This window comes from Triticum aestivum, chromosome 1A (assembly GCF_018294505.1).
Source record: "Triticum aestivum cultivar Chinese Spring chromosome 1A, IWGSC CS RefSeq v2.1, whole genome shotgun sequence".
Lineage (NCBI taxonomy): Eukaryota > Viridiplantae > Streptophyta > Magnoliopsida > Poales > Poaceae > Triticum > Triticum aestivum.
The window spans coordinates 392,279,542-392,351,630 of NC_057794.1; the positions used below are offsets into that span (position 1 = coordinate 392,279,542).

The window sequence follows — 72,089 nt, forward strand, 5'->3', positions numbered from 1 at the left end:
AACCAAGACCGAGAAGACTCGTTAGAATTTCGTAAACAGACTTTTCCTCCTTACTCTACCTCTTAAATCTCGGGACGAGATTTCTTGTAGTGGAGGAGAATTGTGACGCCCGCATAATCATGCTACAGTAATATCACGTTAACGGTGCCACATCACCCCGGTTACTGTTGCTAATCTCGCATTGGATCAAAAACTTTTCAAATTCAAAAGTTTAAATAAATGTCAGACGTCAAACTTTTCAAAAGCTAAAACAAAGTGTTCGGGAGGTGCCATATTTTGCATAAGTAAATATGGTGTAACAAACACATTTTTATAAAATGTCTAAGTATTTTAAAATGAACTAAAACAGAAAAGAAAATACAAAAAAACAAAAAACAAAAGAACAAAAAAAGAAACCCCGCTTCCCCCACTGGGCTTCGACCCAGCCGGCCCCGTCGGCCACCCCACCAGACCGGCCCAACACCCCCCACTACACCTACCCCCCACTCCCCAGAAACCCTAATCACCCCACTCTCCCCCACTCCTCCCTCTCCCCCCCCGCTTCTGGATCGAAGGAGCGACCCCCCTCCCCCCCCCCCCCCGTGCTCTGGATCGGGAGCGCCCCAGCGCTCACCGCCTTGATCCCACCGCCGCCCGGAGACCCTGCCGCCGACCACCGCTGCCTGAAGTCTCCGCCGACGCCGCCATCGCCCAGCATGCCTCGGCCCCCTCCTCGTCCCGTGCCGAGGCCGCCATTCCTGCGCAGCGCCATCGACCCCGTCGCCTTGCCGCACTCGTCGCTGGCGACCCGGACGTCGCGCCTTCGTCGTCCTCCTCCCCGAGCCCACTGCCTCGTCCCTACGAACCCCCAGTGAGGCCCCCATCTTCTCCTCTTCCCCGCACCACGCTGGTAGCGGTCGCCGCGGACACTCCGCTCCCGTGCGCTCGCCCGCAACCCCCTCGCGCACGCTCACCGCGGACGGGCTGCGCCCTGGCCGCGCGCCGCTCCGCCTGGCCGCGCCCGTCGCCCCGCCCCGACGTGCCCCGCCTGCGCCGACCGCTTGCCGCGCCATCGCCTCGTCCCCCCCCCCCCCCGCATCGCTGCGCCTCGCCTCCCCTGCATCCCGCTGCCTCGCAAGCCCCACCACTGCCGCGGCTCGCCCGCCTGCTGCCGCTGGCCGCTTTTGCTTGCTGCGTACACGCGCCCGCGGCGTTTGCTCGCATAGCCGCCGCCCTCCCGTTCGTCGCTTCGGTAGGCTAGCCGTGCGCCGTGGCTGCCGGCGCGCCCGCACATGCCCGGGTCCAGGCGACCCGGCGCCCGCGCCCAGAACCGCTGACCAGCGCCCGCTATGGCCCCTGGCCAATGACAGCCGGGGCCCGCAGCCCAGAACGTTATATAAAAAAGGAATTAAATATATATATATATAAATAAATAGTTAAATATAAAAATATTTAACAAATTAATTAACTTAATTAATCTGATTAAATTAACTAATTAAGATTAATTAATCTAATGACTAATTAACCTAATTAACTAATGTTAATTAACTAACAGAGTATGACAGTGGGGCCCACCCCTAATTAATACTAATTAGGTTAATTGAATTGTTTAATTAAAATGTGTCACTGCATTAGGTTTATTGTTTCTCCCCCTCTTCTCTCGCTAGACACCAAGACCGATGCCGCTGCTACCCAGTACGACTAGGTGTTGACGACCCCTCTCTCTTGCCAGAGCAACCAGGCAAGCCCCCCCCTTGATCACCAGATATCGCCTACTCTTCTCTCTACTGCTTGCATTAGAGTAGTGTAGCATGTTACTGCTTTCCGTTAATCCTATCCTGATGCATAGCCTGTCCTTGCTACTACTGTTGTTACCTTTACCTGCAATCATAATGCTTAGTATAGAATGCTAGTTTATCATCAGTGGCCCTACATTCTTGTCCGTCTGCCATGCTATACTATCGGGTCGTGATCACTCGGGAGGTGATCACGGGTATATACTATATACTTTATACATGATACATGTGGTGACTAAAGACGGGTCAGCTTGTGGAGCACCCGCGAGTGATTCAAGGATTGGGGGCTGAAAGGACCTTTGTCCCAACGGCCCTCTGTGTGGATCTTTCTGGCGAAGAGACAAGGGTAGGTTGAGACCACCTAGGAGAGAGGTGGGCCTGGCCCTGGTCGGTGTTCGCGGTTATTTCAAGATAACACGTTTAACGAGATCTTGGTATTTGATCTGAGTCTGGCCACTGGCCTATACGCACTAACCATCTACGCGGGGACAGTTATGGGCACTCGATGTCGTGGTATCAGCCGAAGCCTTCGTGACGTCAGCGACTAAGCGGCGCGCGCCGGGTTGGACCGCGTAACGCAACTTCCTTTGTAATGGAGGTTGCTAGGTCTGCTCTCCGGCCGCCCACGCAACGTGTAGGTGTGCAATGGGCGATGGGCCCAGACCCCTGCACCATAGGATTTAGACCGGCGTGCTGACCTCTCTGTTGTGCCTAGGTAGGGCTGCGACGTGTTGATCTTCTAAGGCCGGGCATGACCCAGGAAAGTGTGTCCGGCCAAATGGGATCGAGCGTGTTGGGAAATGTGGTGCACCCTTGCAGGGAAGTTGATCTATTCGAATAGCCGTGTCCCTCGGTAAAAGGACGACCTAGAGTTGTACCTTGACCTTATGACAACTAGAACCCGATACTTAATAAAACACACCCTTCCAAGTGTCAGATACAACCGGTGATCGCTCTCTCACAGGGAGACGAGGGGAGGGTCATCGGTTAGGATTATGCTATGCGATGCTACTTGGTGAACTTACCATCTACTTTCTTCTCCTGCTGCAAGATGGAGGTTACCAGAAGCGTAGTCTTTGATAGGACTAGCTATCCCCCTCTTATTCCGGCATTCTGCAGTTCAATCCACATATGATACCCTTATTCCATTTGATACCAATGCATACATATGTAGTGTAGCTCCTTGCTTGCGAGTACTTTGGATGAGTACTCATGGTTTCTTTGCTCCCTCTTTTCCCCCTCTCTATACCCGATTGCTGCGACCAGACGACGGAGTCCAGGAGCCAGACGCCACCGTCGACGACGACCCCTACTACACTGGAGGTGCCTACTACTACGTGCAGCCCGCTGACGGCGACCAGGAGTAGTTTAGGAGGATCCCAGGCAGGAGGCCTGCGCCTCTTTCGATCTGTATCCCAGTTTGTGCTAGCCTTCTTAAGGCAAACTTGTTTAACTTATGTCTGTACTCAGATATTGTTGCTTCCGCTGACTCATCTATGATCAAGCTCTTGTATTCGAGCCCTCGAGGCCCCTGGCTTGTAATATGATGCTTGTATGACTTATTTTATTTGTAGAGTTGTGTTGTGATATCTTCCCGTGAGTCCCTAATCTTAATCGTACACGTTTGCATGTATGATTAGTGTACGATTGAATCGGGGGCGTCACACTCAATACCTAGTTCAATCTCGTTACCGGCAAGTCTCTTTACTTGTTTTGTAATACATCATCCCGCAACTAACTCATTAGTTGCAATGCTTGCAAGGCTTAAGTGATGTGCATTACCGAGAGGGCCCAGAGATACCTCTCTGACAATCGGAGTGACAAATCCTAATCTCGAAATACACCAACCCAACAAGTACCTTCGGAGACACCTATAGAGCACCTTTATAATCACCCAGTTACGTTGTGACGTTTGGTAGCACACAAAGTGTTCCTCCGATAAACGGGAGTTGCATAATCTCATAGTCGTTGGAACATGTATAAGTCATGAAGAAAGCAATAGCAGAATACTAAATGATCGAGTGCTAAGCTAACGGAATGGGTCAAGTCAATCACATCATTCTCCTAATGATGTGATCTCATTAATAAAATTTCAACACTTTGTCTATGGTTAGGAAACTTAACCATCTATGATCAATGAGCTAGTCAAGTCGAGGCATACTAGTGACATACTGTTTGTCTATGTATTCACACATGTATTATGTTTCCTATTAATACAATTCTAGCATGAATAATAAACATTTATCATGATATAAGGAAATAAATTATAACTTTATTATTGCCTCTAGGGCATATTTCCTTCAGTCTCCCACTTGCACTAGAGTCAATAATCTATATTACACAGTAATGATTCTAACACCCATGGAGCCTTGGTGCTGATCATGTTTTGTTCATGGAAGAGGCTTAGTCAACGGGTCTGCAACATTCAGATCCATATGTATCTTGTAAATTTCTATGTCTCCCACCTGGACTAAATCCCGGATGGAATTGAAGCGTCTCTTGATGTGCTTGGTTCTCTTGTGAAATCTGGATTCCTTCGCCAAGGCAATTGCACCAGTATTGTCACAAAAGATTTTCATTGGACCCGATGCACTAGGTATTACACCTAGATCGGATATGAACTCCTTCATCCAGACTCCTTCATTTGCTGCTTCTGAAGCAGCTATGTACTCCGCTTCACACGTAGATCCCGCCACAACGCTTTGTTTAGAACTGCACCAACTGACAGCTCCACCGTTCAATGTAAACACGTATCCGCTTTGCGATTTAGAATCGTCCGGATCAGTGTCAAAGTTTGCATCAACGTAACCGTTTACGATGAGCTCTTTGTCACCTCCATAAACGAGAAACATATCCTTAGTCCTTTTCAGGTATTTCAGGATGTTCTTGACCGCTGTCAAGTGATCTAGTCCTGGATTACTTTGGTACCTCCCTGCTAGACTTATAGCAAGGCACACATCAGGTCTGGTACACAATATTGCATACATGATAGAGCCTATGGCTGAAGCATAGGGAACATCTTTCATTTTCTCTCTATCTTCTGCAGTGGTCGGGCATTGAGTCTTACTCAACTTCACACCTTGTAACACATGCAAGAACCCTTTCTTTGTTTGATCCATTTTGAACTTCTTCAAAAATTTGTCAAGGTATGTGCTTTGTGAAAGTCCAATTAAGCGTCTTGATATATCTCTATAGATCTTGATGCCCAATATATAAGCAGCTTCACCGAGGTCTTTCATTGAAAAACTCTTATTCAAGTATCCCTTTATGCTATCCAGAAATTCTATATCATTTCCAATCAACAATATGTCATCCACATATAATATTAGAAATGCTACAGAGCTCCCACTCACTTTCTTGTAAAAACAGGCTTCTCCAAAAGTTTGTATAAAACTAAATGCTTTGATTACACTATGAAAGCATTTATTCCAACTCTGAGAGACTTGCACCAGTCCATAAATGAATTGCTGGAGCTTGCACACTTTTTTAGCTCCCTTTGGATCGACAAAACCTTCTGGTTGCATCATATACAACTCTTCTTCCAGAAATCCATTCAGGAATGCAGTTTTGACATCCATTTGCCAAATTTCATAATCATAAAATGCGGCAATTGATAACATGATTTGGACAGACTTAAGCATCGCTACGGGTGAGAAGGTCTCATCGTAGTCAATCCCTTGAACTTGTCGAAAACCTTTTGCAACAAGTCGAGCTTTATAGACAGTAACATTACCGTCAGCGTCAGTCTTCTTCTTGAAGATCCATTTATTCTCAATTGCTTGCCGATCATCGGGCAAGTCAACCAAAGTCCACACTTTGTTCTCATACATGGATCCCATCTCAGATTTCATGGCCTCAAGCCATTTTGCGGAATCTGGGCTCACCGTCGCTTCTTCATAGTTCGTAGGTTCGTCATGGTCTAGTAACATAACTTCCAGAACAGGATTACCGTACCACTCTGGTGCGGATCTTACTCTGGTTGACCTACGATGTTCAGTAACAACTTGATCTAAAGTTTCATGATCATCATCATTAACTTCCTCACTAATTGGTGTAGGTGTCGCAGAAACCGGTTTCTGTGATGAACTACTTTCCAATAAGGGAGCAGGTACAGTTACCTCATCAAGTTCTACTTTCCTCCCACTCACTTCTTTTGAGAGAAACTCCTTCTCTAGAAAAACTCCGACTTTAGCAACAAAAGTCTTGCCTTCAGATCTGTGACAGAAGGTGTACCCAACAGTTTCCTTTAGGTATCCTATGAAGACACATTTCTTCTATTTGGGTTCGAGCTTATCAGGTTGAAGCTTTTTCACATAAGCATCACAGCCCCAAACTTTCAGAAATGACAACTTTGGTTTCTTACCAAACCACAGTTCATAAGGCATCGTCTCAACGGATTTCGATGGTGCCTTATTTAACGTGAATGTGGCCGTCTCTAAAGCATAAACCCAAAACGATAGCGGTAAATCAGTAAGAGACATCATATATCACACCATATCTAGTAAAGTACGATTACGACGTTCGGACACACCATTACGCTGTGGTGTTCCGGGTGGCATGAGTTGCGAAACTATTCCGCATTGTTTCAAATGAAGACCAAACTCATAACTCAAATATTCTCCTCCACGATCAGATTGTAGAAACTTTATTTTCTTGTTACGATGATTTTCAACTTCACTCTGAAATTCTTTGAACTTTTCAAATGTTTCAGACTTATGTTTCATTAAGTAGATATACCGTATCTGCTTAAATCATATGTGAAGGTGAGAAAATAACGATATCCGCCACGAGCCTCAACATTCATCGGACCACATACATCTGTATGTATGATCTCTAACAAATCTGTTGCTCTCTCCATAGTTCCGGAGAACGGTGTTTTAGTCATCTTGCCCATGAGGCACGGTTTGCAAGTACCAAGTGATTCATAATCAAGTGGTTCCAAAAGTCCATCAGTATGGAGTTTCTTCATGCGCTTTACACCGATATGACCTAAACGGCAGTGCCACAAATAAGTTGCACTATCATTATCAACTCTGCATCTTTTGGCTTTAATATTATGAATATGTATATCACCACTATTGAGATTTAGCAAAAATAGACCACTCTTCAGGGGTGCATGACCATAAAAGATATTACTCATATAAATAGAACAACCATTATTCTCTGATTTAAATGAATAACCGTCTTGCATCAAACAAGATCCAGATATAATGTTTATGCTCAACGCTGGCACCAAATAACAATTATTTAGGTCTAATACTAATCCCGAAGGTAGATGTAGAGGTAGTGTGCCGACGGCGATCACATCGACTTTGGAACCATTTCCCACGCGCATCGTCACCTCGTCCTTAGCCAATCTTTGCTTAATCCGTAGCCCCTGTTTCGAGTTGCAAATATTAGCAACAGAACCAGTATCAAATACCCAGGTGCTACTGCGAGCATTAGTAAGGTACACATCAATAACATGTATATCACATATACCTTTGTTCACCTTGCCATCCTTCTTATCCGCCAAATACTTGGGACAGTTCCGCTTCCAGTGACCAGTCTGCTTGCAGTAGAAGCACTCAGTCTCAGGCTTAGGTCCAGACTTGGGTTTCTTCTCCTAAGCAGCAACTTGCTTGCGGTTCTTCTTGAAGTTCCCCTTCTTCTTCCCTTTGCCCTTTTTCTTGAAACTGGTGGTCTTATTGACCATCAACACTTGATGCTCCTTCTTGATTTCTACCTCCGCTGCCTTTAGCATTGCGAAGAGCTCGGGAATTGTCTTATCCATCCCTTGCATATTATAGTTCATCACAAAGCTCTTGTAGCTTGGTGGCAGTGATTGGAGAATTCTGTCAATGACGCTATCATCCGGAAGATTAACTCCCAGTTGAATCAAGTGATTGCAGTACCCAGACATCTTGAGTATATGCTCACTGACAGAACTATTCTCCTCCATCTTGCAGCTATAGAACTTATTGGAGACTTCATATCTCTCAATCCGGGCATTCTTTTGAAATATTAACTTCAACTCCTGGAACATCTCATATGCTCCATGACATTCAAAACGTCGTTGAAGTCCCGGTTCTAAGCCTTAAAGCATGGCACATTAAACTATTGAGTATTCATCAGCTTTGCTCTGCCAGACGTTCTTAACGTCGTCAGTTGCATCAGCAGCAGGCCTGGCACTCAGCGGTGCTTCCAGGACGTAATTCTTCTGAGCAGCTATGAGGATAATCCTCAAGTTACGGACCCAGTCCGTGTAATTGCTACCATCATCTTTCCACTTTGCTTTCTCAAGGAACGCATTAAAATTCAACGGAACAACAGCACGGGGCATCTACATAAAACCAACATAGACAAGCAAGATACTATCAGGTACTAAGTTCATGATAAATTTAAGTTAAATTAATCATATTACTTAAGAACTCCCACTTAGATAGACATCCCTCTAATCCTCTAAGTGATCACGTGATCCATATCAACTAAACCATGTCCGATCATCACGTGAGATGGAGTAGTTTGAATGGTGAACATCACTATGTTGATCATATCTATTATATAATTCATGCAAGACCTTTCGGTCCCCGTGTTCTGAGGCCATATCTGTTATATGCTAGGCTCGTCAAGTTTACCCTGAGTATTCCGCTTGTGCAACTGTTTTGCACCCGTTGTATTTGAACGTAGAGCCTATCACACCCGATCATCATGTGGTGTCTCAGCACGAAGAATTTTCGCAACGGTGCATACTCAGCGAGAACACTTTATACTTTGATAATTCAGTGAGGGATCATCTTATAATGCTACCGTCAATCAAAGCAAGATAAGATGCATAAAAGATAAACATCACTTGCAATCAATATAAGTGATATGATATGGCCATCATCATCTTGTGCGTGTGATCTCCATCTCCGAAGCACCGTCATGATCACCATCGTCACCGGCGCGACACCTTGATCTCCATCGTAGCATCGTTGTCGTCTCGCCAATCTTATGCCTCCACAACTATCGCTACCACTTAGTGATAAAGTAAAGCATTACAGGGCGATTGCATTACCTACAATAAAGCGACAACCATATGGCTCCTGCCAATTGCCGATAACTCGGTTACAAAACATGATCATCTCATACAATAAAATTTAGCATCATGTCTTGACCATATCACATCACAACATGCCCTGCAAAAACAAGTTAGACGTCCTCTACTTTGTTGTTGCAAATTTTTACGTGACTGCTACGGGCTTAGCAAGAATCGTTCTTACCTACGCATCAAAACCACAACGATAGTTTGTCAAGTTGGTGCTGTTTTAACCTTCTCAAGGACCGGGCGTAGCCACACTCAGTTCAACTAAAGTTGGAGAAACTGACACCCGCCAGCCACCTATGTGCAAAGCACGTCGGTAGAACCAGTCTCGTCTAAGCGTACGCGTAATGTCGGTCCGGGCCGCTTCATCCAACAATACCGCCGAACCAAAGTATGACATGCTGGTAAGCAGTATGACTTATATCGCCCACAACTCACTTGTGTTCTACTCGTGCATATGACATCTACGCATAAAACCAGGCTCGGATGCCACTGTTGGGGAACGTAGTAATTTCAAAAAAATTCCTACGCACACGCAAGATCATGGTGATGCATAGCAACAAGAGGGGAGAGTGTTGTCCATGTACCCTCATAGACCAAAAGCGGAAGCGTCAGCACAACGTGGTTGATGTAGTCGTACGTCTTCACGATCCGACCGATCAAGTACCGAACGTGCGGCACCTCCGAGTTTAGCACACGTTCAGCCCGATGACGTCCCTCGAACTCCGATCCAGCCGAGTGTTGAGGGAGAGTTTCGTTAGCATGACGGCGTGATGACGATGATGATGTTCTACCGACGCAGGGCTTCGCCTAAGCACCGCTACAGTATTATCGAGGTGGACTATGGTGGAGGGGGGCACCACACACGGCTAAAAGATCAAATGATCAATTGTTGTGTCTTTGGGGTGCCCCCTGCCCCCGTATATAAAGGAGCAAGGGGAGGAAGCGACCGGCCAGGGAGAGGCGCGCCAAGGGGGAGTCCTACTCCCACTAGCCGTGTATAAAGGAGCAAGGGGAGGAGGCGGCCGGCCAGGGAGAGGCGCGCCAAGGGCCCCCCTTACCCTAAACCAATTCGGTTTGGGCCTTGGGGGGGGGGGGCGCCCCACACTCCCCTTGCTGCCCTCTATTTCCACTAAGGCCCATGTAGGCCCATTAAGCCCCCAGGGGGTTCGGGTAACCTTCTGGTACTCCGGTAAAATCCCGATTTCATCCGGAACACTTCCGATATCCAAACATAGGCTTCCAATATATCAATCTTCATGTCTCGACCATTTCAAGACTCCTCATCATGTCCGGGATCACATCCTGGACTCCAAACAACCTTCGGTACATCAAAACATATAAACTCATAATATAACTGTCATCGAAACGTTAAGCGTGCGGACCCTACAGGTTCGAGAACTATGCAGACATGACCGAGACACGTCTCCGGTCAATAACCAATAGCGGAACCTGGATGTTCATATTGGCTCCCACATATTCTATGAAGATCTTTATCGGTCATACCGCATAACAACATACGTTGTTCCCTTTGTCATCGGTATGTTACTTGCCCGAGATTCGATCGTCGGTATCTCAATACCTAGTTCAATCTCATTACCGGCAAGTCTCTTTACTCGTTCTGTAATACATCATCCCGCAACTAACTCATTAGTTGCAATGCTTGCAAGGCTTAAGTGATGTGCATTACCGAGAGGGCCCAGAGATACCTCTCCGACAATCAGAGTGACAAATCCTAATCTCGAAATACGCCAACCCAACAAGTACCTTAGGAGACACCTGTAGAGCACCTTTATAATCACCCGTTACGTTGTGACGTTTGGTAGCACACAAAGTGTTCCTCCGGTAAACGGGAGTTGCATAATCTCATAGTCATAGGAACATATATAAGTCATGAAGAAAGCAATAGCGGAATACTAAACTATCGTGTGCTAAGCTAACTGAATGGGTCAAGTCAATCACATCATTCTCCTAATGATGTGATCTCATTAATCAAATGACAACACTTTGTCTATGGTTAGGAAACTTAACCATCTATGATCAATGAGCTAGTCAAGTAGAGGCATACTAGTGACATACTGTTTGTCTATGTATTCACACATGTATTATGTTTTCTGTTAATACAATTCTAGCATGAATAATAAACATTTATCATGATATAAGGAAATAAACAATAACTTTATTATTGCCTCTAGGGCATATTTCCTTTAATCACTCCCTCCATGTGTCCCTCACGCTCGCTGGCATGCGGTAAGTCCACGCGTCGTTTCCCCGTGAGTCACATTCATGGGCTTCCCCACACGCATAGGAGGCGCGCCCCATGTGGGGTTAGGTTTTCGTGACATCGAGATCTTCAACATTTCCTTACTCTCTAGTGCTCGCATTTTGACGGATGTTTATTTCCCTATGTCTTCTTTCATGGATGCAGAAATCGGGTCACACCCTTCCTAGATCTGGCGTGGCATTATTGATGGAAGGAATGTTCTTAATCATGGAGCTATTAGGCGCATCAGTGATGGATTAACCACCAACATCTGACGCCACAATTGGATCCCGAGGGTGGGCTTAATGAAGCCCATGTCATCTCTGGTGCCTAATCCACCGCAGCTAGTACAGGAACTTATTGACCCACTGCAGCTGAATGGCGCGAGGATTAATCAGACAAGTCTTTCTGCCAATAGATGCTGAGGCAATACTCAAAATACCACTATGCACTATGCCAGTTGATGATTTCTGGGCTTGGGCGGGTGATCCCAAGGGTCATTTTTCTATCAGCTCGGCATACAAAATGATCTACAATATGAAGATGGGGAGAGAAGCTTGGTTAGAGGAGACTGTTGAAATGTCTATCGAAGCAGAGGACCGCAAAGGGTGGTCATTGATCTGGAAATTGCAAGTGCCATCCAAATTGAAAATATTTACCTGGAGGTTGGCGCAGCACTCCCTCCCCACTAGTGACGTTTTGCATCATCGGCATATGTCTTCATCACATGTGTGTGCTTTGTGTGGAGCTGAAGATAACTGGCGCCACTCGCTCACTGATTGCAGCTACTCTCGATGTGTTTGGGCATTATCCAAAGAGGATCTGGTCCAACATATTTGCATGCAAAGGGAAGAACAAGCAAGGAAGCGGCTATTTGCAATGAGTGATTCTCTGCGGCAAGCTGAGTTTAATACAATGATTGTGACTCTTTGGGCAATCTGGGCTGCAAGGAGGAAGATAATCCATGAAGGAATCTACAAAACACCTTTCTCAACTCATGTGTTCATCACGAGTTATATCTCATATTTACAGCTTATTCAAAAACCCGTGGTGACAGGGCCAACAACACGAGCTCCACGCCCAACTTCAGGGCTACCTCCTCCGGAAGACCACGAGAAGATTAATGTCGACACGGTAGTCTCACGCGCTGGCCGGTTTGGGGCGGTGGGAGCGATTTGCCGGGATAGCACAGGGGATTTCAAGGGCGCATCTGCAATCATTTTCAGGAACATCGAAGATCCAGAGGTTTTGAAGGTACTAGCCATCAGAGAAGCACTAGCATTGGCTGATGACTTATATGAGCAGAGAATTTTCGTTGCGTCTGACTGCAGGACTGCTGTTGAAGCAATTAAAGGGGGAACATCGGCGTCTTATGGAGCGGTGGTGCATTCAATAACAGAACGAGCTAGGTTTTTTACTTCTTGCACTTTTAGTCATGAATTTCGGACCTCGAACTTCGAGGCACACAACCTCGCGAAGCATGCATTAACGCTGGGGACCGGCCGCCATCTTTGGTTAGGCCACCCCGGTGATCTTTTGTTCGTCCCTGTAAACATTGTGACGGTTTAATAAAGCTTCCGCAAGTTTGTCTAAAAAAATGTGGGGTTACCCTCCAATTAATTTGTTCCTGTCTGTTTCTTTTTTGTCTTGTATTTTAATTCTGCGGGGGGAGGGGGGAGATGGCTATAAGTCTATTTAGTTCTAAAAATGTTAGTGGAATTGTTCAAAGGTTTTACAAAATGTTCGTAATTCTAGAAAACTTCATTAAATTTAAAAATATTGAAAATAAAGAAAATGTTCTTGAATTTGTAAAAGATGTTTAGAATTTCAAATTAGTTTGCAAATTCAAGAAATGTTCATCAAATCAAGAAAATCCTGAATTTCAAAATTAATTATGAATTTGGAATATGTTTGTGATTTTTCTTAAAATGTTTCCCAACTTTAAATGTTCACAAATTTTTAAAAATATTTAGAATTTAAAATTGTCCATCAATGTTAACAAATGTTCAAGAATATTTACGAATTTTAAAAAAATGTTTGGGTTTCGGAAAATGTTAAGAGATTTAAATAATCATTTGCAATTTAATGTTTCTTTACTAATTTAAAAAATGCTCATTATTGTTTAGGAATATTTGTCAATTTATCCAAGCTTGCAATTTTGGAACATGTTCATGAATTTTAAAAAATATCATGAATTTAAATTTGTTCATTAATTTGGAAAATTATTTTTATAATATCGACGATGTTAAAACAAATGGAAAATATAAATGATAAGAAAAATAGAAAAAAGGAACAAACTGTTGAAAGAAAAACAAAAGAGAGAGAAAGAACTTTTGGAAACTCCCAGATGTTTCCATGTAGCTCTTTTGGAGTACTATTGATTAAATGTCACTGTTTTTCCTAATTTTTACTGCATTTCATTGAGAACTTCACACTACAGTAGATGTTTCCATTCATCGTTAAGAACTTCAGACTGCAACAGTACTATCACAGTTTATGCCTTCTGTAGTTTGGGGGCTATATGTCTGTCAGCAACATTTGGTGACATTCTGATAATACTTTTTTTTTTGCAAATGGTGACGGCTGGGCAAGGGGGCGGTGTTCCATATCGTGAGACAGAGAGGCGAGAGGTCAGGGAGGAGGCGAGTGGATTTGTTCGTTTAGACATTGGGTAGGCTAATCACAAGAAGGAGTAGCAGCCCATCCCAACTTAATGGCAGAACCCCAAAATTGTTACCAGAGGAGCGGCCCAGCAAGGCTAGCGCTGGTTAGCAGCGAATGAAGCGAGCCTGAGTGCGATTCAGAGTTAATCAGACGGTCGAAATTGCCCAGAATTAATGATCGAACGGCTGCGAATGCTGATGGCATGAGAGGGCGTACCTTAGGAATTTTGTCTCAGGCTTCTAGATTGTTGGATGAAGATGTGTGTAACAGTAATACAATTTTTTTGCAAAAAGACATTCAGATAAGACTAACCTCTAGGGAGAGCGTACCTTAGGAATTTTGTCTCAGGCTTCTAGATTGTTGGATGAAGATGTGTGTAACAGTAATACAATCATGGATAATATAGTTCTGTAAAACCATTTTCTCACAGATATTTACAATATTTGGTTGGTTAATCCTTTTACATAAATATAAGTAAACTCAAGATTTTATCTTACTTGGTGAGAATTATTTTGTTCAAATGCATAAACGCGCCAGCACTTAGAACATTATTTCGAGCAACCTTCTCTACACAACGTCTTTGCGATGAAGTTTAATAATGATTGAAAATATTATTTAAGGCATATAGTCCCGCGGCAATGCCTAGGGAATCGCCTAGTTATATCATATGGATCCCGACCACGTAAGGCAGCTCACAGGAACTTTGTATTGAATGACAAGGGAGAGGGGATGTCATCTAGCTACTGCTATGGACCCATGGTCATAAGGCAACAAGGTTGATGAAGGTGGCCCCGGTGATTGATTCCCCCTCCGGCAGGGTCCTCGAATAGGCCTTCAGGTTGGATCTCCACGGGAACAGAACCTGCGGCAACAAAAAAATCACGAAAAATAGTACTGAAGGTCTCGGGAAATATGAGATTTTATTGGCGAAGATGGTCATAAGGCGGTGCTAGGGGCCCCAGACGGCTAGCCTATGCATGTGCCCCCCCCCCTAGCCGTGCTACCTCGCCGTTTCGGGGGGGGGGGGGGGGAGGGGGGGTACATGGCGCTTTGGTGCTTTTCGGATTCTTCTTCTCTTGATTTTTTTTGTCAAAAATCCCCACGGTACTTTGAGCTCTGTAAATATTGATTTTGTATAAAACCAAAAACATGCACTAAACAAGAACTGGGTCTGGGCACTATTAATAGGTTAGTCTGGAAAAATAATAATATAAATTGCTATAAAAAGTAATCGAAATTGAAACTATAATAGCATGCAATAATTTTAAAATTGTAAATACGTTTTAGAGGTATCAGGCTCCTGCAAGTGTCACTTTCTTGGCATGCGAGCGCGCCAAGTGGTGCGTCCAGCCGCCGTCACGTGTTGGGTGCTCCCTCTAGATTTTGTTTTTTTCTTCTTCTAATTTTTCTGTGTGTGTTTCTGGGTTTAGATGAGTCTTTTTTTTGCTTTTCACTTTCATCATGGTATTCCCTATGTTTTCGAGCAATTTGTTTTGTGAAGCACAACTGTGGTTATTGGAAATGGAAAAATAACTGTGCTTCTTAGCACATATTGCTTCTCATGGAAGCACATATTCGCTTCCGTGAGAAGCATATCCGTGCTTCTTCAAAAGGAACAAAATTAAGTTCCATGAGAAAGCATATATTTGCTTATCATGGAAGCACATATTTGCTTTCACGAGTGCTTCTTGAAAAATAATATGTGCTTTCACGAAAAGCACAATTTTGCTTCTCGTGGAAGCATGTTTTTTATTCTGCGAGAAGCTCTCGGAAAGGAAAAAAATATGCGCTTCAAGACAAGAATTGCTTCTGTGAGTTTTTGAGAAAAAAAGGGTGCTTCTTGAAAAGGAAAAAAGGTGGAAAATCACAACCGTGCTTCCGGGCTCCGGTTTTCCCTTGTATTTTTGTTGTTATTCATTTTTCCCGGTTGACATTTATTTCGTTTTCATTTTTTACAGATTTTATTTTTTTGTTTTTGGTTATTTCCCAATTTCCTTTTTTTTCTTGTGAACAAAGTTATCAAAACCTATTAACTTGAGATCTAGTTTCAAAGATCTCAACGTAAGAAATCCAACAGTGAACACAATTCGGAATTTGCATGCACAATTCATAAAATATAATGCTTTTAATAAATAAATTTTTAAGAAAACAATAGGTTACGACAAGTGACGGCACCTAAGGAGTTGGGGGTTGATCTTTTCAAAGAGTACTCCTTAACTTGTAATTTCGCATTTTGACGCGAAGAACGCCCAGTAAAAGCTATCTAAAAATATGTCGCTCAAATTGATGTCAAACGCTATAACTCGCATTGGACGAGCTATAGCACGCTCTCGCCTATAGACGAGCCAGCTTGGGCCATCCTGGAAGGCTCCAGCGTGCTGGGTTGTTTTCTTTGCGTTTCTTCCATTTCCTTTTTACGTTTCTTCTTCTTTATTTTTCTGTTTCTCACTCTATTTCTTTTTTTTGCTTTGTTTTTCGTTTGTTATTTTTTGTTTTGATTTTCCTCTATCCATTTGTGCAAAATAAAAAATTTTGATCTATAGATACATGAACACTTTTGTTTGAACATGCATACATTTTCTAGCAAAACATGTGAAATTTGTTAATTTTCCATTTATATTTGGTTTTTTCTGGATTTTTAAATTATTTGTATTTTCATTTTTGTAGCTTCCTAGTTTTATTTATTTATTTATTCTTATTACCGTTGGTTTCCTTTTTCTTACAAGATTTTTTACCTTTTTTTCTTTATTCTGTAGGGTAAATTAAAGGATTCTGTAGGACTACATGAACGATTTTATTAGACATGCAATTCTTTTCTAAAAGTTCAGACTTATATTTATTTAACAACATGACATTTTCTTCTAAAAGTATGGGACATGCTACTGTTGATTTTTTCCATCATGTGCCATGTTATGAAGGCGCTGGAGACCACAACATGCAAGGTCCGTTTCTCCACCCTCAGGCCCATTCCTTTTCTTCGTGCGTCGAGTATGATTCTGAAACTGTGGATCTATTCATCTTTAATCATGATAGTATAATAAACTTAAAAAATAATAAAAATTACATTCAGATTTATAGACCACCTAGGGATGACTACAAACACTGAAGTGAGTCGAAAGTGTGCCCCGTTATCGGCCCTCTCTTGCCGGAGCCAGACATAACTTGTTGTAGTATATAGTCGGGAAGTCATTGTGCTAAGGTCCCATAGGACCAACGCATCCGTCACGCTATCCCATAGGATCAACGCATCAGAACAACAACGGCCACCAATGAACAAAGATGAACAAAGACCGGATCCGAGCGGATCCATCAAAGACAACCATCCTCTGAATCCCGCGAGATCCACCGGAGACAGACTTCTATACGCCCTTTGACGATATTAGACACATCATCGAGACGGGGCTAACATTCTATGAGCACCTTTAAAAGACTGAACCGGCATATCATCTTAAGGTTGACGAAGTCATCAAAGGTGTCTCATAGTAGACGGGACATCTCCTCTCACTGAACGCGCATAGCCGGAAATAGTGAAATAAATTCAGGAATAGCGTGAATACCAGGACTTGAACCATAATAGGTTAAGGATATCACTGTCCTTCTAACTATTCAATCATATGTTGGTTCGCTACACCTCATATTGTTGGACTGTCACGGCTAATGATATGAGATTACGTCTACCCGCAAAAGGAAAACTCATACTATGTCATGCAAACTGCACGACTGTGAACAAAACACATGGCAACAAATGGCTGGCTTGCTCTCAAACCATCAGCCCTAATCTCGATTCCCTGTCAAAGGAACAGTTCCTTAATTGATTTGCACTCGACCAGCATTGTCGCGCACCAGTGAACCTGTAGCTAGCTATGCGCGCGTGTGAAGGTAGCATGCATGTCAACTCGATTGATGATGTCCACTGCTAGCTTCTATCGAAACTTATACGAATGGGAGCCTGTTACGTACATGACAGTTCGCTGTTAGTCTGTTACAAAAGACATTTGAACATATATAGAAAGACAATAGGTATGCAACAATGTGTTTGCATGTTGCACCACCAACCCAACATTGTTCAGAAACAGCATGCCATCACTGTGCAATTGTATATGCAAGTCTATTTCCCTTAGATTACAGTGTTGCACACCCAGGAAACAACACTAAGAGCAAGTCCAATGAGGCGACCTATTTTATCCGCCTACGTCCGTTTGAGTCGGCACGGACAAAAGTGGTGGCCCAACGCGTCGACACAAACCCAAATCGCGTCCGTCTGGCGTCCGCGCCGACCCATTTCCGGCTCAGAATCGCGCCTGAAATGCGTCGGCGCGGACGCGCCACGGGTCTTCTTGGTGTCCGCCGCGGCCCCACTTATAGGCCACCTAACTACGCTCGTCATCTAATTTATGACGACCACCGACAGCGGACCCACTAGTCAGCCAGTGAAAGCGTCCTTTTTAACCACGCGTGCGGCGGCCTCATCCACTTCCGTCCACATCTGGCCCCCCACCACCCCCTTGTGCTTCCTCGCGTTGACACCACCAAACCCTAGCAAGCAATGAGCCTCTTCGGCAGCAGCAGTGGCAAGGGCAAGTGCATCCCCGGTGCCTCATCCTCCCATACTCCTCATCCCCCTCCTCCTCCGCCGCCGGCGTGTGTCCGCCCAGGTCGCTAGCGTCTACACATCCCGGTGCACCAAGCGCGGTGGCACTGGGAGTACATGCAGCCACTGCCCTACCTCGAAGTTACGCTGTCGCACCGCTGGCACCTGGATCCGCACCGAATCCCGGTGTCGGCGAACCCAGCGGGCACACGACGAGGAGGTGCGCAGGTGCTGGGCACAGCTCAAGCCGGCGCAGCGGCGTTTGCCCGAGTACGCTGCCGACTCTCCCAACTGGCGGCTAGGCATGGACGCCAACCCGCCGTCGTTTCCACCACCGCCCCCGCGGCTAGAGCCGGAGAAAATGGAGGCGAAGGCGGAGTACCAAGCCGCCCTCGAGGAGGCCCTGCAGCACGCGCTGGAGGCTAGCCGCCTCGAGGAGCACGCGCATTGGGATGGGCTGGAGCAAACCCTTGCCTTGTCGGCGGCGGGGGACTCCGTCCACACCCCGCTCTTCGTCCCGCGTCCGCCACCGCCGCCGCCCGTCCTCAAGCCCAAGCCGGATCCAGAGCTGACACGGAAGCACTCCCCGCCTCCACCCACTTGGCCGGAGGAGGCCTACACGTGGACCGGCCAATACCGTGAGTGGGTGAGCGCGCCTCTGGTCCACTACGCCACGACGCCAGAGGAGGAGGCGGCCCCCCTTGAGCGCTGGAAGGCGCACTGGCTCGCCCGGGAGGAGGCTGACGACGACCGACAGATGCGATACAAGCAGCTGCTGCGACGTGACGCGGAGGCGCTGCGGCTTGAGGAAGAGGAGGAGGAGGAGCGTGCCCTGCGAGCCGCAATGCCGCCGCCCAGTAGACGCCGGAGGAGGCTGCCCTGGCAGCGTACCAAGAGGCGTTCGGGTGGGCTGGCCCTGCTCCCATCTTCATCGACTTCACCGGCGGCGAGGGCGATGGCGACGTCAAGGGCTAAGGCAAGGCCGACGACGTCTAGGGCAGTGTGCAAGCGCAAACTTTTTATATTTTAATTAATGTTTAATTATGTTTAAGTGGACTTTGGCCGGCGGTTGATAGGCCAATTAATGTTTAATTATGTTTATTTCTGCGAGCTATTTTTTTTCCTACGCGGGCATATTTGGGTCCGCCTCCCGTTAGACGGTCAACACGACCCATTTAAGAATGCGGACGCGCATGTCCGCCTGGCCGACCCAAACGGACGAAAAGCGAACAAAGCACGCGTCCGTTTGGGTCACCCCATTGAAGTTGCTCTAACATCTATATCCATTTATCTATATATATATTTATACCCATATAAAAAGGTCGAAAGATGCACATCCAACTAATCTCAGCCATCAAATTAGGTCAATCAAATGACTGAGGCTGCTCTAACGGTGAGCATTCAAGACGTGCAGTTAATAACATACCAAATATCAATGCCTACGCTACTCACATAATTAACATGCAAAATAATATCATACTACCTAATATGTGCATGTAATTAATTTATTGGCTAATATCAATTTGCATTCCACATACACATTTACTAGTCATCATAAACGTCATAACTCGGGACACTCTAAATCTAAAGCGGATGTATCTATAGCCTTATGAATTGTGGGGCACATGGTATACCATTTTGAAGGTTGGCAGGTCATGCACTATATATTTTCCTCCCAAAAAGAAGATTAAACCACTCACTTCTGCATCATTGTCATGTACACAACTGTTTTTATTAATTATTAATCAAAGTACATGACAAAGGCAACCATAGGCCGAACCATGTATAAGTCAACTTCTTTCACAACAACGCCTTCGAAAAAAATAGGCACCCTCACGCCACCCTCTTCACGCCCGACCGAAGACAGCCGAGACAATGATTTTCATCATGGTTGATGAGACCGACCACCAAAGGCAAGTAAATTAGCAAGACGCAATGCCTTTAGCAAGTTCACACGCAACCTCGACACTACTGAGCTCAGTCGGTCAAGGCCAAACAAGAGTTTTCACCCTAGACATGACACGGTGTTCCAATCATCATCTTGAAGACAAACCTTTCGTTTGCCATGTCGATGTATATTCCACGTCAGGCCAAAATAGCACTAGCGTTTGGGTGGGACATCTTCATACCATAGGCTATCACCTTAGGCCATTGAGGCAGGGGGAGGAGTCGTCCATAAATCACGAAGATCTTGATGACACCATATATATATGCTTAGCTGGCCCGAGCGAGAAGCCCGCCAATGGCACCCCCAGATTAGAGATAAGTGCCACACAGCGTGCGGAGTTAAATCCAGCAAATCCTCTGTTAGAGTATCCTAACTAGGTGACTTGGCACAATGGCAACAGGAGGCAATGTTTACCCAGGTTTAGCTCTCATGGAAGAGATAATAATCTACGTCCTAGTTGCATTTATTGTATTGAAACGTGAGCCCGCCCCCTGCTTATATAACATATCGGGGGTCCTAGGTTACATAACTAGGTCGGCTACATTGGTGGAGGTAGAGTCCTCCATTGCTATGTTATCTTCGGATTGTATTCCAAGTCTTCCGGAATCTTCATGTACACCACCATGGGCCGCTCAAAGTGGCCCAGGATAGAACCAACATAGGAGTTGTCAGCCCGGCCCACCAGGCTAGTAACTATCAGGGGGAGAGGCCCCTTAGCTGGAACGCCGTCACGGAGGAGACGCCAAAAGTTCGTTGACGGTCGCCGAATGCGGCCAGCCACCGATGAGCACTACTCCCTCCGTTCCTAAATACTTGTCTTTCTAGACATTTCAAATGACTACTACATACGGATGTATGTAGACATATTTTAGAGTGTAGATTCACTCATTTTGCTCCGTATGTAGTCACTTGTTGAAATGCCTAGAATGACAAGTATTTAGAAACGGAGGGAGTAGATTTTTATTGTGTAGAGTCGCCATGCCACCACAACATCACGCGCCCCGCTGACCTGCCACACACAACTAGCTAAGTTACCATGGTGCGCAACCCGTTCGCACGATGTCATGATCCCAACCTCCACGCGTCCGCCATCCGCCAACAGAGATGGCCACACGCAACATCCGCCGCTGCCACCATGGACAATGTGGTAGAGGACCGGATGCCAGCTCAGACTGCTTAACAGTCGCCGTGTCATAGGCCCATGTGGCCGTCACCGCGAGTGGGGAAGTCACGGTCGATGTGCCTTACTTGACTGGGTCCTTTCTGCGTGGCTGGCGATACCCAAGGCCGACTATGAAGTGCAGTAGAGCACACGTAAGCCATGCCTGCTAAACTGCACCCAGCACCTGGGAGGAAGAGGAGAGGAAGGAGGGGGTAATGTCCGAAAATTATTTAGAAAACATTTTTCACCCGGTACACCCTGTCTTTCTGATTCCAACCCCGGCCGAGCACTAAGAAATCCAGGGATCAAAACAACTTGCATAAATGTATGAACACTACAAATCATCCATATGTGTCCGTATTGTCATTTCACTAAAGCAACCTACTATTCACTTATTCAGAAAGTACATAGGCATCGATAAGCAAACAGGATTGAGCTTATGCGTGAGCCCTTAATTCAGCCTCTTAACTGGAGTAGGCCACACCACCTTAATAGTGTGCAGCAAACCAATGCGGGCACCAAAAGAGGTACCGGTTTCTAGCTGGGAACGCAGGCAGGGAAAAGTCATGACGCGTGATACAAGCAATTCTACTCTCACGATCATGCATGTGCAGGTGCAGTAGTGTATGTGTGTGTGCGTGTGTGTGTGTGTCACGGTGGAGTACTTGCGCGCCAAAATTAATTAATTTCCCTTTACCTACACGATAAACCCTTGCATTAAAGCTAGGTTCGCCCAACGAAAAGCTCACTCTGGCAGCTTTTCCATGCAAAGCAAAGCAGTTGTGCAACCATTGCGGCCGGCCTAGCATTACTAGCATCTGGTTCTCGGAAAGTGGTAACTAATCAAACCGGACATGTGTGGCCATGTTTTTTTTTCTTTCACAGCCTCCATTTACTCTATCTTGTTGGTTTGGACAATTCATTTGGAGACATTTGAACTTATTGCAGTAGTTGGAAGTCTTTTAAAAGGATGGATGAACATGGCAAGAAAAAGGAGAGGAAGAAATAGGTGCCGCTGAAAAGAAGAAGCATGGGCTCGGGCCTACGAGCACAAGCGCAGCACACAACTCAGCCAGCCTAAAGGAAACACGATGAAAGATCCATTGAATGCATCCAGCCACCTTGAAAGCTACCGCCCACATTTAAAGCCAAAACTCTTTCTCGCTTCACACTGACACACGAATTACCTTGAGCAAAACGAACGCGTATGCGTAGTATATATCCAAGTTTACCCTTCGATTTTCACACAGAGGCTAGCTACACGTGGACAACCGAGAAAGGGATAAATTACTGATAGCAAAGATGAGCTGTGATCGTAGGTAGGGCGCGAAGTAGGGCGCGCACAAAAGGTATGGTGAAACAGGGCAGAAACGAGGACCAGGCTCGCCGTCCCGTTCCGTCCGTCCACTGGAGGCTGTCTCGGCGGGGTGCTGCCCACGTGACGGCGTGGTCCGCGTGAGAGAGTAGAGTAGATAGCCCCCCGCTCCGACGCCGCTGCCCTGTAGCGAGTAATTAATTAGGTCCACAGGCTAGGCTAGCGGTTTCCCGTCCAAGAATCATTCAAGCCCGACTGCTACACGCCCACGCCCACGCAAATATCTCATCTACTACAGTGATCGGAACGCGCCGGTACTAGCCAGCGGTGAACTGCGATCTGTGTGAACGAATGGATGTTCTCTCACAGCTTGTTGTGGTGGCCTTCCTTGCCGGATGGGCCAGTGTGGATCAGAGGCCAACGTACACAGTGTCACTACCACCTCGTAAAATTTGCAGTAGTCGTAGTACTAGTAACAGAGGTCTCTCTAGCTGCTCCTGCACCTAGCGGAACAGATTGCGCTTAGTTAGTGGGTGGCGGGAGTGATGACGCGCCTGGCGTCGGCAGGGCGGGGGTATGGCCCGACACGTGGCATGGGGTACGGCAGGGGCCCTGCGAAAGCAACCGCCACGTGATGCGCAGCAGGCGGGTGTCAGAGCCCCGAAAGAGACGCGCCCCCTTTCTTTCTCCCACCCTTCCCCATCATCATCATCATCGCCGTCGTCGTCCTCCACCACTCCACTGCCCCAACCAACCCAACACCACCATGCAGTGCACCTTCTCGCGCGACGGGACGCGCGCCTCCGAAGTTTCCAGCCGACACAGCAGGGCGCCCGCCTCACGCGACGCCGTGTCAGGCGAACTAGGCTGGCGCTGCTTCGGGAGGGGGGCGCTCGGGTCGTCGCCGGGATCAGTTAACTAATCCGTCGGGCGCGGCGATCGGGTGCGGGTACGACGAGGCGGGGGAGAGCCACCTCGCTCACGTGGGCGGAGGCGGAGAGCTGCGGGAGCACGAGTAGGCACGTGCCGCGCGGATTCCGGCGACCCCACGTAGTAGTACGTACGCCCACCCAACGCCAACAGCAGCCTCGGGATACTCGTCGCCCTCACGTGATTCGATGCCCAACTGCTGGCTCTACTCGCGGCCTCTTGCCCGCCCGCACCAAAAAGAAGTCCCACCGCCTAGCTGTTCCCGTGCGCGCTCACACGCGCACGCATATCGCGTCGGCGCATGGAGTGGAGGAGCGGCCGGCGCTGCGCCTGCCCGTGCGGGCGTGCGTGCATGGCGTTGGCATCGGACCGACGGGCCAACTGTTGATGCATCGCAAGTGGTGACCAACTCCGGGGCATTGCCTCTTGGCAACACTATGCCATGCATTATTGGTGGTAATTTACTGGCATCGCCTCACTACATTAGCACTGGCCACTGTCAGACATTTCGCTGGCAAGCATGGAACATTATCCAGTAATTGGTCCCGAGATATGAGATGAGATGAGGGCAATAGAATACCACCACGCACGGCACGGCCGGTACAATGTGGAGCCAAAAGCAGCTAGCAAGGTTAACGGCATCGGAGCCCACCAGCCGCGGCCCTGCCTGTCAGCTCGCTTGTGACATTATGTGTGCAGTTGTTGGCACACAGTGTGGGTGGTGGGTGCAGGGCCAGGGTGCACGCAAGAGGCCGGCCGCTACGTACGTACGGTGGTCCTCCGGCCGGACGGACACAAGTGAGCGGGCCGGGGTCGGGGTCGGGGTGCACAGCTAGCAAACCATCTCGTACATTTCCACGTCCATGACGAATTGACGCGACAGAATAGTCCCCCTGCGCACCGGTGGTCCTTCACGTGGTCGCGAAATGGCAACCGTCCCGTCGCCCGCCATGCACACACCGTCTCCTCTTGCACATATGATTTCATGCTCTGGTCCCTGGGTATTGGCCGATCATTGGAGGAAGTTCTTGTTGGTTTTCCCGTGTATATCTCTCTCGCGCGCGCGCGAGCGCTCTCATCATGACGGTCGAGAAAATAGTAGGAAATGCTTTTGGAAATTTGCAGAGCTATTAGTCTTGACAGGATCGATCAACTCGGTCCGGCCATCATCATTATTGGTAACCATCACGGTGGTCCTTTGATACGTACAGCCTAGTCGAGGAGAAGATATCCGACATGTCACCCGTGCCATAAGTGTCGAGGCCCGGCGGCTCTCCTCGCCCGTCGCCACTTGAAATTGAGGCCGATCGTTTCATTAGCTAGTACAAACACAGCTTACGACAACGCAACTGTTGATCTCGCTAAATGACAATGCCTAATTATTCCCCTTGGATGCCCCTAATCCGCTGATTGATCGATCCAGAACTTTTGGGGCGATGTTGATGCGCTAATAAGGATGTACGTGCGTGCGTGCGTGCGTACGTGCATGCAATATACATGCGGCTGAAGCTCTGCCAGGGAGATTAATTAGCTACTAGCGCGCACAAGATCAAGGACGTACGGAACGGAGAGGTGACGGCAGGCGAGGAGGTGGACGTCCACGTCGCGCGTAGGGGACATGACTACGGTGGCGCCGGCTTTTTCTCGAGCTGAGAGGGAGAGGACGGGGCGCGTTTTACGTACTCTCTCCGTTTCTTTTTACTCCGCATATAAGACTTAGGTCTGTCTAGGACACATCTACATGTGACATAGTTATGTCACATCTAATCTGATTTTCACTCTGTTTGTGGTCTATTTTTTTGTTCTAGTTTTTTATTTCTTGTTGATGCATTATATATTTGTGGGAGGTTAGATGTGACATCCTTAAAAAACATCTACATGTGAATTAGACAAACTGATAAGATTTGGTCAAAGTCAAACTGTACAAAGTTTGGCCAAATTTATATAAAAAAATATGAACATCTACAATACTAAAACTATATAGTATAAACATACATTTCATGGTGCATTTGATAATACTGATTTCATATTGTAAATGTTTATATTTTTTAATATAAAGTTAGTCAAACTCTACGGAGCTTGACTTTGACCAACCTTTATATACGGACTAAAAAGAAATGAAGAGAGTACGTACTACGTGGAAGAGAGGAGGAGGAATTTTTCACCGTTTGCGGCTAGCCGCCGCCCCGCATGTCGAGCACGATCATTAGGCCAACTTCACCGTGCGACTCCAAACGGACGTCCGTTTTGTCCGGATTCTGTCTGTTTGGGTAGAGCGATGGAGTTATGTCCGGGCGTGTTCTGGGATGTGGTGACCGTGCGTCCAGCGCGCGGACGCATCCTAACCGCATCCTGTCCGTGTACAGTTTTCTTTGCAAGTTCTTAACTTTTTTTTTCATCATTCATTTTCGATACATGAAAAATACATCATCACATTTTGACTAGAAAAGCAAGACCAAAGAAAATAAGAACCACAAAAATACATTTTAGAAGATACCCAACTTCCATAACTGCTCCCTTGAGTTGGGTTAGGGCCTTCTCGATGCACTCATTGTTGATCTATGGAGGAGGGTCGATCTGGCATCCTCCTTTCTTCTTCAAGCCAGAAGTCGACGTTGCTTTCTCACACCTAGTCTCGTGTCTAGCCTCTAATCTAGCAACAAGTGCACTTATCTCATCTACAACCTCTATGCTAGCTAAAAGTGCACGAACATGTACTAAATTTCGCTCTATCAATATATCGATGTACTCTTCTTCCCAATACCAAAACTTGCATCCATGCTACACAATAAAATTTGAAGTTAGTACAAGTAGTCAAATCTAGAGCACAAACCAAAGCTAAAAAGACCACATACCCCATTGTTTAAGCATTTGATGAACACCCATCCGGGATGTTGCGGCGTTGTAGACACGCGGCGCACGACCATTTTTGAGCAGTGGTCGCACTTAATGAGTGGCAACGGTGCGCCGACGAGCTTTTGGGCAAGCACCGAGCCCGGCCGACCGCCATTCGTCTATCTGCCGATGGACCACCGACGATGCAGATCCGAGCGGCTAGAGGAGGAGCCACTGCCTGCATGTGGCATTGCGGCCCTGCCAGGGCCTTCCGGCGAGGTGCCTGGCCAGTCCGTGGCGCGGCCCGGCCTCCCACAGCCGGGCGAGCTCAAGACCGACCGGATCCGCCCTAAATCCGGCCGGCGGGTGCGCAAACCAGGTGGTCGTGGTTGGGTAGCTCGGCGGCGCCGAGGGGAAGGGCCTGGGCGAGCGCGCGTCCGAACTGCACGGCTGTAATGGCAGCGGCGGCGGCGGCAGCGAGGGGAAGAGTGGAGGGGGGTGCGGCCGGAGGGAGGGAGGAGGGCGGATAAAAAAAGGCCCGTCCTGTGCCACCGACGGGCGGGCCAGAGAACGACACGCATAGACGGCCCGCACGTCCGCATGGTGTCGTTTCACCCTAAAAACGGCGCAAACTTGGTCCGAGGATGGGTCGAAGGTGGACACAAAACGAACAAAAATCCGTTTGCTCCCACGCGCTGAGTCGCCCGGTTTATTCGTTTTACCCTAAACAGACAGGGGCGGACAGGATAGGGTCGTGCGGTGGAGTTGGCCTTACGCAGCGAAAGATCAACCGAGCTCCCTCCGTCACCACTCGCATTACGTGCACGTCCTTTTCTCGCCTTTTGTTCCTTTTTTACCAAGGAGCGCGCGCGGGGGTGCCGTATCGGTCCCTGGCCGGCGGTGAAAGAGAGGGAACAGCTAGGGCGCTGGGCACATGTGTCTCTCGTAGTACTGACACTGTTACCGCCACTTCACCGTCTGCGTGTGGATAACGTGCATGCCCCGGCCGGGCCTCCTCTCTCTCATGTCTCATCCAGCTGCGGTGGATAGCTAGCTACGCGCTGCCATTGGTGGAGCGGTGGATAGGGAAGAGAGAAAGAGAGAATAACGGAGGTGGGGAAAACGAGGTGGGCACGCACTGCAGTGGCACCGGCAATGGACAACGGCGGGCGGTTAAAAAACGGAGACGGCGGAGGAAAGTAAAGGAGAGGAGGGTGGAGCCGCCGGAGCGAGACGCGGGAGAGGTCCCCGGCCGTCAGCGCCGACACTCCACGTTACCCTGACGTCAACCCGGGCGTTCCTTTACCTGCGGTAACTACCGCCGCAACCCGTACTCCCGTAGTACCCCACCCACCATCCAAACGATGCACCGAACTGCATGCACGCGTGGCCCCCGCTCGTGTTTGACAATTCTCTGCGGACAGCCTCTCGCATCACCCGCCTCGCCTCATGATTGATTACTGCGGGAGGAAAGAGGACGACGAGGTGATTGAGTAGACGCTGCGCAATTTTGGGACGAGAGGGCGATTGGCTGCCTAGCCCGGTGGAGACTTGCCTGCTCCCTAAATGTGCGCCCATCCGTACTTTCGTCTACGTGGCTTGATTTGATTGAAACAAAATGAAGTCTGGCCCCATCTTCTTAAAATCAGGGGGAAAGATGATTAGATTAGAAAGGAAAAAGAAAAAAAAACAGCCGTAGGATGAGGTGGGAGCACGGATGGAAGCATGGGAAGGGAGCAGCCAAACCGGATCCAGCCCGGTGTAGCTAGTTTCTTATCCGGTTTTGTGTTTTTTGTTCTTGGTGTGACCGGCTCTTGATGAGAATTAAGGGCATCCTCAACGGCGATTCGTAAATTTTCTCACGCATCCATCCATGAACAAAAGGACCAGCCCGTGAAGACGAGGGGAAACCATAATACAACGATGCCCGCATACATTTTAAACATTTTTTTTAACAAACAGGATGAAAACGATACCGGACTAAGATAAAATTAGTCTACGGCTGGCGTCGGTAGATATCCATTCCGACGACATGGATAACCTTCACTAGTCTACTGTCGGTCGCGGCGGTTCTCCATTGTCGTCCTCATGTCCGGCAACCGCGAGCCCTGGAGGTATACGCTTCAACGCCAAGGGTGGCTCGCTTCCCCACCGCTCATCAGAGTGTACCGTCGGCTGGTGCTTCAAGCGAAGGGGAAGGGTCCCTATGCTGTACGGGTCGGAGTTGGTTTTTGGGTAGGGGGACGACGGTGGCCTACGACCGGGCAAGACATCGGTTGTGTACGCCGGCGTCGCCTCGGCGGTGACGTTCATGGGACCCAAGCGGCGGCGGCCTCGCGTGTTCTACTACTCCTCGATGATGGCGACGGGCGTGGACGTGCGGTCTGCCACCTCATCGATGTCCGCACAACCGGCTTCTTTCTCTGCCTCCAGGGCGTGGTTACACGCGTGTTGACGGTGGATGGCACGGTCGCAGGCATGGGAGGCACGATAGACACGGCGATGGCAGCGATGCTCGTGTCATCATGCTCCCCCGTGCCGGCCTGGAGGAACTCGACACTCCTCCCACTAGCTGTCCTGAAGCGGCGAGTTGCTGAATCACGCACCAGCTTGGAGCGGCAACTTGCTCCGTTGGATTAGGCGAGGGAGGTGGACCAGCGAGTTGCCTCGCTCGTATCTGGCGGGCTCGGCAGGCCACCCAACCTTCTTTTATGCCGGAGAACTGCTATTCCTGCTCGTCGGATGCCATCAAAAGGGTTGAGAAATTGATGAAAGAAGGGGATGAGGGGCGACGGAGCGATTATTGCCCGACGTCTTGTCTCTTTTAAATAGCGCGCGAACGGAAGGAGCTTGCTGGTGTTGTGGTTAATGCCGCCCCAATCGTGAACGGACATATGGTCATAGTAAGTTTCTCGACTTTCACGCGGGTTTAATGAAAACGTTAACAAAAACGCTAACCCGGTAACGACCACCAAACCCGTCAGTGTAGATGGTTAAGTGCCCGTTAGTGTAAACATTTCTGGAGTAGCAAGATCATGAAGGGCTCATGTGCATCATGGTACATGTAGTAGGACGCTTTAGGCTTTAGCTAAACTGGACTAGCTCCCTTTTGACCAGACCCTAGAGTGCCAGTTAAGCTAGCTGTGGTCAAGCGGAGACAGCTCACTTCAAGCTTGCTAGCTTCATGTGACGCGACCGGACTAATGCATAATTCTTGTACGAATTAATTTGCATATTTTATGCGCCTCGTCGCTTTTAGCATGTGATTCCGGTGCGATCGCACGTAGTGCGCGCGGCCACGCACCATTTCGTTCTTCTCGGCGTATATATATATCTCGCCCACGCACAAGTGCACAGTACAGCTAATGCAAGTTTGACTTGCATAAATATCTATCTAAATCACTTCTAAATATTAACCGTCCGGCCCCCAAGAATCGAATGTTACGTTATTAGCAGGCACACATGTGGGCAGGAGTACTATCTTGCATCGATCACCTCGATCTTAGAGAAAACCAAAGTTCAATTCTCCCATGGCACGTACTCCCTCCGTTCCTAAATATTTGTCTTTCTAGACATTTCAAATGACTACTACATACGGATGTATGTAGACATATTTTAGAGTGTAGATTCACCTATTTTGCTTCGTATGTAGTCACTTGTTGAAATGCCTAGAAAGACAAGTATTTAGAAACGGAGGGAGTAGTTCTGAACTGAAACCAAGTTACTCTGTATACTTACAAGAAAGACTAGCTGAGTAAAGCGAGTTCTAGAGCTAGCTGCGTGGTAGTGCTACTAGTCCCATTACTGCAGCTCTCCTGATTAAAGCCGACCAGTTACTGCTGTGACCTAAAGGTTTACGTGAGGGAGGACGCGTAAAACGACAGCTTGGCATGATTAGTTCACGTATCAATATTCCGTGTGTCAGGCGCACCATGTGTAACATGTCCGCTGTCGGGCCTAGCATGCCCTACTTCCAAATGGGCCTTTTCCCTTTCTCTTCCTCCTTCCAATTTACTCGCAAGTAAACACAGCTTGTTCCACAAACTTCACCGTACCCGCGTATATATATATACATGCGTACGTACGTGCTCCTGATCTCTGTCTTGGCGCGCTTAAGTTAAGCACTACATACATGTGATACGTACGTACGTGCGTTGCAAGGCCAGAGAAACACCGATACTTGACTGGAATTAAGCCAACATTTTTGTCCAACTCATACTCTCCGTAGCAGGAAAGAACTTTGCTAGCTTACTGTGGACGATACGATGCGATACGTACGTACCGGTACAACGTTACTACGAGGATTGGGTGCGTAGATGGAGGCAGTGCATGCTATTACTAACTAGGATGGCGAAATTATGGGCTCCCAGTAGAGTACATGCACGCACTTATGGAACCCAAGCAAAGGCGTGATGGGTCGGGGAAGCCCCTTTACGTTGCTACTCCGGCATGCATCATGGCACATGCATCATTTCATGCATGCCGCGTTTGTCTCAAAAAAAAAAATCATGCATGCCGCGCAGTCACTCGCACATAACCGAACACGCACCACGCCCGCCGGCCGGCGTCCAGCAGCTAGCCGCTTGCTTGCCACCCGGGCCGGGCAAGGAAGAGTAATTGGCCTCCGGCCTATATAAAGAAAGATTCCTCGGGCCCGGCTGGCCGTCTGAGCCCGCACGTCCTCGCCGGAGTCGGCCTCCCCGATGAACCGGAACTTTACAGACTGGGTAGTTTGGTTAGCAGCAGCAGCGAAGAGCAAATGCGTGAAGCGGGCAAGCGTTGCTGCGTGCCACAGGGGCTTTTATTGCATGCCGAGACCGGCAGGGAAACGAGCACCAGCGACAAGGCTCTGGGGCGGGACGGCGATCAAAGAAGGAAACGCTTGGAGACCTCCCCGGAATGGAATTATTTTTGACCGGGGTGGCCATTCTGGGTGTCAGACCTTCCCGCCTGGCTAGCGGTACGAAATGCCCCGCGCGAGGCAGCATTCATTTCGCGTCAGGCAGGAGAGATGATGCGTTGCATGATGCTTCCCTTCCATTCCCTTGCGCGTCGTCCACTTCGCCCGTCCGTCTATGGCGAGTGGGGCTGGGGCGACACTCGCCGCAGGCTACAGCTCACGGGGTCACGTGGCGCGTCGTGTGCTCATGCACTCGCTCTCAATGCGTTAGGGTTAAAGTAGTAGTAGTAACATGCACGGCAAAGCTCCCGAGCTCAACGGGATGAACAGTAAAACTCAGAGAAAGAAAAAATTCAAAAAATATTTGGTTTCTTTTGTGCAAACATTGACAAAAGTTTTACACGCTCACAATATTTCATGTTGAAAAGATATCTTTGAAGTTGTGGCAAAAAAGAAATCAGCAATCCAAAATGCTTTTGAAAAATAAAATTTTTGGAGCATCAATTTTGCTTTTTTCCACGACTTTCAAAAATGTTATTTCAAGATGAAATTTTGTGAGCACGCACAAATTTTCTCAATGTTTGTACCCAAAAAAAGTTCAATTTTTTTTGAATTTTACTGTTCATCCAAGTTCAATTAAGCTCCGGCTCAGAAACTCACATCCCATGCACGGCTGATTCCCCTCCTTTCCTTACCAAAATGAAAAGCACAGCGGTGGGGACGTGATGTTTCTCAGCTCGAGCTCAAATGAGCTTGAGTGAACAGTAAATTCTAAAAATATATACATAAGGAAACTATTTTATTTTCGTGGCAAACACTGACAAATATTCTGGGTGTTCGTAAATTTTTATCATGAGAAGACATTTGTGAAAGTAATAGAAAAAAACAAAATAATAAATGCTCCTAAAGTGCTAATTTCAAAAATATTTCAGAGTGTTGATTTTGTTGTTTTTCCACGGCTTCAACGGATGTCATTCCATGGTGAAATCTACAAGCACTCAAACCATTCGCTAAAGTTTGATACACACAAAATTCAAATCCTTCAGAATTTGTTTTTTTTTGGAATTTAATGTTCATCTCGAGCTCATTTAAGCTCCGAGGTAGAAGAGCACTTTCTCAACAACGGAGCTATGTTGAGGCGAGGGGGGGCTAGAAAATTTCATTTGAAGTGCCTATATGAGGGAATAATTAGCCTTTTGCACCCTCAGATCTTTGTCATTTACGTTTCGCCCCCGCTGGTTTTTGTAGATGCTCTTAAAGCGTTGCTAGGCCGAGAATGGAGCTGTGATAAAAGAGAGAGAGACGCATGTGGTCTGGCGCGCACATGAGCGTGCACAGAGAGAGAAGATGGGTGGGCACGTTGGAGGCCTGCCCCTGTGCTGGGGTACCCTGTAGCAGGCCAGCTTCCGTTCCCCTCCGCACGCTAATCCTCTACCCCCCCTAATCGCACCACCTTCAACTCTCTCTCTCTCTCTCCCCTCCGTCCTTCTCTCCATTAAATTATCTCGCAACTGCCCTTCCTGCTACTAGCGACTGATTGGAGCTCGCCCTTCAAAGCCCAGCGCGCACTATTTCTTCTCCGCCCAGCTCGCCTCCTCCCTCGTTCGCACCACTTTATAAACCTTCTCGCACACTCACACTCCTCACTGCTAGCTTAGCTCGTACTGGAACGGCCAGTGCCAGTGCTCTTTAAGTACGCGGCACACAAGCTTGCTGCTCTCCCGGGGGCTGGAATGGCGTCCGAGTGGGAAATGGCCATGGGCGTGGAGCTCGGCATGGGAATGGGCTCCTACCACAACGCCTCCAACGTCCACGCCGTGCCCATGGGCCACCAGGCCGGCGGCTACTCCGCGGCCGCTCACCATTTCTACGGGATGCAGCCCATGCGCGACGCCAGCATGCGCGTGGATGAGCTTCTCGACTTCCCCACCGCGGGCGCCCACGACTTCTTCCCCGCCGCGCCGGACAACGGACTCCACCACCATCACCACCTCGGCGCCGGCGTGGGCGAGCTGTCGGCCACCACCCCTTCCGCCACGTCGTCGGATCACCAGACGTCCATGCTCTCCTTCGCCGACGAGTTCTACATACCCGTAAGCACCGCATAATTGACGAACGCGTAGCCCTTGCAGATGAAATTGTGCATGATCGTTAAATCGTGTGCATTCTGACACGTACTCGTGATCATCGAACTGCTGACCTTACCTGAATGTGTATGTACGTGTGCGTTTCAGAGCGAGGAAGCCGCGGAGCTCGAATGGCTATCCAAGTTCGTGGACGACTCCTACTCGGACATGCCGAATTACTCATCGACCGCGCATGCGGCAATGGCGGCGGCTAACGCGGCGAACAACAGCTGCGTCACAGCGGAGCCAGGCCGCGGAGCGCGAAGCAAGCGGTCGCGCGCGAGCGCCGCGGCCGCCGCCGCATGGCACTCCCTCATGCCGCACCCGCCTTCGCAGCCATCGCCCTCGTCCTCGTGTTCCTCGTCCGACTTCCCGTCCTCGACGACGGCACGACCTAGCGGCTCCAACTGCGGCAGTCGCGGCAAGAAGCAGGGACCCGTCGCCGGCGGCGAGGTGGGCCTGGTGGAGGGCGGCGTGCGGCGCTGCACGCACTGCGCCTCGGAGAAGACGCCGCAGTGGCGAACGGGGCCGCTGGGGCCCAAGACGCTGTGCAACGCGTGCGGCGTGCGGTTCAAGTCAGGACGGCTGGTGCCGGAGTACCGGCCGGCGGCAAGCCCCACGTTCCTGCTGACGCAGCACTCCAACTCTCACCGCAAGGTGATGGAGCTGCGCCGCCAGAAGGAGCTCGTTCTCATCCGCGGCAGCCACCGTCTGGACGCGGCAGCGGCGGCGGCCGGCCCCGGCCCCGGGGTGACCGTGAAGCCGGAGCTCATGTTCCATGACTACGGCATATGTTGATCGCTTGAGCCGGCCGTACGGATGTACTCCTAGCTAGTTAGCCGTGCATCATCGCGCGCCCGCGCAGCCTAGCTAGCTAGCTAGATCCCTTTGCAAAATTCTCAGGCCTCCTTTTCTTCACTTTTCGCCTTTTTTTCTCTTCATATATTTTGCATCTTTTTGTTAATTAATTTGTTGGTACCTACCTCCCTTCCAAGTTCTACTACGAGTGATGAATATCAAGTTCTGTTGGTACAATTGCCATCGTGGCCAATCCAACGCTGAATTGTGGTATAATTTCTCAAGAACTTCGTAAATAACGCTAAATTTGTTAATCGAACGAACGGCCAAAATCTACCAGAGTTTCACGGATTATTCTTCGAGTGTCAGGATTCGTCTCTGCCTCCTACAAAAAACATCAAACTGGCTGCTTTTTCCATGGCAAAATCTGAGCGATGTTACTGCCGGTCATGCAAGAAGCTCGAGTGCCACTAGCTACAGTAGTTAGAGCCTGCGCGTTCGGTCTGTTCGTTCTCGTTAGCACCAGCCAGTGTCTTGGCACATTGGGGTGCTGCAGCTTTTCTCCGTGGTTACTGCCCTGCTACTCCACGGACTTTATTTCTCACCGGTAGGTCAAGCTTTTTAATGGCGAGAAAAAGAAAGACGGGTGCGAGAGCCGGGAATGGTGGGTGGCTCGGCACGTGACTCGGGCCCGTCGCGGAGCTTTCCGGCAGGGGAAAGAGTGGGCAACGTTCCGGTCACGTGATGTGCCCCCCCTCATTACGCTTCTCTTCTCTCTTCTCTCTTCACTTATTAGCAGGAGTGGCAGGGGTGTTACTTTTTTTCCTTTGCCGTTTAGCTTCTCCGTGGGGCTGCGCAGGACGGCAGGATGGGTAAAGATGGCTTGGGGCGGAGCCCCGTTGCGGCCATGGAGTGCAGGTGTGTGCAATGCGGCCTGCCGACCTCCATGTGCGCCTTCCTTTGGGTGCACGTCCGCATGTTGCGGTGGCTTTTGTTGGAACTGCACAAGCGCTGCTCGGCAGCCATGTAACGCGTGCTCGGGAAGTCGGAGTAATAATCAATGGGAGTGCCTAATTTAACAGATATAATGTTTTTCTTTTCCCTTTTGCTTTACCCTGTCTATACAAAAGCTTTTTTTCCCCTTCTATTGCAAACAAAATTATTTGTTTCTATTTCTACTAGCAAACATACCCGTTGCAACAGGAGATCAAAGAATAACACACGTCTCAAATGTGATACGCATTCTCATGACCCTTTACAGGTGCACGCCCTCTATTTTTGTACCATCCTAAAATTCTAAATTTTGGAATGTTATAATAAATAGATAGATTTGATGGATTGTTTGATTGATTGTCTGAAAGTGAGTGAATTCGAAACTTTTTGAAAGTTAAATGAGAGGGAATAAAAGGACTTTCCCAAACTTTCATATTTGCTTTCTGATCTCCATGGATTCAAATTCTTTCAAATACAAAACCCTTGAGTGAAGATGATATGACTTCTTCCATTTAAAATAAATGAAAAGGGTTTTGAAAAGATTTGAATTTCATTTGGAAATATTTTTACTTCAAAAACTTCAAGCAACTCAATGATTTTCATGAGAGAAGATAAAATAACTTCTTCAAATTATATGAAATATGAGTTGGGAGTTTAAAAGGATCAAAATTTAAAATCCTTTTGAAATTATTTTCAATTTGGAATTGTTTGAGTTTTATTCAAATTATTTTCTCCAAAAATAAAATAAATGGAAAATAGGGTAACATGATTCCCTACATTAGAAAATTGGAGAAAAATTAATTTGAAATCATTTTGGTATTTTTAAAATGATTTTTGTTGGATTTTAATAGACCAGTAGCACTCTTTGTTTTATCTGAATTTCTATGAATTTTATTTGACTCTAGAAAAATGTTCATGTCTTAGAAAATCTTTTTCTGAAAATTTTAATATATTATATGCCTATATTATATTTTTATTTATTTTGCTTTTATTATTTTTATTTGTTTGGAAATGTTTTTTTTAAACTCCTCTGACTGGGCCGGCCCAGCCAACCGGGCCAGGCGGCAGCCCAGCCGCGCTGCACCGCCCCCAAGCTCGGGACGGAGTCCCGAGCATCACCGCCGCCAGCCGGAGTCCGGCCGGACTCCGCCGCCTCCTCCTGCCCCTTCCCTACGCCACCTCCTCGCCTCTCCTCATAAAGCCGCCGCCCCGGCCCCCGCCCCCTCTCTACTCGCGTCGCCGCTCGCCTCCTCGCCGCGTTGCGCCACCGTCGCCCGCTGCTGCTGCTCCGCGCTTCGCCTCGTCGCCGTCGCATCGCGCCGCTGCCCGCGCCGCCCTTTGTCGCATCCGCCGCTCGCCGCCTCCCCTCGCTGCTTGCCTGCGCCGCTACCCGCGTCTCGCCCCGTCGCCGGAACCGCCGCCGACATCGCCGGACTCGCTAACTGCTGACGGCGGTTTTCGATGGAAAACCGCCCCGAACCGGTAACCACCCCGGTTTATTCTCGGTTTAGTTCGGTTCTTAAAAAAAACTTAGATCGTTTTTTTATAAAACCGATTTCCTTTTAGATGGATCTATTTAGAGAACGTTCGTTGGTTAGGTGTAGAAAACGAACGTTCACTTTTTAAGTTTTTTTCTTTTTCTGCTAGTTCTAGACAGGGACTTCTTTGTAGATGTTTTATTTATAGTTTAGCCCCTGATCTCAAAACAATCACTACTTTTTACTCATTAGTCCAAATTCAACGAAACCAACGCTCACGTCTTCGTTATGATCTCCTCTATCCAGTAATCCAACTCAAACAGGTTTTTGAAAATTTTAAAATTTGAATTAGAACAGATTTAGATTCAAACTTCATTTGATCATAACTTGAGTTTCGTAGCTCCATTTGAGTTGATTCTTTTTGCAAATCGAAGCTCTTGACCTAAACTTTTTAATAAGGCCAAATTCACATAATTTTGGTAATGTTAGAAATTGTTTATATTGCAAGAGTTATTTGCTTGGTTTTAATGTTTTTCGAATCGTTTCCTTCGATCTTTCTGATCTTTTGAGTGATTGCTTATGTGTGGTTACTATTGCTTGCCTACGATAGATTGACCGGAGTGTGACGAGTAGATCTATCAAGAGTTTTGAGTGCGAATCATCTTCATCAACATTGCAGGCAAGTTCACACTTTGATCATATCTCCTTTCATACCCAGTTTTTATGCATTAGTTTCACCCTCAAACATTGCATGAGTAGGATTGATAACATGTGGGTATTGGGTAGTAGTTGATGAGGTAGGACCCTATTGCCCTACATTCAAACCTTGGGAGTTACTAACTTACTATTACGTTATGCTTATAATGCTATGCTATGCTCGTAGACGTGGATTGGGTTTAAGAGTATTTCATGACAGATGTGAGATTGTTAATTAATGGTTTACTTAAGGTGGCAACTTTAACACACATTTGGGTGGATTGAGGCACCTGGGTATTCCAGCGATTGCCTGTCTAGGCACCTGGGTATTCCAGGATTGCCTGTTATTTTATGGACCGCCACCCAGGCTCAAAGGGATCATGAGATTATTCATACTAGAAACTTCCGTGTGCAGCCACAAGCTACTATGGGCTCTAGCATAGTTGACTAAGTTGTGTGAACTCTTACAGTGGTAGACTAGCAGATGTAGGGGAAAGTAGGTGTAACGGTCTACCCGATCGTAAGGTGCTAGCGCTTCTGAAATACTATGTCTCGGTCATCCGTTTCTCAAACAACATGTAGTGCGAGAATCCCAATGGAGGAGATCGAGTCTTGTGGGGAAAAGTGCGCAAACCTCTGCAGAGTGTATAAACTAATCATGGTTAGCCGTGTCCCCGGTTATGGACATCTTGAGTATCTAGTACTTGGATTATCATGTGAATATCATCATGTTACTTTAAATTAAGTTTGTTGGGTTTAATGATGTTACTTAATCGGGATTGAGGATGTTGTCAACCATTCTCAATGTTCAACAACCACCATGATAGTTAAATAAAATTTATTCCTTTGCAGTAGGGAAAAATTGGCTTTTCGCGAAAACATTATAACCTAGAGCTTTTCCACCAGCCAAATATGCATGTAGTGATAGCCTTTGTTCATCATTTCTCTCTATGGTGTGAATTTGCAGTACGTTCAATGTATTGACCCTTTGTGGCTGTAACGTCTCATGCTGCAGGATTATCTTACGATGAGTAAGTGATACGTTAGGGTTACGATTTCTACACTCAACTTTGCCATTAGTGTTGATGGGAATCCACAACCTTGTTACTTCCGCTATTTTGGATTGAGGTAATAGTATTTACTTTACTTTTACATGTGATTTACCTCTGTTATAAATCCTCGAGTACTGTGTGTGTCAGCATACCGATCCAGGGATGACACTTAAGCACAGAGACTTGATCCATTCGGGTCGGGTCGCTACAAGATGGTATCAGAGCACATGTTGACTGTAGGACGTGACCCTAGAAACTGGCAAGCCCATAGCAAAGATTTTTCTCTATAACTTTCTCTTTCAAAAAGATCTTTTACCTCTCTTCTCCTCTGAGCTTATTCAAAAATTTCCTTTAGTGAGACCATACGCCTTTCCCCTTTTGACCACACGAAGATTCGACTAATGAGACCACTCCAAGAAGTACAAGATATCGGACAACTAAGATCACTTCGGAATGAAGAGTATTTTCCATGCATCTGAATAATGGAAACTACAATGGTTGAAGACCGAAGACAAGTAGAATTTGAAGGCTCTGAAGAATTCCCAGATTTGTATGACCTAGGAAGGCTACCCTTATGGAACTTGGTAGACTATGGAAGTTGTCAATACCCGAGATCAAGGTGTATCGGAGAAAGACTGAAACAAGGATCATGAGAACTCGAAGTTTTGTCAAAGAAAACCCTAAGGCAGGATATATCAACTATGGAATGATAGCTCATGGGAATGATAAGAGCAGAAACACGGTTATCCGTGATGTCATCGCCCGCTGATGCTATTGTCACCGTGCTGAGTTAAGGATGCAGTTCTTCAGAATGGATTTGATGGAAGAAGGCTGATGGAGCACCTATTAGTAAGATGAAGTTTTAACCTTAGCCGGTGTATCACCAGGATCTGGAGTAGTACATCAAGAAGTTTAAGGTGGAGCTCCATGAAGCCGTATTAGACAAGGAAGCAATTCGTGAAGAACTCAGGAACCAAAAGCTGAAAGTAGCCAAGCTGGAGGAGCTACAACCTCGAGATACCGGAGATTTGTCAAGAACTGAAGGACAGTATGACCATGGTTCATGTGAAGGATGTTGAAACCAGAAGTTTGGAACGCAACTCCAGAATATTAAAGGACGTCACGACAGACTTCGCGTCAACAGAGTTGATCTGGCAAAAGAACTTGAGAAAGACAAGCATGATCGGAAGAAGCCATTGGAGGCATGAACAAGACTTGAAGAGTTTGGAGACGTTGAAGATTTATTGACCTTTAGAAGACCAAACCCCTGTATATACCTACGTTAGATGCGACGTTTGTGAGTTGTCATTTGTTTGATGTTTTTCCCGACAGCCACAAATTAAATCTGTCTTTTCAAAACTTTTGTTTGTATTGTGTGTATCCCTCTCTATCTCTCTTATCTCACCCCAAATCCATGGACCCAATAGAGGATGAATGAAGATGAGCTTATATTTTATGGACCGATGAGTCAATTGGAGACGGACCAATGGATTCAGAACATGGAGGATCACATGAAGAATAACCCTATAGTCGGAAAGGATATGACCCAGCATGCTCTTTAGTGCTTTGAAAGAGGTGCTGCTACTTGGTGGAGGATGTACCAAACCATCAATGGATGGAAAAGAGTAACCACTTGGAAAGAATTTAAGTTGACTTTGCCAAAGTCTCGGTTTGTGTCCCAGGAGTTGAAGCCCTATGAAAATGATATGAAGAAGCATTGTGCATGCAAGCTTTGTGGAGAAATAGGACACAACCATAAAGAACACAAGGATGAATGCTCTAATTGTGAAGGAAGTCACCCAGTTGAAGAATGCCCAACTAGGCAGATTACTTGTTTCTTGTGTGAAGGGACTGCCCACTATGCTGCTCAGTGTCACATTTACCCCATGGTACAACGAACCATCCGACAGAAGAAAGAAGTAATGAAAGGAGCCCTCATGGAAATTTTAGAAGAAGCTGTGATGAAGGAAGAGATGGAGGACACATATAAAGAAGACCCGAGTAAACCCTGCCCTAAGTCTTGCTATTCATGTGGAGAAGAAGGACACATCTCCCAAAATTGTATGAATGGGGATCTAGTAGAATTCCCAATGGAGGAAGTAGAATATGATCCAGAAGAAATAGAAGCCATGATTGGCATGAAAAGGTCCAGGAAGAGAAGCAGACTAGATTCCAGGAAGAACCTGAGTCATATCACGTGTTATAGGTGCAAGGAGTCAGGGCACTATCTCAGCAATTGCCCAAAAAGGAAGCCAAGGACCCAAGGAGGCTATATAATCACAAGGAAACCTCGGGAGTTGTCAGAAGTAATATGTTTTTGTTGTAATGAAGCAGGGCACTTTGCCAGGGCTTGTCCCAAGAAGAAGGAGACTTGTGATAATTAGTTGTGTCTGTGAGAAGTAATGTAGTAGTAGTGGTAGAAGTAGTGAGAACATTTTCTTTTATATTGAGGTGTTGAGTTGAGACATGTAATGGAAAAGCGAGAGATTGTAATCAATTGAGAGTGAATAAAGTTAGCATCGTTGGTACTGATATGGATTTTATGAGTTGTTACTCTATGAAGAAGGATTTTGACCATTTCTGAGGATATGAGAAATATGGTCTATGGAAGATTTGTGCATTTTAAGGGTGGTAGTACCCTGTAAGAACCCTTGACCCCTGGAAAAGATAAGGATACTCCACTGAGTGGATTTCAGACAAAATGAATACGAGTTTTGTCTCGATATGTGTGATACTCCAAGAGTATGTGGGATGGAGTTGGAGACCGTCAGTTGTTTGGACCAAATGTGATCAAGGAGTCAGAAGAGAATGTTAAGTTGATTCGAGATAGACTGAAGGTAGCTCAGTCCAGGCAGAAGAGTTATGCAGACTAAAAAACGCAAGGAGGTAGTCTATGAAATTGGAGATAAAGCATGTCTTCGTATGCCCCCTCTGCGAGGAGTTAAATGAATTGGAGTTAATGGAAAGTTAGCCCCGAGATTTGTAGGACCATACCGAGTTTTGGAGCGTATGGGAGAAGTGGCCAACAAGTTGGAGTCACCCGAAGGACTGTCAGGAGTTCATGATGTGTTTCACGTTTCCCAGTTGAAGTGCCATGCAGAGATGGCTCATATTCCCCTGTAAGGACGCTTGACCCTGGAAAGGATAATGATGTTCCACGAAGTGGAATATGGACTTCATAAGTATAAGTTTTTATCTCGGTATGAGGGATATCCCACGAGGATAAAGAGATAAATTACTATTGGATATAAAAGAGGTATGATGTCGGAAATATGGATCAATGGAAACTCCATGATGAGTCTGAGTAATCATGTCCTAGTTTGGTGCCAATAGAAGGAAGGAAGACAATACAATTGGATGGATTTAAGAATACTAGGAAGTTGGAAGTTGGAATAATGATCAGTTGCCCGATGATAAGTTCAAGGACTACAAGTGATGAGATGGGCCATAACCCATAGGCCCTAGGACCTGCCAAGAAGCAAGCACATTCTTGCTGAAGGAAAAACCCCGGAGGAAGATACGACGTTTATCGGCAGACAATTTTATAGGAGTAACGCAAAACCTGAGAGTTGTGAAGGAACGATAGATGTTTGTTTGGCTGGCAGAATCAATGGATTATTCCGGACGCAGTTCATGGACAAGAGAAATTCTGCAATGCTTGTGAGGATGATCGAGTGTTAGAATGCGAGATTCGCTAAATCCTATACAAGGTAATGATTTGGGTGCAGGATGGATTGATCACCATACCGACTTACTCTTATTATTCGCCTTGCTATATGGGATGGTAAATGTGAGTGACTTACCTATAGTAAAGAGACGACGATGAAAACCTTGTTTAAGCCTTAGAATGGTATAGGTATTTTTCCTTTGTACAAGGCAGTTTTTGCCAACCGTAGGTTATACGGTGAGGATCAACCCAGACCCATTTCCTGCAGGAGAAACCATAAATGGTTGACCACCATGGTGATATCGATAGTTGTTTAGTATTGGTGCCAGACCCGACAGCTAAGAGGACCCAGTCACAGAAGAACATTACCTAGATGAAAGACACAAGAATTGAGGATAAGGTTATGCCACTATCGAAAGAGCCCAGATAAGGAATTATCCTGAAGATCTGAGAAGACCGACACTGTTAACAATATAGATGAAGTATATGAGTTTCGAGGGAACCGTAACCATGCTCCTAAGGGTGGTAGCACCCCAGACCCTTGTGGCGATTGATGGATTTTGAGGAGACCCCCAAACCCTAACCTATTTCTTGCTAGCCTCTCCGAATCTCGAGGACGAGATTCATTTTAAGGGTGGTAGGTTTGTAACATCCCAAAATTCTAAATTTTGGAATGTTATAATAAATGTTGGAAATATGCCCTAGAGGCAATAATAAATTAGTTATTATTATATTTCTTTGTTCATGATAATCGTTTATTATCCATGCTATAATTGTATTGATAGGAAACTCAGATACATGTGTGGGTACATAGACAACACCATGTCCCTAGTAAGCCTATAGTTGACTAGCTCGTTGATCAATAGATGGTTACGGTTTCCTGACCATGGACATTGGATGTCATTGATAACGGGATCACATCATTAGGAGAATGATGTGATGGACAAGACCCAATCCTAAGCCTAGCACAGATCGTGTAGTTCGTATGCTAAAGCTTTTCTAATGTCAAGTATCTTTTCCTTAGACCATGAGATTGTGCAACTCCCGGATACCGTAGGAATGCTTTGGGTGTACCAAACGTCACAACGTAACTGGGTGGCTATAAAGGTGCATTACAGGTATCTCTGAAAGTGTCTGTTGGGTTGGCATGAATCGAGACTGGGATTTGTCACTCCGTGTAAACGGAGAGGTATCTCTGGGCCCACTCGGTAGGACATCATCATAATGTGCACAATGTGATCAAGGAGTTGATCACGGGATGATGTGTTACGGAACGAGTAAAGAGACTTGCCGGTAACGAGATTGAACAAGGTATCGGTATACCGACGATCGAATCTCGGGCAAGTATAATACCGCTAGACAAAGGGAATTGTATACGGGATTGATTAAGTCCTTGACATCGTGGTTCATCCGATGAGATCATCGTGGAGCATGTGGGAGCCAACATGGGTATCCAGATCCCGCTGTTGGTTATTGATCGGAGAACGTCTCGGTCATGTCTGCTTGTCTCCCGAACCCGTAGGGTCTACACACTTAAGGTTCAATGACGCTAGGGTTATAAAGGAAGCTTGTATGTGGTAACCGAATGTTGTTCGGAGTCCCGGATGAGATCCCGGACGTCACGAGGAGTTCCGAAATGGTCCGGAGGTAAAGATTTATATATCGGAAGTCCTGTTTTGGTCACCGGAAAAGTTTCGGGCGATATCAGTAATGTACCGGGACCACCCGGAGGGTCCTGGGGGTCCACCAAGTGGGGCCACCTGCCCCAGAAGGCTGCGTGGGCCAAGTGTGGGAGGGGACCAGCCCCTAGGTGGGCTGGTGCGCCCCCCACAAGGGGCCCAAGGCGCAAGGGAGAGTGGGAGGGGGCAAACCCTAGTCCAGATGGGCCTTAAGGCCCACCTAGTGGGCGCCTCCCCTCTCTCCCCTCTTGGCCGCCTCCCCCTTTTTCCATCTAGGGCTGCCGCCCCTCTAGGGGTGGGAACCCTAGAGGGGGCGCACCCTCCTCCCTCTCCCCTATATATATTGAGGCATGGGGCTGCCCATAACACACGATTTGATCTCTGCCTGATGGTGCAGCCCTCCCTCTCTTTCTCCTCATATCCCGTGGTGCTTGGCGAAGCCCTGCAGGATAGCCATGCTCCTCCATCACCACCACGCCGTTGTGCAGCTGCTGGTTGAAGTCTTCCTCAACCTCTCCCTCTCTCCTTGCTGGATCAAGGCGTGGGAGACGTCACTGGGCTGTACGTGTGTTGAACGCGGAGGTGCCGTCCGTTCGGCACTAGGATCTCCGGTGATTTGGATCACGACGAGTACGACTCCTTCAACCCCGTTCTCTTGAACGCTTCCTCTTAGCGATCTACAAGGGTATGTAGATGCACTCTCCTTCCCCTCGTTGCTGGTTTCTCCATAGATAGATCTTGGTGACACGTAGGAAATTTTTTGAATTTCTGCTACGTTCCCCAACAGTGGCATCAGAGCTAGGTCTATTGCGTAGATTCTTTGCACGAGTAGAACACAAAGTAGTTGTGGGCGTTGATGTTGTTCAATATGCTTACCGTTACTAGTCCAATCTTGTTTCGACGGTATTGTGGGATGAAGCGGCCCGGACCGACCTTACACGTACTCTTACATGAGACGGGTTCCACCGACTGACATGCACTTGGTGCATAAGGTGGCTAGCGGGTGCCAGTCTCTCCCACTTTAGTCAGAACGGATTCGATGAAAAGGGTCCTTATGAAGGGTAAATAGCAATTGGCATATCACGTTGTGGTTTTGCGTAGGTAAGATACGTTCTTGCTAGAAACCCATAGCAGCCACGTAAAACATGCAAACAACAATTAGAGGACGTCTAACTTGTTTTTGCAGGGTATGCTATGTGATGTGATATGGCCAAGAAGAATGTGATGAATGATATGTGATGTATGAGATTGATCATGTTCTTGTAATAGGAATCACGACTTGCATGTCGATGAGTATGACAACCGCCAGGAGCCATAGGAGTTGTCTTTATTTATTGCATGATCTGCGTGTCATTAAACAACGCCATGTAATTACTTTACTTTATTGCTAACCGGTAGCCATAGTAGTAGAAGTAATAAGTTGGCGAGACAACTTCATGGAGACACGATGATGGAGATCATGATGATGGAGACCATGGTGTCATGCCGGTGACGATGATGATCATGGAGCCCCGAAGATGGAGATCAATGGAGCTATATGATATTGGCCATATCATGTCACTACTATATAATTGCATGTGATGTTTATTATGTTTATGCATCTTGTTTACTTAGAACGACGGTAGTAAATAAGATGATCCCTTACACCAATTTCAAGAAGTGTTCTCCCCTAACTGTGCACCGTTGCTAAAGTTCGTCGCTTCGAAGCACCACGTGATGATCGGGTGTGATAGATCCTTACATTCACATACAACGGGTGTAAGACAGATTTACACATGCAATACACTTAGGGTTAACTTGACGAGCCTAGCATGTACAGACATGGCCTCGGAACACGGAGACCGAAAGGTCGAGCATGAGTCGTATAGTAGATACGATCAACATGAAGATGTTCACCGATGATGACTAGTCCGTCTCACGTGATGATCGGACACGGCCTAGTTGACTCAGATCATGTAATCACTTAGATGACTAGAGGGATGTCTATCTGAGTTGGAGTTCATAAGATGAACTTAATTATCCTGAACATAGTCAAAAGACCTTTTGCAAATTATGTCGTTAGCTCGCGCTTTAGTTCCACTGTTTAGATATGTTCCTAGAGAAAATATAGTTGAAAGTTGAAAGTAGCGATTATGCGGACAGTAGAAAGCTTATGTCCTTAATGCACCGCTCAGTGTGCTGAACCCCAAACGTCGTTTGTGGATGTTGCGAACATCGGACATACATGTCTTGATAACTACGTGATAGTTCAGTTAAACGGTTTAGAGTTGAGGCACGAAAGACGTTTTCGAAATGTCGCGGAACATATGAGATGTTCCGAGGGCTGAAATTAGGATTTCAGGCTCGTGCCCACGTCAAGAGGTATCAGACCTCCGACGATTTTCTTAGCCTACAAACTAAGGGAGAAAAGCTCAATCGTTGAGCTTGTGCTCAGATTGTCTGAGTGCAACAATCACTTGAATCGAGTGGGAGTTGATCTTCCAGATGAGATAGTGATGTTTCTCCAAAAGTCATTGCCACCAAGCTGCTAGAGCTTTGTGATGAACTATAACATATCAGGGATAGATATGATGATCCTTGAGGTATTCACGATGTTTGACACCGCGAATGTAGAAATCAAGAAGGAGCATCAATTGTTGATGGTTGGTGAAACCACTAGTTTCAAGAAGGGCAAGGGCAAGAAGGGATACTTCATGAAACGACAAATCAGCTGCTGCTCCAGTGAAGAAACCCAAGGTTGAACCTAAACCCGAAACTAAGTGCTTCTGTAATAAGGGGAACAGCCACTGGAGCAGGATTACCCTAGATACTTTGTAGATGAGAAGGCTGGCCAGGTCGATAGAAGTATATTGGATATACATTATGTTAATGTGTACTTTACTAGTACTCCTAGTAGCACCAGGGTATTAAAATACCGGTTCGGTTGCTAAGTGTTAGTAACTCGAAATAAAAGAGCTACGGAATAAACGGAGACTAGCTAAAGGTGAGCTGGCGATATGTGTTGGAAGTGTTTCCAAGTTTGATGTGATCAAACATCGCACGCTCCCTCTACCATCAAGATTAGTATTAAACCTGAATAATTGTCATTTGGTGTTTGCGTTGAGCATAGACATGATTGGATTATGTCTATTGCAATACGGTTATTCATTTAAGAAGAATAATAGTTACTCTATTTATGTGAATAATACCTTCAGTGGTCTTGCACCTAATGGAATGGTTTATTGAATCTCGATCGTAGTGATACACATTTTCATGCCAAAAGATATAAGATACTAATGATAGTACCACTTACTTGTGGCACTGCCATATAAGTCATATTGGTATAAAACGCATGAAGAAGCTCCATGTTGATGGATCTTTGGACTCACTCGGTTTTTGAAAAGTTTGAGACATGCGAACCATGTCTATTGGTGTATACGCATGAAGAAACTCCATGCAAATGGATCATTTGGACTCACTTGATTTTGAATCACTTGAGATATGCAAATCATACCACATGGGCAAGATGACTGAAAAGCCTCGGTTTCAGTAAAGTGGAACAAGATAGCAACTTGTTGGAAGCAACACATTTTGATGTGTGCAGTCCAATGAGTGCTGAGGCATGCAGTGAATATTCTTATGTTCTTACTTCACAGATGATTCGAGTAGATGTTGAGTATATTTACTTGATGAAACACAAGTCTGAATTATTGAATGGTTCAAGTAATTTCAGAGTGAAGTTGAAGATCATGGTGACAAGAGGATAAAATGTCTATGATATGATCATAGAGATGAATATATGAGTTACGAGTTTTGGCACACAATTAAGACATTGTGGAAATTGTTTCGCAATTAATACCGCCTGGAACACCATAGTGTGATGGTGTGTCCGAACATCATAGTTGCACCCTATTGGATATGGTGCGTACCATGATGTCTCTTATCGAATTACCACTATTGTTCATGGGTTAGGCATTAGAGACAACCACATTCACTTTAAATAGGGCACCACGTAATTCCGTTGAGATGACACCGTATGAATTATGGTTTAGAGAAACCTAAGTTGTCGTTTCTTAAAGGTTTGGGGCTGCGACGCTTATGTGAAAAGTTTCAGGTTGATAAGCTCGAACCCAAAGCGGATAAAATGCATCTTCATAGGACACCCAAAACAGTTGGGTATACCTCCTAATTCAGATCTGAAAGCAATAGGGATTGTTTCTTGAATCGGGTCCTTTCTCGAGAAAAGTTTGTCTCGGAAAGTTGAGTGGGAGGATGGTGGAGACTTGATGAGGTTATTGAACCGTCACTTCAACTAGTGTGTAGCAGGGCACAGGAAGTTGTTCCTATGGCACCTACACCAATTGAAGTAGAAGCTTGTGATAGTGATCATGAAACTTCGGATCAAGTCACTACCGTACCTCGTAGGGTGACAAGGATGCGTACTACTTAAGAGTGGTATGGTAATCCTGTCTTGAAGGTCATGTTGCTAGACAACAATGAACCTACGAGCTATGGAGAAGCGATGGTGGGCCCAAATTCCGACAAATGGTTAGAAGCCATGAAATCCGAGATAGGATCCATGTATCAGAACAAAGCATGGACTTTGGTGGACTTGCCCAATGATCGGCAAGCCATTAAGATAAATGGATCTTTAAGAAGAAGACGGACGTGGACGGTAATGTCACCGTCTATGAAGCTTGACTTGTGGCGAAGAGTTTTTTCACAAGTTCAAGGAGTTGACTATGATGAGATTTTCTCATCCGTAGCGATGCTTAAGTCCGTCAAATTCATGTTAGCATTAGCTGCATTTATGAAATCTGGCAGATGGATGTCAAAACGAGTTTTCTTACCAGTTTTCATAAGGAAAGGTTGTATGTAATACAATCAGAAAGGTTTTGTCGATCCTAAGGATGCTAAAAGGTATGCTAGCTCTAGCGATCCTTCCATGGACTGGAGTAAGCATCTCAGAGTTGGAATGTGCACTTTGATAAGATGATCAAAGATTTTGGGTTTATACAAAGTTTATGAGAAACTTGTATTTCCAAAGAAGCGAGTGGGAGCACTATAGAATTTCCGATTAGTATATGTTGTTGACATGTTGATGATCAGAAATGATTTTCTAGAAAGCATATAGGGTTATTTGAAAGGTGTTTTTAAATAGAAAACCTGGATTAAGCTACTTGAACATTGAGCATCAAGATCTATAAGGATAGATCAAAATGCTTAATAATACTTTCAAATGAGCACATACCTTGACATGATCTTTAAGGTGTTCAAGATGGATCAGTCAAAGAAGGAGTTCTTGCCTGAGTTGTAAGGTATGAAGTTAAGACTTAAAGCTCGACCACGGCAGAATAGAGAGAAAGGACGAAGGTCGTCCCCTATGCTTAAGACGTAGGCTCTACAGTATGCTATGCTGTGTACCGCACCTGAAATGTGCCTTGCCATGAGTCAGTCAAGGGGTACAAGAGTGATCTAAGAATGGATCACAGGACAGCGGTCAAAGTTATCCTTAGTACCTAGTGGACTAAGGAATTTTCTCGATTATGGAGGTGATAAAGAGTTCGACGTAAAGAGTTATGTCGATGCAAGCTTAACACCTATCCGGATAGCTCTGAGTAGAGATACCAGATACGTATAATGGAGCAACAATTTAGAATAGCTCCAAGTAGAACAGTTATTTGGAATAACTCCAAATAGAACGTGGTAGCTACATCTAGGAGATGACATACAGATTTGTAAAGCACACACGGATCTGAAAGGTTCAGACCCGTTGACTAAAACCTCTCTCACAAGCAACATGATCAAACCCAGAACTCATTGAGTGTTAATCACATAGTGATGTGAACTAGATTATTGACTCTAGTAAACTCTTTGGATGTTGGTCACATGGCGATGTGACCTATCAGCGTTAATCACATGACGATGTGAACTAGATTATTGACTCTAGTGCAAGTGGGAGACTGTTGGAAATATGCCCTAGAGGCAATAATAAATTAGTTATTATTATATTTCCTTGTTCATGATAATCATTTATTATCCATGCTATAATTGTATTGATAGGAAACTCAGATACATGTGTGGGTACATAGACAACACCATGCCCCTAGTAAGCCTCTAGTTGACTAGCTCGTTGATCAATAGATGGTTACGGTTTCCTGACCATGGACATTGGATGTCATTGATAACGGGATCACAATGTGATGGACAAGACCCAATCCTAAGCCTAGCACAGATCGTGTAGTTCATATGCTAAAGCTTTTCTAATGTCAAGTATCTTTTACTTAGACCATGAGATTGTGCAACTCCCGGATACCGTAGGAATGCTTTGGGTGTACCAAACGTCACAACGTAACTGGGTGGCTATAAAGGTGCATTACAGGTATCTCCGAAAGTGTCTGTTGGGTTGGCATGAATCGAGACTGGGATTTGTCACTCCGTGTAAACGGAGAGGTATCTCTGGGCCCACTCGGTAGGACATCATCATAATGTGCACAATGTGATCAAGGAGTTGATCACGGGATGATGTGTTACGGAACGAGTAAAGAGACTTGCCGGTAACGAGATTGAACAAGGTATCGGTATACCGACGATCGAATCTCGGGCAAGTATAATACCACTAGACAAAGGGAATTGTATACGGGATTGATTAAGTCCTTGACATCGTGGTTCATCCGATGAGATCATCGTGGAGCATGTGGGAGCCAACATGGGTATCCAGATCCCGCTGTTGGTTATTGACCGGAGAACGTCTCGGTCATGTCTGCTTGTCTCCCGAACCCGTAGGGTCTACACACTTAAGGTTCGATGACGCTAGGGTTATAAAGGAAGCTTGTATGTGGTAACCGAATGTTGTTCGGAGTCCCGGATGAGATCCCGGACGTCACGAGGAGTTCCGGAATGGTCTGGAGGTAAAGATTTATATATGGGAAGTCCTGTTTTGGTCATCGGAAAAGTTTCGAGCGATATCGGTAATGTACCGGGACCACCGGGAGGGTCCCGGGGGTCCACCAAGTGGGGCCACCTGCCCCAGAAGGCTACGTGGGCCAAGTGTGGGAGGGGACCAGCCCCTAGGTGGGCTGGTGCGCCCCCCACAAGGGGCCCAAGGCGCAAGGGAGAGTGGGAGGGGGCAAACCCTAGTCCAGATGGGCCTTAAGGCCCACCTAGTGGGCGCCTCCCCTCTCTCCCCTCTTGGCCGCCTCCCCCTTTTTCCATCTAGGGCTGCCGCCCCTCTAGGGGTGGGAACCCTAGAGGGGGCGCACCCTCCTCCCTCTCCCCTATATATATTGAGGCATGGGGCTGCCCATAACACACGATTTGATCTCTGCCTGATGGTGCAGCCCTCCCTCTCTTTCTCCTCATATCCCGTGGTGCTTGGCGAAGCCCTGCATGATAGCCACGCTCCTCCATCACCACCACGCCGTTGTGATGCTGCTGGTTGAAGTCTTCCTCAACCTCTCCCTCTCTCCTTGCTGGATCAAGGCGTGGGAGACGTCACCGGGCTGTACGTGTGTTGAACGCGGAGGTGCCGTCCGTTCGGCACTAGGATCTCTGGTGATTTGGATCACGACGAGTACGACTCCTTCAACCCCGTTCTCTTGAACGCTTCCGCTTAGCGATCTACAAGGGTATGTGGATGCACTCTCCTTCCCCTCGTTGCTGGTTTCTCCATAGATAGATCTTGGTGACACGTAGGAAAATTTTGAATTTCTACTACGTTCCCCAACAATAAATAGATAGATTTGATGGATTGTTTGATTGATTGTCTGAAAGTGAGTGAATTCGAATCTTTTTGAAAGTTAAATGAGAGGGAATAAAAGGACTTTCCCAAACTTTCATATTTGCTTTCTGATCTCCATGGATTCAAATTCTTTCAAATACAAAACCCTTGAGCGAAGATGATATGACTTCTTCCATTTAAAATAAATGAAAAGGGTTTTGAAAAGATTTGAATTTCATTTGGAAATAATTTTAATTCAGAAACTTCAAGCAACTCAATGATTTTCATGAGAGAAGATAAAATGACTTCTTCAAATTATATGAAATATGAGATGGGAGTTTAAAAGGATCAAAATTTAAAATCCTTTTGAAATTATATTCAATTTGGAGTTGTTTGAGTTTTATTCAAATTATTTTCTCCAAAAATAAAATAAATGGAAAATAGGGTAACATGATTCCCTACATTAGAAAATTGGAGAAAAATTAATTTGAAATCATTTTGGTATTTTTAAAATGATTTTTGTTGGATTTAATAGACCAGTAGCACTCTTTGTTTTATCTGAATTTGTATGAATTTTATTTGACTCTAGAAAAATGTTCATGTCGTAGAAAATATTTTTCTAAAATTTTTGATATATTATATACCTATATGATATTTTTATTTATTTTGCTTTTATTATTTTTATTTGTCTGGAAATGTTTTTTTAAACTGCTTCTCTGAGTGGGCCGGCCCAGCCAACCGGGCCAGGCCGCAGCCTAGCCGCGCTGCACCGCCCCCAAGCTCAGGACGGAGTCCCGAGCATCACCGCCGCCAGCCGGAGTCCGGCCGGACTCCGCCGCCTCCTCCTGCCCCTTCCCCACGCCACCTCCTCGCCCCTCCTCATAAAGCCGCCACCCCGGGCCCCGTCCCCCTCTCTGCTCACGCCGCCGGTCGCCTCCTCGCCATGTTGCGCCGCCGCCGCCCGTTGCTGCTGCTCCGCGCTTCGCCTCGCCACCGTCGCATCGTGCCGCTGCCCGCGCCGCCCTCTGCCGCATCCGCCGCTCGCCGCCTCCCCTCGCCGCTCGCCTGTGCCGCCGCCCGCGTGTCACCCCATCGCCGGAACCGCCGCCGACATCGCCAGACTCGCTAACTGCAGCCGGCGGTTTTCGATGGAAAACCGCCCCGAACCAGTAACCACCCCGATTTATTCTCGGTTTAGTTCGGTTCTTTAAAAAAACCTAGATCATTTTTTTATAAAACCAATTTCCTTTTAGATGGATCTATTTAGAGAACGTTCGTTGGTTAGGTGTAGAAAACGAACGTTCGCTTTTTAAGTTTTTTTCTTTTTCTGCTAGTTCTAGACAGGGACTTCTTTGTAGATGTTTTATTTACAATTTAGCCCCTGATCTCAAAACAATAACTACTTTTTACTCGTTAGTCCAAATTCAACGAAACCAACGCTCACGTCTTCGTTATGATCTCCTCTATCCAGTAATCCAACTCAAAAAGGTTTTTGAAAATTTTAAAATTTGAATTAGAACAGATGTAGATTCAAACTTCATTTGATCATAACTTGAGTTTCGTAGCTTCGTTTCAGTTGATTCTTTTTGAAAATCGAAGCTCTTGACCTAAACTTTCTGATAAGGCCAAATTCACATAATTTTGGTACTGTTAGAATTTTTTTTATGTTGCAAGAGTTATTTGCTTGGTTTTGATGTTTTCCGAATCGTTTCCTTCGATCTTTCTGATCTTTTGAGTGATTGCTTATGTGTGGTTACTATTGCTTGCCTACGATAGATTGACCGGAGTGTGACGAGTAGATCTATCAAGAGTTTTGAGTGCGAATCATCTTCATCAACATTGCAGGCAAGTTCACACTTTGATCATATCCCCTTTCATACCCAATTTTTATGCATTAGTTTCACCCTCAAACATTGCATGAGTAGGATTGATAACATGTGGGTATTGGGTAGTAGTTGATGAGGTAGGAACCTATTGCCCTGCATTCAAACCTTGGGAGTTACTATTACGTTATGCTTATACTGCTATGCTATGCTCGTAGACGTGGATTGGGTTTGAGAGTATTTCATGACAGATGTGAGATTGTTAATTAATGGTTTACTTAAGGTGGCAACTTTAACACACATCTGGGTGGATTTAGGCACCTGGGTATTTCAGCGATTGCCTGTCTAGGCACCTGGGTATTCCAGGATTGCCTGTTTTTTTATGGACCGCCACCCAGGCTCAAAGGGATCATGAGATTATTCATACTAGAAACTTCCGTGTGCAGCCACAAGCTACTATGGGCTCTAGCATAGTTGACTAAGTTGTGCGAACTCTTACAGTGGTAGACTAGCAGATGTAGGGGAAAGTAGGTGTAACGGTCTACCCGATCGTAAGGTGCTAGCGCTTCTGAAATACTATGTCTCGGTCATCTGTTTCTCAAACAACATGTAGTGCGAGAATCCCAATGGAGGAGATCAAGTCTTGTGGGGAAAAGTGCGCAAACCTCTGTAGAGTGCAAACTTCTAAAATAATGGATGAAAGTTATCCTCTGTTCCCTTATCACACACCGAACAATTAGCTGATAATTCCAGACCCCTTTTATACTTGTTTTCCCATACATGTAGGGAATTGGATGCACAACGCCATGCAAAATTTCTCACTGTAGGGGGTATGTTACATGACCAAATAATGCTCCATAATTTCCTACTTCCATTAGATAATGAGCTTGACGCCCCGTCTGTCTCACCAGTAGATAGGTTCGGTGCAAATTCATATGTGCTCTTAACTGAAAAACAGCCGTGTACACCCGGTCCCGATGCCAAAGTGTCATCATCTAGTCTGGGCGAAGCTCTTATCTTAAGAATTTCCACAACATCGCATGTCAAAAAATAGGACTGCATAATCTGAACATTCTAAGAACCATTTTGGTTAAGCAGTTCTGAAACGAACCAGATTCTGCATCTACCTTGCAAAGAAACAGGTTTATGAGGGTGGTCTTGGAATCCAACTGTCCCTCCACACGTGAATACTTTGGCCATTACCAACCCTCCATAATAATCCTTTTTTCAAGAGGTCTAGCCCATGACATATAACTGTCCAAGAGGAAGAGGCATTGCCTGAAAACACAGTATCTTCTAACTTGCCATCAGGGTAATATCGAGCTTTAAGGAGTCGAGCACAAAGACTATCCGGCTTCACAATGAGTCTCCAGGCCTGACGGGCAAGAAGAGCTTGGTTAAATAAGCGAAAATCCCTGAAGCCTAGCCCACCCTTTCGCTTGGGTTGCTGCAAGCATTCCCAAGCTTTCTAGTGAACTTTACGTTTACCCTTCTCTGAACCCCAATAAAAGTTCCTAACCATCCTTGTCAAGTCATCACACACTGAAAATGGAAGTTTGAAAACACCCATCATATATGTAGGGAGCGCCTGTGCAACTGACTTAATGAGGACTTCTCTTCCTAGTTGAGCAAAGATGGCCATCGCCCCATTGAATCAATCTTTTTGTCAAGCTAGTTTGAAGGTTTTGGAATTTCCCTTTCGACATTCTACCTTCAGGGGTTGGAAGTCCCAGGTATTTCTCCTCGAAACATGAGGTGGTCACATGTAGAACAACATGCACTTGCTCCTGAAAAATTATAGGGCAAGCACTACCAAAGGGAATGGAGCACTTATCATAGCTCAGACATTGATCAGTGGCTAATTAATAGGCATCAAGGGTCTGTTTAATTTGCATAGCTTGGGATTGAGTGGCCTCAAAGAATAACATCGTGTCATCCGCAAATAGAAGATGTGAGATACCTGGAGCTCTTCTACAAATTTTGACCGGGGTAATATCATTTGATCTTACACCCCGATTTGATATAGCAGATAATCCATCAGCGACAAAAAGAAACAGGAAGGGTGATAATGGGTCACCTTGCTGAAGACCACGTGACGCTGCAAAAAAATCCAAGAGGGTACCATTAAATTTGACAGAATACCTCACCGATGTAACACAAGTCATTATCCAGTCCACCCATCATTGAGAGAAACCCATCTTTTCCATCACTTGCTTCAAGAACACCCAATCAACCCGATCATAACCTTTTGATAGATCAAGTTTATATGCGCAAAAGCTTTTTTTGGGTCCTTTTCTTGCTTAATATGGTGAATGCACTCGAAGGCCACGAAGGCATTGCCAGTGATCATCCTCCCAGGGACAAAGGTGTTGGGGAACGCCGTATTTTAAAAAATTTACCTACGATCACGCAGGATCTATCTAGGAGATGCATAGCAACGAGCGGGGAGAGTGTGTCTACGTACCCTCGTAGACCGAAAGCGGAAGCGTTTAGTAACGCGGTTGATGTAGTCGAACGTCTTCATGATCCAACCGATCCAAGTACCGAACGTACGACACCTCCGCGTTCAGCACACATTCAGCTCAATGACGTCCCTCAGGCTCTTGATCCAGTTGAGGCTGAAGGAGAGTTCCGTCAGCATGATGGTGTGGCGATGGTGATGATGAAGTTACCGGCGCAGGGCTTCTCCTAAGCACTACGACAATATGACCGAGGTGTGTAACTATGGAGGGGGGCACCGCACACGGCTAAGACAAATCTTGGAGTGCCCCCTGCCCATGTATATAAAGAAGGGAGGAGGAGGCTGGCCTAGGAGGGGCGCGCCTATAGGGGGAGTCCAACTAGGATTCCCAATCCTAGTTGGAGTCCCCTTCCTTTTCCAAGAGGGGAGAGAGGGAAGGAGTAGGAGAGGGAGAAGGAAAGAGAGGGGGGCGCCGCCCCCTCCCTAGTCCAATTCGGACTTGCCATGGGGGGGGGGGGGCGGCCAACCCTTCAGGCCCTTCTCTCCTTTCCCGCATGGCCCATTAAGGCCCACTACTTCCCCCAGCAAATTCTCGTAACTCTCCGGTACTCCGAAAAATACCCGAATCACTCGGAACCTTTCCGATGTCCGAATATAGCCTTCAATATATCGATCTTTACCTCGACCATTTGGAGACTCCTCGTCATGTCCGTGATCTCATCCGGGACTCCAAACTACCTTCAGTCATCAAATCACATAACTCATAATACAAATCGTCATCAAACATTAAGCGAGCGGACCCTACAGGTTCGAGAACTATGTAGACATGATCGAGACACATCTCCGGTTCATACGTCTCCGACGTATCTACAATTTTTGATTGTTCCATGTTATTATATTATCTATTTTGGATGTTTAATGGGCTTTATTATGCACTTTTATATTATTTTTGAGACTAACCTATTAACCGAAGGCCCAGTGCAAATTGCAGTTTTTTTTGCCTATTTCAGTGTTTCGCAGAAAAAGAATATCAAACGGAATCCAAACAGAATGAAACCTTCACGAGGATCTTTTTTTGGAACAAACGCAATCCAGAAGACTTGGAGTGGAGGTCAAGGAAGCAATGAGGCGGCCACGAGGTAGGGCAGCGCGCCCAGGGGGCAGGCGCGCCCCCACCCTCGTGGGCTCCTCGTAGCTCCACCGACCTACTTCTTTCGCCTATATATACTCTTATACCCTGAAAACATCCAGGGGAGCCACAAAACCACTTTTCCACCGCCGCAACCTTCTGTACCCGTGAGATCCCTTCTAGTAACCTTTTCCCGCGATCTGCCGGAGGGGGATTCGATCACGGAGGGCTTCTACATTAACACCATAGCCTCTCCGATGATGTGTGAGTAGTTTACCACAGACCTTTGGGTCCATAGTTATTAGCTAGATGGCTTCTTCTCTCTCTTTGATCTTCAATACAAAGTTCTCCTCGATGTTCTTAGAGATCTATTCGATGTAATCCTTTTTGCAGTGTGTTTGCCGAGATCCGATGAATTGTAGGTTGATAACCCACAAGTATAGGGGATCGTAACAGTTTTTGAGGGTAGAGTATTCAACCCAAATTTATTGATTCGACACAAGGGGAACCAAAGAATATTTTCAAGTATTAATAGTTGAGTTGTCAATTCAACCGCACCTGAAAGACTTAATATCTGCAGCAAAGTATTTAGTAGCAAAGTAATATGTAAGTAACGGTAACAGTGGCAAAAGTAACAATACTGGTTTTGTAGTGATTATAACAGTGGCAACAGAAAAGTAACTAAGCAGAGATCAATATGTGAAAAGCTCGTAGGCATTGGATCAGTGATGGATAATTATGTCGGATGCGATTCCTCATGCAACAGTTATAACATAGGGTGACACAGAACTAGCTCCAGTTCATCAATGTAATGTAGGCATGTATTCCAAATATAGTCATACGTGCTTATGGAAAAGAACTTGCATGACATCTTTTGTCCTACCCTCCCGTAGCAGCGGGGTGGTACGTCCATTTTGCACCATGCTTTTATATCGATATTTATTGCATTATGGGCTGTTATTACACATTATTTCACAATACTTATGCTTGTTCTCTCTTATTTTATAAGGTTTACATGAAGAGGGGGAATGCCGGCAGCTGGAATTCTGGGCTGGAAAAGGAGCAAATATTAGAGACCTATTCTGCACATCTCCAAAAGTCATGAAACTCCACGGGAGCACTTTTCAGAATATATAAAAATATTTGGTGCAAGAAGTTCCAGAGGGGGGCCACACCCTGGCCACGAGGGTGGGGGCGCGCCCTACCCCCCTGGGCGCGCCCCTGCCTCATGGGCTCCCTGGTGGCCCTCTGATGCCCATCTTCTGCTATATGAGGTCTTTCGTCCAAGAAAAAAAATCACAAGCAAGCTTTCGGGACGAGACTCCGCCGCCATGAGGCGGAACCTTGGAGGAACCAATCTAGGGCTCCGGCGGAGCTGTTCTGCTGGGGAAACTTCCCTCCGGGAGGGGGAAATCATCACCATCGTCATCACCAATGATCCTCTCACCGGGAGGGGGTCAATCTCCATCAACATCTTCACCAGCACCATCTCATCTCAAACCCTAGTTCATCTCTCGTATCCAATCTTTGTATCCAAACCTCAGATTGGTACCCGTGGGTTGCTAGTAGTGTTGATTACTCCTTGTAGTTGATGCTAGTTGGTTTACTTGGTGGAAGATCATATGTTCAGATCCATTATGCATATTAATACCCCTCTGATGATGAACATGAATATGATTTGTGAGTAGTTACGTTTGTTCCTGAGGACATGGGAGAAGTCTTGCTATTAGTAGTCATGTGAATTTGGTATTCGTTCGATATTTTGATGAGATGTATGCTGTCATCCCTCTAGTGGTGTCATGTGAACGTCGACTACATGACACCTCACCATTGTTTGGGCCTAGAGGGAGGCATTAGGAAGTAATAAGTAGATGATGGGCTGCTAGAGTGACAGAAGCTTAAACCCTAGTTTATGCGTTGCTTCGTAAGGGGCTGATTTGGATCCATATGTTTCATGCTATGGTTAGGTTTACCTTAATACTTCTTTTTTAGTTGCGGATGCTTGCAATAGGAGTTAATCATAAGTGGGATGTTTGTCCAAGTAAGGACATCACCCAAGCACCGGTCCACCCACATATCAAATTATCAAAGTACCGAACGTGAATCATATGATCGTGATGAAAACTAGCTTGACGATAATTCCCATGTGTCCTCGGGAACGCTTTTCTCTATATAAGAAATTGTCCAGGCTTGTCCTTTGCTACAAAAAGGATTGGGCCATCTTGCTGCACCTTATTTACTTTTATTACTTGCTACTTGTTACAAATTACCTTATCACAAAACTATCTGTTACCAATAATTTCAGTGCTTGCATAGAATACCTTACTGAAAACTGCTTATCATTTCCTTCTGCTCCTCGTTGGGTTCGACACTCTTACTTATAGAAAAGGTTACAATAGATCCCCTATACTTGTGGGTCATCAGGGGTCCTATTGGAAACTAAGGGATATTAAGGCCTCCTTTTAATAGAGTACCGGACCAAAGCATTAACACTCAGTGAATACATGAACTCCTCAAACTACGGTCATCACCGGTAAGTATCCCGATTATCATCACTTCGGGGTTAACAGATCATAACACTTAATAGGTGATTATTGACTTGCAAGATAGGATCATAACTCACATATATTCATGGAAACATAATAGGTTCAGATCTGAAATCATGGCACTCGGTCCCTAGTGACAAGCATTAAGCATAGCAAAGTCATAGCAACATCAATCTCAGAACATAATGGATACTAGGGACCAAACCCTAACAAAACTAACACGATTACATGATAAATCTCATCCAACCCATCACCGTCCAGCAAGCCCACGATGGAATTACTCACGCACGGCGGTGAGCATCATGAAATTGGTGATGGGGGAAGGTTGATGATGACGATGGCGATGGGTTCCCTCTTTGGAGCCCCGAACGAACTCTAGATCAGCCCTCCCGAGAGAGATTAGGGCTTGGTGGTGGCTCCGTATCGTAAAACGCGATGAATCCTTCTCTCTGATTTTTTTCTCTCCCCAAACGTGAATATATAGAGTTGGAGTTGAGGTTGGTGGAGCACCAGGGGGCCCACGAGGCAGGGGGCGCGCCCTAGGGGGGTGGGCGCGCCCCCACCCTCGTGGACAGGGTGTGGCCCCTGGCGTTGATTCTTTCGCCAGTATTTTTTTTATATATTCCAAAAATATTCTCCATGAAGTTTCAGGTCATTCCGAGAACTTCTATTTCTGCACAAAAATAACACCATGGCAAGTCTGCTGAAAACAACATCAGTCCGGGTTAGTTCCATTCAAATCATGCAAGTTAGAGTCCAACATAAGTTCAAAAGTGTTTGGAAAAGTAGATATGATGGAGACGTATCAACTCCCCCAAGCTTAAACATTTGCTTATCCTCAAGCAATTCACTTTACAAATTGAAAGTGATAAAGAAAAACTTCTACAAACTCTGTTTGATCTTGTTGTTGTAAATATGAAAAGCCAGCATTCAAGTTTTCAGCAAAGATTATGAACTAACCATATTAACAATAACATTTAGGTCTCATGTTTACTCATATCAATGGCATAATCAACTAGCGAGCAATAATAATAAATCTCGGATGACAACACTTTCTCAAAACAATCATAATATGATATAACAAGATGGTATCTCGCTAGCCCTTTCCGAGACCGCAAAACATAAATGCAGAGCACCTCTGAAGATCAAGGACTGACTAAACATTGTAATTCATGGTAAAAGAGATCCAGTCACAGTCATACTCAATGTAAACTAATAGTAATGTATGCAAATGACAGCAGTGCTCTCCAACCAGTGCTTTCTAATAAGAGGATGATGACTCAACATAAAAGTAAATAGGTAGGCCCTTCACAGAGGGAAGCAGGGATTTGTAGAGGTGCCAGAGCTTGATTTTGAAATAGAGATGAATAATATTTTGAGTGGTATACTTTCATTGTCAACATAATAACCGAGAGATCTCGATATCTTCCATGCTACACACATTATAGGAGGTTCGCAAACATAATGGTAAAGTTTATACTCCCCCACCACCAACAAACATCAATCCATGGCTTGTCCGAAACAACACGTGCCTCCAACTAACAACAATCCCGGGGGATTTTTGTTTGCAATTATTCTAATTTAAGCATCGGACTGGGCATCCCGGTTACCAGCCATTTTCTCGTGAATGAGGAGCGGAGTCCACTCCTCTTGAGAATAACCCGCCTAGCATGGAAGATATAGACAACCCTAGTTGATACATGAGCTATTCGAGTATACAAAACAAAATTTCATTTGAAGGTTTAGAGTTTGGCACATACAAATTTACTTGGAACGGCAGGTAGATACCGCATATAGGAAGGTATGGTGGACTCATATGGAATAACTTTTGGGGTTTATGGAAGTGGATGCACAAGTAGTATTCCGGCTTAGTACAAGTGGAGGCTAGAAAGAGACTGGGAAGCGACCAACTAGAAAGCGACAACGGTCATGAACATGCATTAAAATTAATCAACACTAAGTGCGAGCATGAGTAGGATATAATTCACCATGAACATAAATATCGTGGAGGCTATGTTGATTTTGTTTCAACTACATGCGTGAACATGTGCCACGTCAAGCCACTCGAATCGTTCAAAGGAGGATACCACCCTATCATACCACATCACAACCGTTTTAATATCATGTTGGCACGCAAGGTAAACCATTATAAACTCCTAGCTAATTAAGCTTGGAATGAGCAACTATAATCTCTAATTGTCATTGCAAACATGTTTCATTCATATTAGGTTGAATCAGGAACGATGAACTAATCATATTTACAGAAACAAGATAGGTCGAGGTCATACCAGCTTCTCTCATCTCAATCAGTCCATCATATATCGTCATTATTGCCTTTCACTTGCACAACCGAATAGTGTGGTAATAATAATAGTGCACGTGCATTGGACTAAGCTGGAATCTGCAAGCATCTAATACAAGGGAGAAGACAAGGTAATATGGGCTCTCTGTTAGATCAACGGTAATGCATATGAGAGCCACTCAGCATTTTCATCATGGTCTTCTCCTCTCGACCCCCAAAGAAAAGAAAAGAAACAAAAATATTTACACGGGAAAGCTCCCAACAAGCAAAAGAAGAACGAGAAATCTTTTTGGGTTTTCTTTTAATTACTACCACTACAAGCATGGAAAGTAAACTAGCTAAAAGCTACAACTATTTTTTTGGTTTTTCTTATGGTTTTTCATACACACAAGAAGAATGCCGGAAAAGAAATTAAACTAGCATGGATGGTACAATGAAAAAGTATGAGCACCGACAACTGGCATGAATGTGTGAACATGAATATATTGTCGGTGAGGAATACGTACTCCCCCAAGCTTAGGCTTTTGGCCTAAGTTGGTCTATGGCCACGGCTGGCCTGGTGGAAATCCAAAGTTGTAGCCGGGGTCGTACTGTGATCCAACGGCTATTGCCTCACGGGCTGCAGCTTGGAGGCGAGCTGCCTCCGTCCTCCTCTCGTACTTGTTCGCCTCCTCCCTGGTTATAACGTATCTCCCTTTTGTCTGAAAGTCAAAGAAAGCAGGAGCAAGGAGAGCAACATGGACGGTGCGCCGTCTGTCAAAGATTAGTCGGTATTGGAGGAACTGTTCATTCCTCTCAACAAACTGATGACGAACCATAGCATTATAATCTAGATAAGCAGGAGGCAATTCAATATCATTCTCATGTATGGGTATCTCAAGAAAATTAGCTACACGAGTTGCATAAATTCCACCAAACAAGTCTCCACTTAAACTATTAAGATGCAACCTACGTGCAACAATAGCCCCCAAGTTATATTGTTTATCACCTAATACTGCACTCTTGAGGACACTAAGATCTGGAACGCACATGTGACAAGCCTCATCTTTACTGTTAATGCATCTACCCACGAAGAGAGCAAAATAATGTATGGAAGGAAAATGAATGCTCCCTATGGTAGCCTGTGTGATTTCCCTAGATTCCCCCATAGTAATACTAGCAAGAAAGTCTTTATATTCAGATTTGCGAGGTTCACTAACATTACCCCAGTGCGGGAATTTACAAGCAATATTAAAATCTTCTAGGTCCATCGTATATGATTTATCAGAAAGATCAAATAAATCAGTGTGAGAATTGCGCGAGGATGTAAATTTAAACCTTCTCACAAATGAATCAGTTAGGTAGCGGTATTGTGGACATTTATCTGACACGAAGCCCTCAAGATCAGCGTTACACAAATACGCTTAAAATTCTTCCTTGATGCCTGCACGGATCATAAACTCCTTTGACGGCCATTCGCCAGGGTGCACTTGAGCCTCCCTCGGTAGTTCATAGCCCGGCTCACGTATAGCGGGCCTAGGTGTTTGCTTTCTTGAGGAACCACCTTGGTACATTTTCCTAAACATATTTCTTCCTCTGAAAAATTTCTGAATTTTTTAGTAACTCAAAATAAAAGTGAACCAAACTCAACAAGATTGATAACAACTACTCCCACAAGTGCCTAGAGGCCATATCATGCAATAAAACTACTTTTGACCACATAAATTTGACATACAAGCTCAAGAACAGGGTCACCTAAGCAGCAAAAATTTGCAACAAATAAAGCACTAGAAAAAAAATTGGACCATTGGAGGAGTCACATAGCGAAGAACAATCCCCCAAAGCAGTTTTGTGAATGGAGCTTTGAGCAAGTAGATCAAAAATGGCAGCAAGATGAGCTAGAACTCAGGTTTGAGCTGGAGGATGATTTTTTCTGTAGGAAGACAAAGTGTGTGGGTGCAGAAATAAGTGGAGGGGGCCACGTGGGGTCACCGAGACAGGGGGCGCACCCCAGGGGTTGGGCGCGCCCTCCACCCTCGTGGGCACATGGTGGGTCCCCCTGGTTTGTTCCCAGTGCCAATGATTCTTAAATATTCTAGAAAAAATCATATAAAATTTTCATGTCATTTGGAGAACTTTTATTTTCGGGGTATTTTTTATTGCAAGGATAATTTAGAAAACAAACGGAAAATACTAATTTTCCTTTATTTAATCTAAATAATATAAAGTAAAAGGAGGGTACAGAGAGTTGTGCTTTCTAACTTCATCAATCTCATGCTCATCAAAAGGAATCCACTAACAAGGTTGATCAAGTCTTGTTAACAAACTATTTTCGAATAACATGAAACCAGAGAATTTTCGAATAACACTAGGTTACCTCAACGGGGACATGCATGACCCAACAATAAGAATATCATATTTCTTCTTGACAGTAGGAAGAGGAAATTCAAAACCTCCAATAGTAATCGTTGAAGTTTTTCCAATAGAATTAATACTGTGGACTTCAGGTTGTTTCCTCAGAAAGTGTACCGTATGCTCATTACCATCAACATGAAAAGTGACATTGCCTTTGTTGCATTCAATAACAGCCCCTGCAATATTCAAAAACGGTCTACCAAGAATAATAGACATACTATCATCCTCGGGAATATCAAGAATAACAAAGTCTGTTAAAATAGTAACGTTTGCAACCACAACAGGCACATCCTCACAAATATCGACAGGTATAGCAGTTGATTTACCTACCATTTTCAAAGATATTTCAGTAGGTGTCAACTTATTCAAATCAAGTCTACGATATAAAGAGAGAGGCATAACACTAACACCAGCTCCAAGATCACATAAAGCAGTTTTAACATAGTTTCTTTTAATGCAGCATGGTATAGTTGGTACTCCTGGATCTCCAAGTTTCTTTGGTATTCCACCTTTAAAAGTATAATTAGCAAGAGTGGTGGAAGTTTCATCTTCTGGTATCTTTCTTTTATTTGTGACAATATCTTTCATATACTTAGCATAAGGATTCATTTTAAGCATATCATTCAAACGCATACGCAAAAAGATATGTCTAATCATTTCAGCAAAGCGCTCAAAATCCTCATCATCCTTTTTCTTGGATGGTTTAGGAGGAAAAGGCATGGGTTTCTGAACCCATGGTTCTCTTTCTTTACCGTGCTTCCTAGCAACGAAGTCTCTCTTATCATAACGTTGATTCTTTGAGTGTGGGTTATCAAGATCAACAACAGGTTCAATCTCTACATCATTGTTATTGCTAGGCTGAGCATCAGCATGAACATCATCATTAACATTATCACTAGGTTCATCTTCATTACCAGATTGTGTTTCAGCATCAGAAATAGAAATATCATTGGGATTCTCAGGTGTGTCAACAATAGGTTCACTAGAAGCATGCAAAGTCCTATCATTTTTCTTTTTCTTCTTCTTACAAGAACTATAGGTGTATCAACATTAATTCTCTGAGAATCTTGCTCAATTCTCTTAGGGTGGCCCTTAGGATACAAAGGTTCCTGAGTCATTTTACCCCCTCTAGTCACAACTCTAACAACATTTTCATTTTTCTTATTAGTTAATTCATTGAGCAAATCATTCTGAGCTTTAAGCACTTGTTCTACTTGAGTGGTAACCATAGAAGCATGTTTACTAATAGGTTTAAGTTCACCTTTAACTCTAGACATATAATCACTTAAGTGTTCAATCATATAAGCATTACGTTTCAATTGTCTACCAACATAAGCATTGAAGTTTTCTTGCTTAACAATAAAATTGTCAAACTCATCCAAGCATTGGCTAGCAGACTTATTACGAGGAATATCACCTTCATCAAATCTATAGAGAGAATTTACCTTTACTACCTGTGTCGGGTTATCAAGACCATGTATTTCTTCAATACGTGGTAAATTCTTAACATCTTCAGCTTTAATACATTTTTCTTTCATAGATTTCTTTGCCTCTTGCATATCTTCAGGACTGACAAATAGAATACGCCTTTTCTTTGGAGTTGGCTTAGGAGTTGGTTCAGGAAGTGTCCAATAATTTTCATTACTCAAAATATTATTCAATAGAAATTCAGTTTGATCAACAGTTCTTTCCCTGAAAACACAACCAGCACAACTATCCAGGTGGTCTCTGGAAGCATCGGTTAGTCCATTATAAAAGATATCAAGTATTTCATTTTTCTTGAGAGGATGATGAGGCAAATCATTAAGTAGTCGGAGAAGCCTCCCCCAAGCCTGTGGGTGACTCTCTTCTTCAATTTGCACAAAATTATATATTTCTCTTAAGGCAGCTTGTTTCTTATGAGCAGGGAAATATTTAGCAGGGAAGTAATAAATCATATCCTGGGGACTACACACACAACCAGGATCAAGAGAATTAAACCATGTTTTAGCATCACCCTTTAATGAGAACTGAAATAACTTAAGGATAAAGTAATAGCAAGTTTTCTCGTCATTAGTGAACAGGGTGGCTATATCATTTAATTTAGTAAGATGTGCCACAACAGTTTCAGATTATTCAACCAAAGTGATTAACTCAGGATCGACAGAGAAATCATAATCCTTATCGGAAATACAGATAGGTGAAGTAGCAAAAGCAGGGTCATATTTCATTCTAGCATTCAAGGATTTTTCTTTCAGCTTAGCTAATAGTTTCTTAAGATCATATCTATCATTGCAAGCTAAAAAGTCTCTAGAAGTTTCTTCATCCATAACATAACCCTCAGGCACAACAGGCAATTCATATCTAGGGGGAGAATCTTCATCATCACTTTCATCAATATTATCAGTTTCAATAATTTCATTCTCTCTAACCCTAGCAAGTTGTTCATCAAGAAATTCACCTAATATTCACAATATTATCAAGCATAGAAGTAGTTTTCATCATAAGTATCATGCAAAGCAGAAGTGGCATCATCAATAACCTGCGACATATCAGAATGAATAGCAGGAGTAGGCGTCGCAAGTTTACTCAAAACAGAAGGTGAATCAAGTGCAGAGCTAGATGGCAGTTCCTTACCTCCCCTCATAGTTTAGGGATAAATCTTGGTTCTTTCGTCTTTCAAGTTCGTCATAGTGATCAACAGATATAAATCCCAAGTGACTCAAAGAATAGAGCTATGGTCCCTGGTGATACGTCTCCAACGTATCTATAATTTTTGATTGCTCCATGCTATATTATCTACTGTTTTGGACATTATTGGGCTTTATTATCCACTTTTATATTATATTTGGGACTAACCTATTAACCGGAGGCCTACCCCAGAATTGTTGTTTTTTGCCTGTTTGAGGGTTTCGAAGAAAAGGAATATCAAACGGAGTCCAAACGGAATGAAACCTTCGGGAACGTGATTTTTTCATTGAATACAACTCAGGAGACTTGGACCCTACGTCAAGCCACGTAACAGGAGGCCACGAGGTAGGGGGGCGCGCCTACCCCCTCAGGCGCGCCCTCCACCCTCGTGGGCCCCCTGTTGCTCCACCGACGTACTTCTTCCTCCTCCTATATATACCCACGTACCCCCAGACGATCAGATATGGAGCCAAAACCATAATTCCACCGCCGCAACTTTCTGTATCCACGAGATCCCATCTTGGGGCCTATTCCGGAGCTCCGCCGGAGGGGGCATCGATCACGGAGGGCTTCTACATCAACACCATAGCCTCTCCGATGAAGTGTGAGTAGTTTACTTCAGACCTACGGGACCATAGTTAGCAGCTAGATGGCTTCTTCTCTCTTTTTGGATCTCAATACAATGTTCTCCCCCTCTCTTGTGGAGACTTATTCGGTGTAATCTTCTTTTGCGGTGTGTTTGTTGAGACCGATGAATTGTGGGTTTATGATCAAGTATATCTGTGAATAATATTTGAATATTCTCTGAATTCTTTTATGTATGATTGGTTATCTTTGCAAGTCTCTTCGAATTATCAGTTTGGTTTGGCCTACTAGATTGATCTTTCTTGCAATGGGAGAAGTGCTTAGCTTTGGGTTCAATCTTGCGGTGTCCTTTCCCGGTGACAGTAAGGGCAGCAAGGCACGTATTGTATTGTTGCCATCGAGGATAACAAGATGGGGTTTTCTTCATATTGCATGAGTCTATCCCTCTGCATCATGTCATCTTGCTTAAGGTGTTACTCTGTTTTTACTTAATACTCTAGATGCATGCTGGATAGCGGTCGATGAGTGGAGTAATAGTAGTAGATGCAAGCAGGAGTCGGTCTACTTGTCTTGGACGTGATGCCTATATACATGATCATACCTAGATATTCTCATAACTATGCTCAATTCTGTCAATTGCTCAACAGTAATTTGTTCACCCACCATAGAATACTTATGCTCTCGAGAGAAGCCACTAGTGAAACCTATGGCCCCCGGGTCTATCTTTATCATATCAATCTCCTACTATTTAGTTATTTGCTTTGCTATTTACTTTGCCTTTATTTTACTTTGCATCTTTATCATAAAAATACCAAAAATATTATCTTATCATATCTATCAGATCTCACTCTCATAAGTGGCCCTATAGGGATTGACAACCCCTATTTGCGTTGTTTGCGAGGATTTATTTGTTTTGTGCAGGTGCGAGGGACTCGCGCGTAGCCTCCTACTGGATTGATACCTTGGTTCTCAAAAACTGAGGGAAATACTTACACTACTTTGCTGCATCATCCCTCCTCTTCGGGGAAAACCAACGCAGTGCTAAAAGAGGTAGCAAGAAGGATTTCTGGCACCGTTGCCGGGGAGGTCTACGCAAAAGTCAACATACCAAGTACCCATCACATACCCTTATCTCCCGCATTACATTATTTGCCATTTGCCTCTCGTTTTCCTCTCCCCCACTTCACCCTTGCCGTTTTATTTGCCCTCTCTCTCTCTCTCTCTATCCTCCCTCTCTTTCTCTATTTGCCTCTTTTGCCCGTTTCTTGTTTGCTCGTATGGTTGGAATAGTTGTTTATTTATTACTAAACAGAGAACCTAAGATCTATGGATCCTCATCCACTTGCTAATCTTTTTAAGAGATCTAATTATGATGAACCAATTGCTAGTGAATTTTGTGCACTAGATTATCTTTATGAGGTTTTGCTTGAAATTCGTGAATCTGAAAAGTGTGATGAATTACTTTATGAAGCGATTCACGATAGATCTTTGAATAGAAAGCATGATTGCAATGATGATAGTATAAATTCTATGAATGTCAGTTGTGCTAATAATATGCAAAACCCTAAGCTTGGGGGTGCTAGTTTTACTATGTCCTCTACTTGTTGCAATGATCATGATTGTGGTGATTCTTCTTATGATATTGAAAATTTATTTAAGCCCCATGATGAATATGAGATTGATAATAGTGTTTGCAATATTATTGAAAGTGGGTTTGTAAGAGTGTAAACTTTAGATCCCACATATTTGAAGAATGTTCAATCTTATGAAATTTTTGATAAAAGTGGGTCTGGAAAGGTCATGACTTTAGTTAATGTTAATCCCACTATTTTGGAAGAGTGTCAACTTTGCATGCATGTGGATCATGTTGAAAATATTTTATGTGATAGCTATTTTGTTGAATTTGCTTATGATCCTTCATGTAATTATTATGAGAGAGGAAAATATGGTGGTTGAAATTTTCATGTTACTAAATTACCTCTCGTTATGTTGAGATTGCCATTGTTTCTTTCCGCTTCCTCGCATATGCTAGTTTTTGCTTGCCTTGATAATTTGTTTGCCTATAAGAGGCCTATGCATAGGAAGTATGTTAGACTTAGATGTGTTTGTAACGTGTTTTATGATGCTCTCTTTGTGCTTCAATTCTTGTCTTTCATGTGAGCATCATTGAAATATTATGCCTAGCTATAAGGCCTTAAAGAAAAGCACTTGTTGGGAGACAACCCATTATTTATCCTTGCTGTTATTCAATAAATAAATTATCTAGCCTCTGTTTTGTTTTTTTGTGTTTAATTAGTGTTTGTGTCAAGTAGAACCGTTGGGAAGACTTGGGGAAAGTCTTGTTGAACTTGCTGTAAAAAACAGAAACCTTAGCGCTCACGAGAACTGCTGTCATTTTTATTTGGAGGGTGCTATCTAGTTTATTCTTTTTGAAGATGATTAATAGATAAATTCCTCACGTCCAAAAATTTATTTTAGAATTTTTGGGGTTCCAGATCTTGCTCTAGCTACAGATTACTACAGACTGTTCTGTTTTTGACAGATTCTGTTTTTCGTGTGTTGTTTGCTTATTTTGATGAATCTATGGCTAGTAAGATAGTTTATAACCCATAGAGAAGTTGGAATACATTAGGTACAACACCCATATAAATAAATAGTGAGTTCATTACAGTACCTTGAAGTGGTATTTTGTTTTCTTTCGCTAACGGAGCTCACGAGATTTTCTACTTTAAGTTTTGTGTTGTGAAGTTTTCAAGTTTTGGGTAAAGATTTGATGGATTATGGAACAAGGAGTGGCAAGAGACTAATCTTGGGGATTCCCATGGCACCCCCAAGATAATCTAGGGACACCTAAAAGCCAAAGCTTGGGGATGCCCCGGAAGGCATCCCCTCTTTCGTCTACTTCCATCGGTAACTTTACTTGGAGCTATATTTTTATTTACCACATGATATGTGTTTTGCTTGGAGCGTCTTGTATGATTTGAGTCTTTGATTGTTAGTTTACCACAATCATTCTTGCTGTACACACCTTTTGAGAGAGCGATACATGATTTGGAATTTGTTAGAATGCTCTATGTGCTTCGCTTATATCTTTTGAGTTATATAATTTTGCTCTAGTGCTTCACTTATATCTTTTAGAGCACGGTGGTGGATTTGTTTTGTAGAAACTATTGATCTCTCATGCTTAACTTAGATTATTTTGAGAGTCTTAAATAGCATGGTAATTTGCTTAAAATCCTAATATGCTTTGGTATGAAAGATTAATAATAAAACTTTCTTATGAGTGTGTTGAATACTATGATAAGTTTGATACTTGATAATTGTTTTGACATATGGAGATGGTGATATTAAAGTCATGCTAGTTGAGTATTTGTGAATTTGAGAAATACTTGTGTTGAAGTTTGTGATTCCCGTAGCATGCACGTATGGTGAACCGTTATGTGATGAAGTCGGAGCATGATTTATTTATTGATTGTCTTCCTTATGAGTGGCGGTTGGGGATGAGCGATGGTCTTTTCCTACCAATCTATCCCCCTAGGAGCATGCGCGTAATACTTTGCTTTGATAACTTGTATATTTTTGCAATAAGTATATGAGTTCTTTATGACTAATGTTGAGTCCATGGATTATACGCACTCTCACCCTTCCATCTTTGCTAGCCTCTCTAATACCGCGCACCTTTTGCCGGTATCATAGACCTAGCATATACCTTCCTCAAAACAGCCACCATACCTACCTATTATGGCATTTCCATAGCCATTCCAATATATATTGCCATGCAACTTTCCACCATTCTATTTATGACACACTCCATCATTGTCATATTGCTTAGCATGATCATGTAGTTGACATCGTATTTGTGGCAAAGCCACCATTCATAATTCTTTCATACAGGTCACTCATGCATCATTGCATATCCCGGTACACCGTCGGAGGCATTCACATAGAGTCATATTTTGTTCTAAGTATCGAGTTGTAAGAAAAATAAAAGTGTGATGATCATCATTATTAGAGCATTGTCCCAGTGAGGAAAGGATGATGGAGACTATGATTCCCCCACAAATCGGGATGAGACTCCGGACGAAAAATAAATAAAATAGGCCAAAGAAGCCCAAATAAAAAAAGAGAAAGAAAAGAGGCCATAAAAAAAGGAGAGAAAGGCCCAAATAAAAAATGAGAGAAAAAGAGAGAAGGGACAATGTTACTATCCTTTTACCACACTTGTGCTTCAAAGTAGCACCATGATCTTCATAGTAGAGAGTCTCTCATGATAGCACTTTCATATACTAGTGGGAATCTTTCATTATAGAACTTGGCTTGTATATTCCAATGATGGGCTTCCTCAAATTGCCCTAGGTCTTCATGAGCAAGCAAGTTGGATGCACACCCACTTAGTTTCTTTTTGAGCTTTCATATACTTATAGCTCTAGTGCATCTGTTGCATGGCAATCCCTACTCACTCACATTGATATCTATTTGATGGGAATATCCATAGTCCGTTGATACGCCTAGTTGATGTGAGACTATCTTCTCCCTTTTTGT

At 45.0% G+C, this 72,089-nt stretch overlaps 1 protein-coding gene across 1 annotated transcript; it reads left to right on the forward strand.

Annotated features, from left to right (window-relative positions):
• The first annotated feature begins 32,789 nt into the window (after positions 1–32,789).
• Positions 32,790–34,610, forward strand: LOC123052595 (GATA transcription factor 2). Its single transcript, XM_044475848.1, has 2 exons — positions 32,790–33,542; positions 33,684–34,610. The coding sequence occupies exons 1-2, from the start codon at positions 33,183–33,185 to the stop codon at positions 34,371–34,373; spliced, it is 1,050 nt and encodes a 349-aa protein (XP_044331783.1). The 5' UTR covers positions 32,790–33,182; the 3' UTR covers positions 34,374–34,610.
• The last annotated feature ends 37,479 nt before the right edge of the window (positions 34,611–72,089 follow it).

What these genes read in the sequence shown, in the direction of transcription:
- LOC123052595 (XM_044475848.1), top strand. Translation starts at nt 33,183, where the DNA reads ATGGCGTCCGAGTGGGAAATGGCCATGGGCGTGGAGCTCGGCATGGGA. An exon ending in CCGACGAGTTCTACATACCC is followed by an intron (nt 33,543 to 33,683) that starts GTAAGCACCGCA and finishes TGTGCGTTTCAG; the next exon opens with AGCGAGGAAGCCGCGGAGCT.